Source organism: Protomyctophum parallelum (genome assembly GCF_964188405.1).
Source record: "Protomyctophum parallelum genome assembly, chromosome: 15".
Lineage (NCBI taxonomy): Eukaryota > Metazoa > Chordata > Actinopteri > Myctophiformes > Myctophidae > Protomyctophum > Protomyctophum parallelum.
In genome coordinates this window covers 48,786,603-48,858,400 of record NC_139710.1, presented here as the reverse complement: position 1 = coordinate 48,858,400, position 71,798 = coordinate 48,786,603, and the positions used below count along the sequence as shown (strand labels likewise).

At 43.8% G+C, this 71,798-nt stretch overlaps 2 protein-coding genes across 4 annotated transcripts; one reads left to right on the top strand and one right to left on the bottom strand.

Annotated features, from left to right (window-relative positions):
* Positions 1–12,991: 12,991 nt before the first annotated feature.
* Positions 12,992–40,446, bottom strand: LOC310872810 (folylpolyglutamate synthase, mitochondrial-like). 3 transcript variants are annotated; one of them, XM_083784961.1, is made up of 15 exons: positions 40,328–40,446; positions 33,073–33,195; positions 32,681–32,734; positions 31,872–31,936; positions 28,079–28,193; positions 26,459–26,536; positions 26,262–26,323; positions 25,152–25,254; positions 23,690–23,767; positions 23,211–23,364; positions 20,059–20,145; positions 17,634–17,766; positions 15,141–15,216; positions 14,706–14,769; positions 12,992–13,682 (listed from the first exon to the last, which is right to left on the bottom strand). In XM_083784961.1, exons 2-15 carry the CDS (start codon positions 33,103–33,105, stop codon positions 13,309–13,311), a joined length of 1,476 nt encoding a protein of 491 aa, XP_083641087.1. In that variant the 5' UTR covers positions 33,106–33,195; positions 40,328–40,446; the 3' UTR covers positions 12,992–13,308. The 3 variants fall into 3 exon arrangements, with proteins under 3 accessions (XP_083641087.1, XP_083641085.1, XP_083641086.1); XM_083784959.1 differs by lacking the exon at positions 40,328–40,446 and adding an exon at positions 37,256–37,427; XM_083784960.1 differs by lacking the exons at positions 33,073–33,195; positions 40,328–40,446 and adding an exon at positions 37,256–37,427.
* A 23,216-nt stretch (positions 40,447–63,662) lies between these two features.
* LOC310872320 (Golgi-associated plant pathogenesis-related protein 1-like) lies at positions 63,663–71,576 on the top strand. Its single transcript, XM_083784095.1, has 5 exons — positions 63,663–63,670; positions 66,269–66,481; positions 69,204–69,281; positions 70,283–70,432; positions 71,292–71,576. Exons 1-5 carry the CDS (start codon positions 63,664–63,666, stop codon positions 71,294–71,296), a joined length of 453 nt encoding a protein of 150 aa, XP_083640221.1. The 5' UTR covers position 63,663; the 3' UTR covers positions 71,297–71,576.
* The last annotated feature ends 222 nt before the right edge of the window (positions 71,577–71,798 follow it).

The window sequence follows — 71,798 nt, the reverse complement described above, 5'->3', positions numbered from 1 at the left end:
GCACGCTATGCCCCCCCCCTCCCCCCCCCTCGCCTCCTCCACATACCCCGCTCGCCATCCATCCATCCATCCATCCCCCTCCCCCAGCTATGCGAGCAGGGGGGCTTATCCTGCCTCGCTCCGACACCTTGTCGGGCGGCGCAGGGAGGGATAGCCCCCCGCGGCAGGCAGGCAGCTGGGCTGAGTCCTCCCTGACCCCCCCCCCCCCCTCCCAACCCTGTCCCAGACCTGAGCCCCCTCCCCTCCGCGTGCATCAAGGCTTAACTTCAACCTGCTGTGACTGGGAGAAACTAAGTTTTAATTAAACACTTGGCACGCAGTGGTGAGCAGAGAGAGAGAGAGAGAGAGAGAGAGAGAGAGAGAGAGAGAGAGAGAGGGAGAGAGAGAGAGAGAGAGAGAGACGGAGGCTCCTTCAGCTCTCCCCTCCTCACACACACAAAACATGCAAATGTGTGCATGCAGTCTGCTGGCAGAGACCGCGGGCCGGCGCAGCACCGAGCGCTCCACATTCCTCAGTGACTGGCGGCTGCTTTCATTAAACCATTCTGACCTGAGATCAGATTCATACGAGGTTTCCGCCGGACACACACTGGTCTGATGAACCCATTCTGACCTGAGATCAGATTCTAAAAAATGTCAGTCTTTCTTCGATTTTTCCAAAATAGCAGACCTACAAGCTCGTATCGCGCCACTCGGTGGCGCGATATGAGCTTGTAGATCTGCTATTTTTCAATAGCTAAAGCATAACATGATGCTAACACCAAAATGGGTGCCCATTCAGAATGCGTTAAAGCAATGGCACAATAGAAAAAATACACACGGAGCTACGAGGGCTTTCCTTAGCAAGGCCGGCCAGACAAAGAACAGGCTTGAAGATGTCAAGAAGAGTACTTCTTCATGCCCGTATAGTAGAGATCAAAACAATCGCCTTTCTTTCTGGGATTTGTGCCCGTATAGAATTATGTTCTCACAGCCCTCTCTCTCTCTCTCTCTGTACCTGACTCAGAATTGTGTCATGTTTTTTATCTCAAGGAGATACTATCTGTCTGTATTGTAAAGTAACACAGTATGTACAGTCTCTAAACATGCCAACCGTTGACTTTATAAACTGTGCATCAGTTTGAAAAGTGCAGACATGGTCAGTTTCAGAAAGAAAGAACAGAAAAGAAAAAGGAAAACCATTAAGTTCATATAATCAAGTGTCAGCTTATTATGGCCTACGTACTCCCTACAGCCTACACAGTCTATTGGACTGACGTCAGTGTGGGAAGAAAGAGATTTATGCTGGGAATTCACAAATAGCATTCCTTCATTTACCAGCATTCACCTCCAGTGTGAGTAAAACAAAAGGAATCTTTCCCAGCAGAAAACCCCTCCCTCTAAGTCTAGCCCATTCTGACCTGAGATCAGATTCATACAAGGTTTTCCACTGGACACACACTGGTCTGATGAACCCATTCTGACCCGAGATCAGATTCCAAAAATGTCAGTCGTTCTTCGATTTTTCAAAAATAGCAGACCTACAAGCTCGTATCGCGCCACTCGGTGGCGCGATATGAGCTTGTAGATCTGCTATTTTTCAATAGATAAAGCATAACATGATGCTGACACCAAAATGGGTGCCCGGTCGGAATGGGCTAGGAGTCATTCAGTGACACAAATTATGATACTTTCCCGATACAAGTGAAACACGTTTATATTGTATTTGTAGCAAAAATAAAAATCGACTTGTTTCCAAATGCAAATCCACTTTGCCCCCCCAAGAGTTTTCTGGAATCCCTTCTATCACAAGTGACACTTATCTTGATACTATTAGTGGACGTATCTGTCTTCTTTCAAGATAACGTCGCTTGTCTCAACAAAATTCTTGGGAGGAAATTTAACCTGCATTTCTGAAAGCAGTGAAATTAACTCATCCAATTTGCTGACTAGACCACTTTGAGGTTTCAGGAAGAGAAAAAGAAAATACAACTAGACACAGTTCTTCATTAAACATCCTGTTACAGAACGGCGGTATAAGGACAAGTTATCTGGTGTCTTGTGAGTCTTATCGGGCTTGTTTGGCCTTTTAACACATTCTGAACGGGGAACCCATTTTGGTGTCAGCACTCAGCATCATGTTATGCTTTAGCTATTGAAAAATAGCAGATCTACAAGCTCATATCGCGCCACCGAGTGGCGCGATACGAGCTTGTAGGTCTGCTATTTTTGAAAAAAATCGATGAACGACTGACATTTTTAGAATCTGATCTCAGATCAGAATGGGTTCGTCAGACCAGTGTGTGTCCGGCGGAAACCTCGTATGAATCTGATCTCAGGTCAGAATGGGTTAAAAGATAAAGCAACCCTTCCAGGAGCACATCTACTTAACAGCAGTGACACTTCCATCCAGTGCAAACCACACAAACCACAGTACAGGCTTGTCATCATACATACCATATGCATTAGGAACATAATATCTGCAAAGCCACCCGGTCTGCCACCCGGTCTGTCACCCGGTCTGTCACCCGGTCTGTCACCCGGTCTGCCACCCGGTCTGTCACCAGGTCTGTCACCCGGTCTGCCACCCGGTCTGTCACCCGGTCTGTCACCCGGTCTGTCACCAGGTCTGTCACCCGGTCTGCCACCCGGTCTGTCACCCGGTCTGCCACCCGGTCTGCCACCCGGTCTGCCACCCGGTCTGTCACCCGGTCTGTCACCCGGTCTGCCACCCGGTCTGTCACCCGGTCTGTCACCCGGTCTGCCACCCGGTCTGCCACCCGGTCTGTCACCCGGTCTGTCACCCGGTCTGCCACCCGGTCTGCCACCCGGTCTGTCACCCGGTCTGTCACCACGGTCTGTCACCCGGTCTGCCACCCGGTCTGTCACCCGGTCTGTCACCCGGTCTGTCACCCGGTCTGCCACCCGGTCTGTCACCCGGTCTGTCACCCGGTCTGCCACCCGGTCTGCCACCCGGTCTGCCACCCGGTCTGTCACCCGGTCTGCCACCCGGTCTGTCACCCGGTCTGCCACCCGGTCTGTCACCCGGTCTGTCACCACGGCTGGCTCGTCACTACATGGCAACCCTCAGAAAGGATGGAAGTGCCGGGTTTAGGCATGGGATGTTGGGGTGGGGGTCTGGAACCAAAAGGACCAAGATCCAACATTAAGGAACCGTACACGGACCACATTTGGAGCCGTTTCCTGAACCGGTTTTTAACAGTGGTTCTCACCTTTTTTGAGGGGCGCCTGTTCTGTAAACGCATTGACAATGAAGGGACAGTTTTTAGTGACCCAGAGGTTCCCTGTACCAGCGAGGTACAGGAATGTTAGTAACCCAGAGGTTCCCTGTCCCAGCGAGGTACAGGGATGTTTCAAGGGAACCCGGTAAGGAATCACACCGCTGAGATGGAATCGTTAAGTAACCAGAATTGTTCAAATCCTAAAGGGCTGATTCATACTCCTATTTTACCGCTGTTTCGGCGCTGTAGTGCCCAAATGATTTCGGCTCGTCAGAAATTTTCAGTAGCACCGAAGAGCCGACTTTAAAGGAGAATTCCATGCTAGAATGCTTTCTTATCTTTCTTACCTTTCTTTGTAGTTGTTACGTCCCCACCAAAGAGGTCCAGGTGTTTTTTTGTGCAAAAACTCCTTATTGGCTATTTCCCCTACCATGAGCATATCAATGAATTGCATTGCATTGAATGGGAATTGAATGGGGCTATGGGGTGTTGTGCTAATTCGCTTATTTCCATCGAAAGAAGTAGTAAAGTGTGCCGCTTGGGATATTATTTACATTATGAAGAGAGGATATATACAAAGAAATTATAATTTTGAGCGATGGAAATAAGCGAATTAGCACAACACCCCATAGCCACATTCAATTCCAATGCAATTCAATGCAATTCATGTAGGGCTCATGGTAGGGGAAATAGCCAATAAGGAGCTTTTGCACAAAATAACACCTGGACCTCTTTGGTGGGGACGTAACAACTACAAAGAAAGGTAAGAAAGCCTTTTAGTATGGAATTCTCCTTTAAGACGGTACCCGCCCCCCCGAACCTCAAATGACGTCACATTGTAGGCTCTACAGAGCCTGACCTGAGATCAGATTCAGTGTGTGTGATCATTCAGTGATCAGTGTGTGTCCGCCGGACACACACTGGTCTGATTAACCCATTCTGACCTGAGATCAGATTCTAAAACAATGTCAGTCGTTCTTCGATTTTTCAAAAATAGCAGACCTACAAGCTCATATATGAGCTTGTAGATCTGCTATTTTTCAATAGCTAAAGCATAACATGATGCTGACACCAAAATGGGTGCCCGTTCAGAATAGGTTAATGATCATGGGAGCGCATTCTGTCCTTTCTACGATGGCCATCTAGTGACAACAGCCCTTCTGCTTCAGAGCTGCTGCCTATCAGCTTATCATCACTACCACAATGCGCCAAAGACATGTGGACAAAGTACTCAAGCCCAGTACTTCAGTGAGTCAAATTCAGTGGTGAAAAGTAATTAAGTACTTTTACTTAAGTACTGTACTTAAGTACAACATTTGAGGTATTTGTACTTTACTTGAGTATTTCCAATTACCAGTACTTTTACTTCTACTCCACTAAATCTCTGAGCCAAAATTTGTACTTTTACTCCACTACAATTATTTGAAAACTTACTTTACTTTTGATTAGATAACATACATTAACCACTTCAACCCCATACATTTCGGCCATTTTGAAAAGAGCTGCTTTTACTTGTAACGAAGTAGTTCTAAATTGCAGTATTGGTACTTTTACTTAAGTAAAAACAATTGAGTACTTTTTCCACCACTGGGTCAATGTACAGGCTGAAGAGAGGCCGAATCTACTTTGCTGTTTGTGATCTGTGTGTGCAAACAAACACAAATGGACATTTGGGCATCAATCATTCTGACCGGGCACCCGTTTTGGTGTTAGCATCATGTTATGCTTTATCTATTGAAAAATAGCAGATCTACAAGCTCATATCGCGCCACCGAGTGGCGCGATACGAGCTTGTAGGTCTGCTATTTTTGAAAAAAATCGAAGAACGACTGACATTTTTAGAATCTGATCTCAGGTCAGAATGGGTTCATCAGACCAGCGTGTGTCCAGTGGAAACCTCGTATGAATCTGATCTCAGGTCAGAATGGGTTAAAGCAACATATGTGAAGCTACAGTAAAAATCTGCCCTCATTTCCTGGACCTAGATCACAGTCAGACACCAACAACTGATAGTAAGGAGTGGATGGGACAGGGGGGGGGGACAGTATTTTGACAATAGATACAAAACTCAGGGTCCCGCCAAGGGGTGTCGGCTCGGCAACAGGAAAGGCATTTCCATCTTTCTTAACCTAGTGTCCCCATTCCGGGCATGTCTTTATAGGAGAACATTATAAAAAAGGTTTTAAAAACATCTTCAAAAAAGCCAGTGGAGACAAAAATATGAACAAGATTAAAGATATTGAAGATATTTTAAAATACATTTTCATGAACCATGCACTGGTCACTGCAGGTCGAATACCCTTCCGGTCTGAAGAACAGATGACAGATTATTCCTGATCTGAACTGGCGGAATGACAGAATCTCCCTCTGTTGCATTAGTTGATTGTGGAAGAGATAGTCTGGCTTGAGTCAACTACTGTACCCACCCACCCGTGTAGAAATGACCACTTCTTCTTTTTACAGTAAAATACACCGGTCACACACAATGGTTACAGACCCATAACCTAGACTACAGCCAAAATGTCACACCCAAAGGTGAGCACACAAACATTCAATCAAAACCAAATAATATCACCCCCACAAAACATTTACAGAGGAAACAGTGTGGGTGGTATTTTACAGGGACAGAGGAGGAGGGGGGGGGGGGGGGGGGGATAATGAGCGGCTGATGCTAATGCATCCATTGAGTGGTAATTGAGCCTCATGACAATCAGTTACTGCCCACAGAGGCTGTAACTGATTGTCTATTAAACACTTTGACCACTACTGACTCAGAGAGACGGTGACAGCACAAGCAAACACCTGCCTCAGAGAGAGAGCAACAACAGCAAGTGTTTCTTTCATTTCAAAAAAGTACTAAAATGGCATTCTTATGCGGCGGGCGCCGTTCACACCAGAGAGACAGCTGTCTCCTCAGTGTCTTCTGTCTCTTCCTGTAGAGTCAGGAGTCACGTGGTGTGACGAGACTACCTTGTTCCATGGGGGGGGGGGGGCAGAAGACAGCCAGGGCTGTCTCGTCAAACCATGTGACTCCAATTAAAAATGCATTGCCAGCCGTGCAGTCATACCGAACTTTGATTCTGCCAATGCCTTTCAATACTAGGGAACGGAGCGGTTTTGTTATTTTTGTAAATGTATGATGAATATAGGGCTTATAAAATATTTAAATATTAAAAATTCCCAAGATCACGTTCAAATTACAGTATAGAAAACGTCCAATGACAACCTACTGTACAGGTACAATACAATCCTGAAGTGTTCATATAACTTTAGAGACCCTTATTCAGTTTACATTTGTACTCTCTTGACTACTTACTCTCTGTTAAATTTACACTGAGGATTTCACAATGGAATGTATACACAACCGATAACTGTGGTATAAAATGGACTTTAAAATGTAATTTAAAAGATGGTGTTGAATGGCGCGAGAGAGAGAGAGAGAGAGAGTGGGAGATGGCCTCATTGTCTGGGCTTTCTACGGGCCAAGTACCATTTGACACTTCCCACCTTTCTCTCAGAGAGAGGGGAGGGAACGGCCTACCTTGTAATTTATGAGGCCGCTTATAAAGACGCGGACGGGAGATTTGCAGTAGATACTCCATCTCATCTCTGGCCTGTCCTCCCCTAAAAAGACGTACCCCACAGTACTGGCGCGCGCGCGCGCGCGCGCGCGCGCGCACGCACGCACGCACGCACGCACGCACGCACGCACGCACGCACGCACGCACACACACACACACACACACACACACACACACACACACACACACACACACACACACACACACACACACACACACACACACACACACACACACACACACACACACACACACACACACACACACACACACACACACACACACACACACACACACACACACACACACACACACACACACACACACACACACACACACACACACACACACACACACACACAGCCTTTTCATGTGTGTCCAGATGCCCCCACACATTTCCTTGTGCACACATGCATGCGCGCGCACACACACAGGGGGGGCGCCTTCCCCTCCCACAACAACCTTACAGCAGCAGAGCGGAGTTGAATGTCCATTCATTTAACAACAGCAGCACCTCTTCTTGCAGAAGACCAATTGCTTGGCGACCCCTTTAACTTCACAGCACCGCTGCTATGCCCTTTTCTTTTGCCCTGTCAACAAAGAATGCTGCTAGAACTAAGAGTATTCTGTCTCGTGTCCCTCTGCACTCGCAACTGTTGAACTGTAGCATGAACACAAATTAACTCAACATGGGCTTTATTATCTGTGGATTGTCTTGTGTCGAAACTCAAAACCAAGATGGTCATTTTTAATCTCTCGTGGAAGGAATTAATTAATAACACTTTTCCCCCCACGCACTCCCTCTATGCCCTTCTTTTATGTTATGTACTTAGAGCCTAATAATTATAAATGTCCCCCATCCCCAGCCAAGTCTATAGACTTAGTTTGTTTAGGGCAGTTATAACTTATGATGAAATAGTTTGCCAGCCAAGTCCACAGACTTTAATGTTTTATGACAACATAAGACTTCATCTGGCTGATATATGAATACTGACCTCGCTGTGCCCCTTACTTCACACTAGTGTGATTTTTAAAATATATTGTATTTTTAACCTTTTAATATTGTGAACTGGATTTTCTTTCTTTTAAGGTAGAGGCCATGAGGACGTTCCAGGGTGTTCTTGCCTCTCTTTGTACTACAAAACATTCTGATTTCTTTTAAACTGAACAAAATACAAATAATAAAGTGTGTATTTTTGGTAAACAACACTCACCTCCCACGACGGCTAAAGGTGCCTCAGAGCAAGGCACTTAACCTCAAACCTCCACCAGTGGTGTTGTTCAGAGGCCAACTGTACAATGTTTTGTTTGCACCGAGCAGCTCCCGTGTGTGTGTGTGTGTGTGTGTGTGTGTGTATTGTACGTTTAATTATACGACTGCAAAGCAAGGTGTTGCAGAAAAGGAACACACCTGCTCACTCAGCAAACCCTTCCCGAGATGAATAAAGGTTTAAAGAAGAAACCACCGCAAATGTACACCGGAGATGAGATATGATACATTTCCTCTGTGATATCTGCAGCATTGCACTTCACTTCCTCACATAGGGGCATTAGTCAGGGTCCTATAAGAGGATTCTTAAGACACACAATCTTCTTAAGGAGCTTCGCACAAGATACAAGATGCCAAATCCCTGAAGTTTGTGCTTGAAAGAGTAATGTTGTTTGCCTGACAGCGGCTCACACTAGAACAAAAAGCACTGTTGTGACTTAGCTAATTACTCAGGCTGCTGTAATGTAATACCAGATTAGCACAATCAATTGTGATTCATCACGGACCAACATGTGGCCTTTTTCCTGTTTGCTTTATCACCGTGTGTTCTCTCTATAGGTGCCTTTGTGCTATGCTGTTCTTTCACTCGGGATTAGAAGTCGTTAAAAGTCATGACGGCCCTGGGAAACCGGCGAGATACTACTCACTACTGTACAGAACGTACCTTTTTGTACTCTACGAAAGAAAACGGATGCTAAAATGAGAATCTCAGCCGTTTAAATAAATAAAGTTGAGTTGAGTTGAGTTGAGTTTAGGGGGAAAAAAAGAACATATATGACCTCCAGCACAAATATTTGTTTTCCGTGTAGATTGTTCTGTTCCTTTACCGGCCGGCCTCCTGTCTCAAAATAATCTTGATGAGGCGACTAATAAGCCAGGGGGACCTTACAACCCCCAGCGGAGGCCCCCACTGCAAACCCTTCAAAACAGCCATGTAACCCTTTGGCTGCGCCATCCCATTTTGTTTATAAGGATGCCCAAATGCTCAAGTAATGAAAAGGGATTGACTGGAGCTATAAGGGGGGGTTGGAGGGAACTTCCTCCAGTAATATTTTGAAAGTGAATCTATAACGGCAAAAATATTGCATTCCATTTAAGCTTTCAAGATTGTGTGTCTGTCTGTAAGATTAGCTAAGACATTACGGGGAATGCATCGAGGGGGCATGTAGACAGACCAGACAGACCTGTTTTTTTTTCCTGTTTTGGGGCACCAGTGTCGGTGGACTTCAGGCCTGTGGCTCTACAGTGGGTGGCTTTCATTATACAACATGCCGCATAACCATTGAAGACTGCAGCCTGAAATTCCTCCGTCAAAGGCACAGATGATTGACTCCGTTCAAACAAACCATTTGGGAATATTTGGGATGACTCATGAATTCAATAGTCCAATAGCCGTCTGAACCTTCTCTAACCCAGTCAGGACAGGAAGGGGAAGCCCTTTTTTGGTGTTTTAACCAAGCATTATGTTATAGCTATTGATAAAATAGCAGATCTACAAGCTCGTAGCGTGGCACTTCTACGAGCTTGTAGATCTGCTATTCAGACACGGCACCCTATAGCCGCCCTCCACTCCCCCTTGTGCCCCACTTCCTGCCTCCATTGATGCCAGCGGTTGACCTAGAGGTTTCAGGTACGGTCGCCCCTAAACCATCTCGCCCCTCGGTTTTTCCGCCGACCTCACGCCGACCGCTCGTTCCGACGGTTCTTGTATTCTTTGTTTTGTTTTACTGAGAATAAGGTTAGAAATAAGTGTAGGGTTAGGCATAGTTTTACTGGGGTTAAGTTTAGGCATGGGGTTAGGTTCAGGAATAGATTTACTGAGGTTAAGGTTAAGAATAAGGTTAGGTTTAACCGTTAAAGCATAAATTACTTAGGCCTACTTTAGGAATACCAGGCTGCGCAGTTCCGCCAGCTGTACGCCCGGGCCGAGTTTGAAAAAGGGGCGAGTCGTTTGGTATTCGACCAAGATATACCAAGATATCTGACATGTCTTGACCACAACGTTAAGAATGTAATGTCGATAGCATGTTATTTAAAGTTAATTTTGTATCCCAACAGTTTCAATGTACAGATTGTTATTTCGATAGTATATTGTTGAGACTGATGATTGCTATATAGGTTCTTTGTTTACCTGGGATCCTATAGTTTCTTGATGCACTGACTACACTGTCTCTTTGCATGTGATTACCTTGCTTATTGTAAAGGCCTATTCATACTCCAGTTTTAGGCTACATCTATGCTTGCTAGTTGCTACTCACCTTTTGGGTGGTTTAGTAAAAACAGAGAGATGTGTTGGGGTGAGTGCTGAGTCTCTTATCACCGCGCCGTGGCCGTGACGTCATGTTGTAGTTTTCGGTGGTCACCTTATCATCTAAAAGTGGAATATGAATATGAATAGGCCTTTAGTCACTCTGGATAAGACAAAGTCTGACAAATGCCTAAATTGTAATGACTAATAATGTGGATTATTTTCATGACAGAAATTATATATATATATATATATATATATATATATATATATATAAAAAAGATCTACTTTGATTTCACAAACGGTTGGTTTCTCACCGGAGTTAAGATGGTGGAGTTGGTGGCAATATTTTATTTTGTATAAAATATAGTGTAAATTGAATCCTCTACATCAGTGGTTTTCAGCCCTTTTCATATCAAGGCCCTTTATTTATTTGGCATCCGATCATTTGATGAGATTTAGCCTCAGACGTCGCCCAATACAGTACGTAGAATATTTTGTTGTCGTTGGCTAAGATCTTGTCCACATTTCCATGCTGTATTGATGTTGGTACCATAGGAGAGACAACAGGCAAACGTTAACATTAAACATTAAAATAACATTCTCTAACTGTGCACTCTGACAATAATGTAACACTTGAGAGCGTAAATTAACCCATTCTGACCGGGCACCCATTTTGGTGTCAGCATCATGTTATGCTTTATCTATTTAAAAATAGCAGATCTACAAGCTCATATCGCGCCACCGAGTGGCGCGATACGAGCTTGTAGGTCTGCTATTTTTTAAAAATCGAAGAGCGACTGACATTTTTAGAATCTGATCTCAGGTCAGAATGGATTCATCAGACCAGTGTGTGTCTGGCGGAAGCCTCGTATGAATCTGATCTGAGGTCAGAATGGGTTAAAACCAAATGGACTATTTGGTTGCATTGAGCTGGGGACCAGCTGGTTGAAAACCAATGCTATAGTGTAAGAGGAAGGGACTCACGTTGGGGCACGGTGGCACAGTTGGTAGTGCCGTCGCCTCACAGCTAGAAGGTCCTGGGTTCGATTCCCGCTCGGGGCGCTGTGGGTGCTGGCGGCGTGCTTCCTCCTCCGCGTCATCAGTGCCCATACCCGAAGGCGGGGTTGGCGAAAGGGCCCTTCTGTGTGGAGTTTGCATGTTCTCCCCTTGTCCCCTAGGGTAGGTACCCTCACAAAAACATGCAGTAATCCTGGTCTCTAAACTGCCTCCCCCTGGCCAGCCGGGGCGCCTGATGGAGGGGAAAGGAACTGGTCTCTAAACTGCCTCCCCCTGGCCAGCCGGGACGCCTGATGGAGGGGAAAGGAACTGGTTGGAATAACGTGTTCCTTCCACGCGCTACGTCCAACCAGGGAAACTCCCCCCTGTCAGGTGTAAAGGAGCAACTTGGACACTCAAGCATGAAGGAAGCATGAGTTAAGTCCGTTGCTCTCCCTAGGTTGGTGGAGGGTGTGTAGAGCCCAGGATCACATCACAGGATGATTGACACAGGGGTGAAAAATGGGTTACAAAATCGTGGGACAAAAAATATAAATTAAAAAAGAAAAAGAGAAAGGGACTCACTTTTCAAGTGATGATGCCTGAAGAGGCTTTTATTAAGCTATTACATGATGTTACAGTGAGACTACACAATAATACTTCTCCTCTGTCAAGATGAGGTACAATACAAGCCCTGCAGCGCCCTCTCCTGGTCAACCACTGTGAAACACAGCGGCAGCCTACTGTCAAGAGTCCATGTACCGATTTTTGTAAACACATTAAAAAAGTCCTCATGAATCCACTTGGCACATTTACGCCAGCAACAGGCGGAACACAGCCTCAGCGGACCGCCTTTAACCCATTCTGACCTGAGATCAGATTCATACGAGGTTTCCACTGGACACACACTGGTCTGATTAACCCATTCTGACCTGAGATCAGATTAAAAAGAAAGTCAGTCGTTCTTCGATTGTTCAAAAATAGCAGACCTACAAGCTCGTATCGCGCCACTCGGTGGCGCGATATGAGCTTGTAGATCTGCTATTTTTAAATAGCTAAAGCATAACATGATGCTGACACCAAAATGGGTGCCCGGTCAGAATGGGTTAAACCATCTAGAACTCCCAGTGTACAAATGGAACCAAATCTAACTCAATAAGTAGCTATGCACCCATATCCAAATTAAATTCTTGGCCGATACCGACGTCTAAAATAATTTAGCCGATATACTGATATTTAGATTTCAAGTGTTATTATTTCCCCCTTTTGTGCCACAGGGAAACAAACACATCTTCATTATAAGAACCAACTGTTGAGAATCTACAGCTTGGTATAGGCTCCGACATGACTCAACGCAAAATGGATGCTTATATCAACAACAGATAAATATTGGCTACTGCCATACGGTTAATGTCATATTTGCCGATATTGATTTTCGACCGACAGCAGCAAATATTGGCAGATATGTCGGTGCATCTCTACGAATAAGCAGTGCAGATGTTACAGTGTAGATTGGTGTCCCAGTATAGTTTAATTCTAGTGATTCTCAACATGTTTTTAGAATTTCAATGACCCCCCCCCCACCCCCCACCCAGTTTCATAATATGCATTAGTACATTTGATATCATGTCTCAGCTCTGATGAGAGATGACGAGAGACTGCAATCTACACCACAACATCCTCAGTGATCATTAAACTCCCAGAGCGTAACCAATGGAACCAAATGGACCTGTGCTTCCATTTCTAAAACTGGGTCCATGTTGTGTGGGACGCCTGTGTGTGGTGGGACCACCACGCCACGCCTGCTATTTTCCAAAAACATGTGAAAATGTGGCGCAAATCATTGAATACATATTCTTTCACAGAGAACGTTTTTTTCCCCCCTTTCAGATGGGGGTCAATGGCGGCCAATTACATTCTGCTGGACATGAATCACTTACATTATAGAAACATAGATTTTGTTAGAATAAATTCACGGTTTCTTCCTCCTCACGAGGACTCCAGCGAGGGGACGAGGTGTTGGAGGACCCCTCCCACCAGATACAGGCTCCCCGTCACCAGGACGGAGATGTGCGGCGCGTCCCTCAGAGCCTGTACGGCCGCCGATGGGACCCCAGCGGGAGGAGCCAGGACCGGGTCTCTTCCCTGGCTGATCCACTGGAGGGCGCTGAGGATGCATGGAAAGACCACCGGATGGCGCGGATGAGGCCGATGATGGTGGTGGTGGTTGGGTTGTTGGTCTATTGGCAGCTCCTTGGGACTCCTCTGAGCTTCTTCTTCTGGCGCGCTCAGACTCAGCCAGCTGTTCTGGTTGTCCAGGCAACGTGCTAACGCTTGCTCCGCCTGAACTGTGGGAGAGCTCACTAATGAGGGAAGGAAGGCACGGTGGATGAACACGTGAGACATTGCTGCTCTCGCTGTTCAAACAAATGCTGATCAAACCTGATTTTAATTGGTATACGTAGTTGTAATTCTTTCAGTCTGCCACTTCCAAAGGACAGTGTTGGTGTGTATTTATTTCCTGGGGTCAAATTATCATTGCAATGTCTTTAACCGTTTGAACCCTAGCGGCCTCTATTCTGGGGGACGGACATTTGGCAGAAATAGCTGATCTACAAGCTCACAATGTTATTTTGCGGCTTTGGCCTTTATCTTATTTATTTGTTATAGAGGGACAGACAGTAGGCTGACAGGAAATGGGGGAGAGAGATGGGGGAGTGCCATGCAGTAAAGCCCGTCGGGATGGGGAGTCGAACCCGCGGCACACTGCCAGACTCGGGCTACCGGCCAAGGTGCCTGGACCGCTGAGCCACGGCCCAGGCCAAGGTGCCTGGACCGCTGAGCCACGGCCCAGGCCTTATGACGAGTCGTGAGCATGTAGTCTTGTAGATCAAGCCATTTCTGGTGCAGAGGTTTGTTGTAGAAGGAAACAAGAACAGTCCAAGTACAGAGCCAACTCAGTATATACTGTAGAGTTTAAGGTCTTAACCCATTCTGATCTGAGATCAGATTCATACGAGGTTTCCGCTGGACACACACTGGTCTGATTAACCCATTCTGACCTGAGATCAGATTCTAAAAATGTCAGTCGTTCTTCGATTTTTCAAAAATAGCAGACCTACAAGCTCATAGCGCGCCACTCGGTGGCGCGCTATGAGCTTGTAGATCTGCTATTTTTCAATAGCTAAAGCATGACATGATGCCAACACCAAAATGGGTTCCCGTTCAGAATGGGTTAAACAATGATTTAACATTGTAAAGAAAATTTAAAAAAGCTCATAAGGCATCGTAATGCAATGCATTGTGAGCTTGTAGAAGGATTATTTTCACTGTTCATCATATGACGATGGATATAATTTAGTGTTAACGTGTTAACATGACCGTACCTGTGGTGTTTGTATGTGTTTCCGTTACGTTGGGGCAGAAAACAGCATAGTCAAACTGGCAAGGCTGAAACATACAGAAAAACAGACAAGTTCTTTTTGCAATTATCCTTCGCTAGAAGTTATATAGAGAGAGATAGAGTGTGTGTGTGTGTGTGTGTGTGTGTGTGTGTGTGTGTGTGTGTGTGTGTGTGTGTGTGTGTGTGTGTGCATGCGTGATAATTTGATGTCTATGCACTGCAGTAAAGTGACAAAAGTAGTCTACTACTCTCTCCAAAGTTTTATTCACCTTTGTTTCTTCATTGATGTCTTTAGTTATATTAATTATTACATCAAGTTCTATGCCTTGAGGCAAAACACATGTTCTGTTGTGACTGAGCCATGTTGCTGTTAAATCAGAATTAATTGATTAATATAGTATGCTGAAGTTGAACTCACCACTAGAAGTTTGAGCAAGGCAGCGGAATCCCTGTCTCCTGTTGTGTTGAACAGCAGAACTCTCATTCCACCACTCCTGTTTGAGAGAGAGATCAGGTGAATGAGTGAGGGAGAGAGACAATGTGAATGAGTGAGGGAGAGAGAGACAATTAAGTTTTCTAAGATTCTAAACAGTATAATATAAACAAATGATATCATCTGTACATTGAAACTATACACACTATAGTATGCCAAGTCTACAAATGATCCTGGCTAGTCTACATAACATGCTAATTCTATCTAAATTACAATTTAGCATTGCGTAAGCCTAGACTGCTAGGCTAGGGCAAGTGCAATAATGGGTTAAGGTCGAGATGACTGTGGAAGAGTGGGGAGCGAGTCTGCAGTTCTGACTGCAGTATAATGCAATATACTGAGACGGTTGTATAATCGCAACAAGACAACTTGGGCTTGTGCTCAGCTATACCATGAGATATTGTTCAATAAACCACAGCAAGCCAGTGTCAAAACCTCAAGAAATGGTGCAACCTCTCTGTATATTATTGCTAAATTAAACTGACAATGCAAAATAGGACTAAAGAAGAGCGGGCACGGAGTAATTGTTACAGTTGAGTAAGCGAGAAAAATAAACTTTAACACAGATTTATCCTGAAAATGCCTGAATCTAAGAGAATTGGCTCAGACAGATAATGGTCAGCAGATGGCACTGTTCTGCACAACTGTGTTTGCATACTGTAAAGAATGTACTCTTCATGTTAACTTGGGGAGAACTACTATCAATATTACTGGCTCAAATTATGATCAATGTCTCTGTGAATACATGCATAATCAATCAATCAATCAATCAATCAGACTTTATTGTCACAACACATTACAAGTAACATGGGTGAAATTTGGTTGTGCAGGCACTCATTGCAATTATAACAATCAGAGTTACACAGCTGCAGCCATATTTCGGCGCTAAACGACAGTAAAGTAGTGTTGTTTTTTTTGTTTTAGTCAGTCTCTTGAATAGTTATCATTTAGTTTTAGTCACATGGAATGTCTTAATGTTAGTCTAGTTTTAGTTGACTAATTATCATATGATTTTAGTCTAGACTTTTAGACTAAATCTACAGTTGATTTAGTCGAACAAAATGTATTTTGGCGGGCCTTGATGCCGTCATAATTTTTTCACGGCGTCGCGGACTCTCGTCCACTAGTCCCTTCCTAACATTTTAGTCTAGTTTTTATTTGTTGAGGAAATTGTCAGTATATTTAGTCTTAGTTTTAGTCATCATAGCTTAGTTTCTTTCATTTCATTTCCATGTAGTTTTCGTCAGTGAAAAAAGGTAGTCGATGAAATCAACACGGCAGTATAGTAACACAGTACAGTAAAATCTATTACTGAGTAGCTTTAACTTTATGTTTTGAACTGCAATGAAAAACAATATACTAGAACCGTAGAGAATGTGGATTATGTTCCACAGTGGATATGCGCTCAGTTAAATGCCACTCGCTGTCAGGCTGCAATAGAGCCTATGTATGCAGTATGCACCTTAACCACTAGGCCATCGGTGCCCCACGCTTCCCTCCTCTTCAGTCTGAAACGGGGACAGGCAGTCTTCTCTAAAGCAATGGTTGGCAAACCTTTTCATGTCAAAGACCCATAAATGGACAGTTATTAGCCTGCAGACCCCCATTTGAAAAGATACGGCAGGGACCCCCCCCCCCCCCCCCCATAAGAGATTTGTACGGCTCTAGCAGTGATTCTCAGCCTGTTTAATTTAACCCACAGTTTGACATGCATTAGGCTACGACCCCCATTTAATGGCATTTCTATCACTGGGACCCCACTTTATATGGTAAAATCAATGTTAATTTTACTCAGAGTGTACAAATGGAACCAAACGGACCCTGATGGGTCCGTGTGGTTCCATTTGGACCACTCTCTGAGTTGCGATGCGATGCAACTTTATTGTCAGCTTGCACTGAAAGTTGTTTTGCGTCCACGACGTCAGTGTTCAAGATACAGACGAGGCATAGACACAATACATTACAGAATGATAGACATTACAGACACAATACATTACAGAATGATAGACATTACAGACACAATACATTACAGAATGATAGACATTACAGACACAATACATTACAGAATGATAGACATTTACAGGACACAAATCACAGAAACAGACCGGAAACAAGAACACATCCTCTGCTTTCATATTTTTGGTTTAAAAGCAGGACAGACTTATGTCAGTTTTTCTTATACTTAGGGACTCTAAAGCGCTTCATGGAGGGCAACAGTTGATATTCATCATTTAAAAGAGGAAAAGGACCAGAAGAGATACAGACCCATAAGGGCCCATTTAGCTGGGGACCCCCTGGGACACCCTCAAGGACCCTGGCCCTGGGCACTTTGAGAAGCAATGCTCTAAAGTGTGTGTGTGTGTGTGTGTGTGTGTGTGTGTGTGTGTGTGTGTGTGTGTGTGTGTGTGTGTGTCTTACCCCTGCGTCTCCTGTGTGAACCAGCGGGCACAGGCCTGGATGCTGTCTGTGGTGTGAGCCCCGTCGATGCAGTAGGACACCGGGCCGTGCCTCAGCGTCTGGCTCCGGCCCAGCCACTCCGTCTCCTGCAGGCCTGGACGGAAGGAGAGAGGTTAGAGATTTAGGATGAAATATCACCGACGTTCACCAGAACTCTATTATCTGATTCAATTTAACATTGTTCATAGGCTGCACTATTCCCCGACTAAATTAAACATTCTTCTCCCATGTGTGGAACGTGTCTAACCCATTCTGAACGGGGAACCCGTTTTGGTGTTGGCATCATGTCGTGCTTTAGCTATTGAAAAATAGCAGATCTACAAGCTCGTAGCGCGCCACCGAGTGGCGCGCTACGAGCTTGTAGGTCTGCTATTTTTGAAAAAAAATCGAATTACGACTGACATTTTTAGAATCTGATCTCAGGTCAGAATGGGTTCATCAGACCAGTGTGTGTCCAGTGGAAACCTCGTATGAATCTGATCTCAGGTCAGAATGGGTTCATCAGACCAGTGTGTGTCCAGTGGAAACCTCGTATGAATCTGATCTCAGGTCAGAATGGGTTCATCAGACCAGTGTGTGTCCAGTGGAAACCTCGTATGAATCTGATCTCAGGTCAGAATGGGTTCATCAGACCAGTGTATTGTCCAGTGGAAACCTCGTATGAATCTGATCTCAGGTCAGAATGGGTTCATCAGACCAGTGTGTTGTCCAGTGGAAACCTCGTATGAATCTGATCTCAGGTCAGAATGGGTTAAAGATTCTTCTCCCATGTGTGGAACGTGTTTAACAGAACAAGGGACTCTGTCTCATCCATTTCTTCAATGTCATAAAGCTGCAAAGTTCTTGGAGTCAAATGTTAGATTTCTTGGGTAAAGCATATAAAAGAGACTTCCCTCTCCGGCACGGCGGTGTGCTGGAACCGGGATGGAAATAAGGCCATTTCACTCACTACACTACTAGCTAGGAAGTTAACCCATTCTGACCTGAGATCAGATTCATACGAGGTTTCCGTCGGACACACACTGGTCTGATTAACCCATTCTGACCTGAGATCAGATTCTAGAAATGTCAGTCGCTCTTCGATTTTTCAAAAATAGCAGACCTACAAGCTCGTATCGCGCCACTCGGTGGCGCGATATGAGCTTGTAGATCTGCTATTTTTCAATAGCTAAAGCATAACATGATGCTGACACCAAAATGGGTGCCCGTTCAGAATGGATTAACCCTTCAGGCCTGGAAGTCGGACAAACCTCCCATAGTTGTGGCTAAAGAAGCTGCATTTGAAGAACATTTGATGTCAAAAAGGGAACCCTTATTTCAAAACATCTGCTCACCCATTATTGAGATGCTTGTTATGTTGGTCTGAAGTGATTGAATTGAACATTGTACTGCCCCGTAATGTCATCTAATTAATGTATAGAATCTTTGATATGTATGTGTATACTGTATGTATGTTCATATGTATGGGTGTCTATGTGGGTACACATACATATATGTTTTGTTCTCCATATCAGAAATTATTTTTTAGAATTGATTGTGATGTTGTTTGTGTCCTCGGAGTGCGGTATATTCATCAGCCATGTTAGTTATTATTCTATTGTTTTTGTCTTTTATCTGAAAACAGGAACAAAGATTTGAGTTTAAAACGTTCACTGTGAAATAATACATTCTCACACATTTTCTAAAATAGCAGATATACAAGCTCGTAGCGCGGCACTCGGTGCTGCACTACAAGCTTGCAGATCTGCTATTTTTCAATAGTAACTAGTATACCATAATGGTAAAAAGGCCAAAAGGGATAAGGTGGGCAGAGGGCAGACGGGGAGAAAGGATAAGGGATAAAGGATAAGGATAAGGGATAAGGTGGGCAGAGGGCAGACGGGGAGAAAGGATAAGGGATAAGGGATAAGGATAAGGGATAAGGGATAAGGGATAAGGATAAGGGATAAGGTGGGCAGAGGGCAGACGGGGAGAAAGGATGAAATGAGAAGAACGAAGGAAGAGTAAACAGAGGGTAAGAAAAAGGCCAGGAGGAGGGGGAGGGAGGGAGGGAGGAAAAAAGAGAAAGTGGAGAGAGAAGAGACTTTAATCAGGTACTTTTATCTACAGTACTTTTCCCCCGCCGTAGGACACAGTGATTTATGGCTGCTATTTTCCATGGCAAACAGTAAACTCTGAATGGAGACATATGCTAGGTTATAAAGCATTGGTTCCCAAAGTGGGGTCCGGGGACCCCCAGGGGTCCTTGAGGGACTTCCAGGGGGTCCCCAGCTAAATGATAGTTTGGAACCAAATGAGTGTGTACGAATGGTACACTCTCAGAGTTAATCCGCAGGCTGACGAGTGTTCATTTGACATGAACGACTATTCTAAAGCTCCTATTCACCTTTCAGCATGGTTCTGCTGGGTTGGAAGGCGGTTGCTTGGGAGCCCAGTCTGTGCTCCGCTGCTGTTGGAGTCCAGTGGAATCCGCCTGTGAAGGAACGTAGTTCTGTATTAACAACATCTACAATACCATTTTTGTAATAACGCTTAACACACAAACGTATAAAAGAATACATTGAGTATGAGGAGATGTGATCATTTCACACTAAAGGAGCGCACAGGGGGGGCGCCCGCTGGCCTAGTGGTCCAGGCCCATGCCACATAGAGGCTCTGGCCTAGTGGTCCAGACCCATGCCACATAGAGGCTCTGTGTGGCCTAGTGGTCCAGGCCCATGCCACATAGAGGCTCTGGTCTAGCGGTCCAGGCCCATGCCACATAGAGGCTCTGGCCTAGTGGTCCAGGCCCATGCCACATAGAGGCTCTGGGCCTAGTGGTCCAGGCCCATGCCACATAGAGGCTCTGGGCCTAGTGGTCCAGACCCATGCCACATAGAGGCTCTGGTCTAGTGGTCCAGGCCCATGCCACATAGAGGCTCTGGCCTAGTGGTCCAGGCCCATGCCACATAGAGGCTCTGGCCTAGTGGTCCAGACCCATGCCACATAGAGGCTCTGGTCTAGTGGTCCAGGCCCATGCCACACAGAGGCTCTGGCCTATAGTGGTCCAGGCCCATGCCACATAGAGGCTCTGGTCTAGTGGTCCAGGCCCATGCCACATAGAGGCTCTGGCCTATAGTGGTCCAGGCCCATGCCACACAGAGGCTCTGGCCTATAGTGGTCCAGGCCCATGCCACATAGAGGCTCTGGCCTAGTGGTCCAGACCCATGCCACATAGAGGCTCTGGCCTATAGTGGTCCAGGCCCATGCCACACAGAGGCTCTGGCCTATAGTGGTCCAGGCCCATGCCACATAGAGGCTCTGGCCTAGTGGTCCAGGCCCATGCCACATAGAGGCTCTGGCCTAGTGGTCCAGGCCCATGCCACATAGAGGCTCTGGCCTATAGTGGTCCAGGCCCATGCCACATAGAGGCTCTGGTCTAGTGGTCCAGGCCCATGCCACATAGAGGCTCTGTGTGGCCTAGTGGTCCAGGCCCATGCCACATAGAGGCTCTGGGCCTAGTGGTCCAGGCCCATGCCACATAGAGGCTCTGGTCTAGTGGTCCAGGCCCATGCCACATAGAGGCTCTGGGCCTAGTGGTCCAGGCCCATGCCACATAGAGGCTCTGGTCTAGTGGTCCAGGCCCATGCCACATAGAGGCTCTGTGTGGCCTAGTGGTCCAGGCCCATGCCACATAGAGGCTCTGGTCTAGTGGTCCAGGCCCATGCCACATAGAGGCTCTGGTCTAGTGGTCCAGGCCCATGCCACATAGAGGCTCTGGTCTAGTGGTCCAGGCCCATGCCACATAGAGGCTCTGGCCTAGTGGTCCAGACCCATGCCACATAGAGGCTCTGTGTGGCCTAGTGGTCCAGACCCATGCCACATAGAGGCTCTGGCCTAGCGGTCCAGGCCCATGCCACATAGAGGCTCTGGCCTATAGTGGTCCAGGCCCATGCCACATAGAGGCTCTGGTCTAGTGGTCCAGGCCCATGCCACATAGAGGCTCTGGTCTAGTGGTCCAGGCCCATGCCACATAGAGGCTCTGGTCTAGTGGTCCAGGCCCATGCCACATAGAGGCTCTGGTCTAGTGGTCCAGGCCCATGCCACATAGAGGCTCTGGCCTAGTGGTCCAGACCCATGCCACATAGAGGCTCTGTGTGGCCTAGTGGTCCAGACCCATGCCACATAGAGGCTCTGGCCTAGCGGTCCAGGCCCATGCCACATAGAGGCTCTGGCCTATAGTGGTCCAGGCCCATGCCACATAGAGGCTCTGTGTGGCCTAGTGGTCCAGGCCCATGCCACATAGAGGCTCTGGTCTAGTGGTCCAGGCCCATGCCACATAGAGGCTCTGGCCTAGTGGTCCAGACCCATGCCACATAGAGGCTCTGTGTGGCCTAGTGGTCCAGACCCATGCCACATAGAGGCTCTGGCCTAGCGGTCCAGGCCCATGCCACATAGAGGCTCTGGCCTCTAGTGGTCCAGGCCCATGCCACATAGAGGCTCTGGTCTAGTGGTCCAGGCCCATGCCACATAGAGGCTCTGGTCTAGTGGTCCAGGCCCATGCCACATAGAGGCTCTGGCCTAGTGGTCTAGGCCCATGCCACATAGAGGCTCTGGTCTAGTGGTCCAGGCCCACATAGAGGCTCTGGTCTAGCGGTCCAGGCCCATGCCACATAGAGGCTCTGGTCTAGTGGTCCAGGCCCATGCCACACAGAGGCCCTGGCCTAGTGGTCCAGACCCATGCCACATAGAGGCTCTGGCCTAGTGGTCCAGGCCCATGCCACATAGAGGCTCTGGTCTAGTGGTCCAGACCCATGCCACATAGAGGCTCTGGTCTAGTGGTCCAGACCCATGCCACATAGAGGCTCTGGCCTAGTGGTCCAGGCCCATGCCACATAGAGGCTCTGGCCGTACAGCGCATGTCCATCCCCTTCTTTCCCTCCCCCTTTCCTGTCTGTCTTCACTGATAACCATCAATGAAGTAAATCAAGTTACCATTTAAGATGTTTTCAGCAATACCCATTTAAACATAAATGCTTTAAACATGAAACTAAATTAAACGTGTCCCTGAAAGGCAGCGATAACACTTGAATTGTTTTAACGCATTCTGACCTGAGATCAGGTTCATACGAGGTTTCCACTGGACACAACACTGGTCTGATGAACCCATTCTGACCTGAGATCAGATTCTAAAAATGTCAGTCGTTCTTCGATTTTTCAAAAAATAGCAGACCTACAAGCTCATAGCGCGCCACCGAGTGGCGCGCTATGAGCTTGTAGATCTGCTATTTTTCAATAGCTAAAGCATAACGTGATGCTAACACCAAAATGGGTTCCCGTTCAGAATGGGTTAAGATGTTTTCAGCAATACCCATTTAAACATAAATGCTTTAAACATGAAACTAAATTAAACGTGTCCCTGAAAGGCAGCGATAACACTTGAATTGTTTTAAGACCTCTACTATGTAAGTTATAGCTATAATTATATCTTTGCTATTTGATATAGTCTCTGCACTGGCATTGTTCCAAGGGGGGTTGATCCAAGGCCACTCACTGCACCTGTTTGCTCCGCCTTCTGGTGCTGTAGCCAGCTGTGACTGAGCTGCAGGGCCAGGGAAGCGTTCCCACGTTGGTGCTGCCCAGCTAAGCCCAGGCAGAGAGGCGGGCCTTTGGAGTGGTATTCCTCCAGCTCCGGACACACCCTCAGAGGACACTGCAGAGACATTACAAAGTGAACAACAACACGTTTGTTGTTGTTGTTGTTACGAAATTAAGAGATTAGTTCTGCCAGCCCATAAACTGGAAGTGCAGGATCTTTGCATCTGCTGAAATTAGATGGGTGGATGATGTGTGTTGTCAAGCGTTTTTCTTGTTTTTAATGATGATCTTGCACATAATTGTCAGGTGCTTTTTGAGAAATCTTGTGCTTTGCCAAGAGTCATATACGTATTTATGATGCAAATGAGAACAGCCCAACAACATGCACTGTAATCATTTCACTTCACATACAGTGCAGAGCCTTGTGAAGGCAATCTCACCCCGATCTCCTCAGCCCTGTCCTTGAGTACACTCAGAGGGCCCGACAGCTGCCTGACCGTGAAGGCTGGGACGCCAGGCTAGAGAGACACACACCAACCCACACACCAACCCACACACACACACACACACACACACCCACACACACCCACACACACCCACACACACACACACACAGTGAAGGCTGGGACGCCAGGCTAGAGACACACACACACACACACACACATCAGATGGATGTGCTAGGTGTTAAGCTGCACTCAGACCTGGATAGTCTGAACGCAGCGGCGCGATTACATACGAAGACAAGAAGTTGCGCGAACGGGCTCGGTACAAACAGGGCGACGCGGACGAAGAGAACGGGCTCGGTACAAACAGGGCTACGCGGACGAAGAGAACGGGCTCGGTACAAACAGGGCTACGCGGACGAAGAGAACGGGCTCGGTACAAACAGGGCGACGCGGACGAAGAGAACGGGCTCGGTACAAACAGGGCTACGCGGACGAAGAGAACGGGCTCGGTACAAACAGGGCTACGCGGACGAAGAGAACGGGCTCGGTACAAACAGGGCTACGCGGACGAAGAGAACGGGCTCGGTACAAACAGGGCGACGCGGACGAAGAGAACGGGCTCGGTACAAACAGGGCGACGCGGACGAAGAGAACGGGCTCGGTACAAACAGGGCGACGCGGACAAAGAGAACGGGCTCCGGTACAAACAGGGCGACGCGGACGAAGAGAACGGGCTCGGTACAAACAGGGCTACGCGGACGAAGAGAACGGCTGCCTGTAGCCGGGGTGGCTCATGAAAAGCCCCTAGTTTGACATGTCACAGAAAATATTGCCTTTCTAAGGTTGCCTATGGCGTCTTATACAAAAATGACCATAACTATTTTTATCGCAATGTTTCCGGCAGAGCAGGCCTCTTATTCTGTGGACCCTAATGACCAAATTAATAGAAAAAACACAAATAAAAAGGTACGGCATGACATCACAGGTCCTCTCAAATGTTGGGCCTGTGGCTCCCTGGTTACTGGTATCTCCCCCCCCCCCCCCAGAACAGAACCCCGGAAATGTTTTGGCTGTTTGGTTTTATTCATCCAGTTCCAATTAACTGAACTGACCGCCGGGACTCAGCAACGGTGGGAATAACTATATACAAACCCTTTGCAAAGACATACTGTAGGAACTCATTTTGCTGCTCATACATGATATAGTAGCAGGAATGATGGAATGATGTTAAATATATTGAACCGAGCCATCTGGGTGAACGAGCGGGTCCATTTAAATGACTGTGTCTACAGCCAACGTGTCTACAGCTAATTGGAAGGGGTTTCTTTTTCTTTCTTTTTTTACCAACACTGACCAAAGTGACCAAAGTGAAGTGATTGAAGTTACTGGAAAAACAATTCTATATTTTTTAACATATACTTTAGAAAAGTGTGTGTGTATATTTTTAACGATGTACTTTGAATATGCCAGCCTTCTGCCAAGCGATCTTCTCCACGGTTTGTCCGAGCAAGCTGGCGTGGTCGATGCCCAGAGACGAGATGCCACACACCCAGGGCTTCCTGTGAACCAAAGAGAGTGTTGAGCAGCCTTCAGAAGCAGGGAGTCATCAACATGTTGAGCAGCCTTCAGAAGCAGGGAGTCATCAACATGTTGACCAGCCTTCAGAAGCAGGGAGTCATCAACATGTTGAGCAGCCTTCAGAAGCAGGGAGTCATCAACATGTTGACCAGCCTTCAGAAGCAGGGAGTCATCAACATGTTGAGCAGCCTTCAGAAGCAGGGAGTCATCAACATGTTGAGCAGCCTTCAGAAGCAGGGAGTCATCAACATGTTGACCAGCCTTCAGAAGCAGGGAGTCATCAACATGTTGACCAGCCTTCAGAAGCAGGGAGTCATCAACATGTTGACCAGCCTTCAGAAGCAGGGAGTCATCAACATGTTGACCAGCCTTCAGAAGCAGGGAGTCATCAACATGTTGACCAGCCTTCAGAAGCAGGGAGTCATCAACATGTTGACCAGCCTTCAGAAGCAGGGAGTCATCAACATGCCCATGGCAAAGACTAGGCCTTCAGAAGCAGGGAGTCATCAACATGCCCATGGCAAAGAGTCGACTAGGCCTTGTCTTTCTGTTTTACACACCATTACAATGTTGTCAAGTCTCCGGGTTTTCCTCGTGCCACTGATCAGATGAATTGAATATGAAGGACCCCAATGGAAACAAGCCAATAGCGCTTTCTTGGGTTCTAAATCCTCTTTGAAGACCTTGTATTGAACTGTACTTTCCTGTGCTTTTTACTACAAACTGTTAATAAAGTATTCAGTAAATCAAAACTATGACACTATGGCACATTATGAGTCCCCTAGTACTAGTGGTTCTCAAACATTAAACTCTGAGTTTCAGACCTTATGGTCATTCACGGCTAGCTGGTGTTTCTGCTAATATTATTGTCCGCTCATTTTTGACAAAGATATCCACCACAAGCCAACATGACGATGACCCCCCTGTTCAGAAGCAAGGCCACCCGTCCCAGTCCCCCAAATGCATTTCAACGCCTGCCAAGTCCTACCTGACAATGTTTGTGCAGTCGTACTGCCCTCCAATCCCCACTTCAATGACCGCTAAATCCACCTGTCACACAGAGACATGTCAGTGAGGGAGGTTTGGCCCCCTGGAGCCCCCCTGAAGGACCCCTAGTTGTCCAATGTGAGAACCTGTGGGGGGGAGGGGGTGCGTGCGTGCACGTGTGCGTGCCTGAAACCTCACCCTTTCCAGGAGAAAAACATGGAAGGCCATCAATGTGAGGAACTGGAAATAGAAGGGCATACTTCCTCCATGGTCATCCTGTTGAATGATAGCAACATTGGTTAAGCACCTTCAGACAGCAGTCCTTTCTTGGGCCCGTTGGGGGCGTTATAGGCAGAACGTTTTCAAACATTTTGTCATTATTCTTCCAGGGAACATAGACGAGCTACAGGCTCACAGTCACAGTGCAGCATCATGACCCAGTATGACCCCAGAAAGGGTAACAAGAAGACTCGCCCCGTTTCTGTTTTCCTCCCAGAATCTTCCCCAGTGAGGGGTGGGAGAGGCTGGACAGCAGACGGCTGGACTTTGAATTTCTCTAACTATAAACTTTCATGACAGCAGAACAAATAAGTACAAATATAATTTATGAAAAGCTACTACAGTGAAGTCTATTCACAGAAGTTGTTGTAGGATATGTGGGGATTATCTGACGAGGTACCATTTGAGGGGGCAAAACCTTACATAATACTAAATAATACTAAATTGTTTATAGGTTCAATATAAGTCAAATAATATAGCCTTTCCACAGGAGTATCTTTTTATATTTTTCCAAAAAGAATACAAACAGCCAATAGCATATACAAAGTTATCCCCCTCACTGGGGAAAGTTCCGGGAGAAAAAACGGGCAAGCACCGGGGCGAGTAGTCCAGTATTCCCCAGAAAGACCCCATAGCCGACCTACAGGCTCACAGTCACAGTGCAGCATCATGATAGCTTGATTAATAAACCAGACTAATATCGCACGGATCCGCGGGATATTAGTCTGGGGAGGCTCTGCTTGGATTTCATTTCCAGGGAAACATTTTCTCTTTGACGCAATTGGTCAGAGCTACTGTCAGTCAAAGGTCTCAAGCATTGAAAGTCACTGTACCAAAGCCCGCCCATATTGCATACCGTGTCCCGATTGGCCGCCCACATTTCTCTGGTGTAGGAAATGGGTGTACAATTGAGCCTCTCCAGACCGAAATCCGCCGGCAGGCAATTTATTTTTGCCAACGGCTGATTCGGTCTGGTTTATTAACCAGGCTAGCATCATGACCCAGTATGACCCATAATGACCCCATTCTACCCACGCTACATCAGTAGTAGTCAAAAATATCTGACAAATGACAATTTTCTGGAAAACCTCATGTTTCTATATCAGTGGTTCTCAATATTTCATGACAAGAACCCAAAAGATTATTTGTAATTGGCCGCCGACACCCATCTGAAAATATGTTCAGAAGCAATTAACTAGGGCAAAGAATAAAATATATTCAAAGATTTGACGCACATTTTCACATTTTTTCAAAAATAGCAGACCTACACGGTGCCGCGCTATGAGCTTGTAGATCTTCTATTTTTCAATAGCTAAAGTATAACATAATGCTTAGAATGGATGAATGAGATTTCCTTGCTCGTGTCGCTGGCAGTGCGGATGGGGTGTAATGTGAACCATGGCTATGACACTGTTCACCATATTGTATGACTTGCACCGACTCATACAGTACATTATGTGATGTCTTGCATCCTGTCTGCCTGTATACATTCTTGTGTGCAATGGTTGTGTGTGGGTCAATAATGTCTATAAAACCTACCTTAGTCACAGCTAACTGCTCATAGACCTCCCAGAAGTATTTGGTGAAAAGGTCTTTGCTGATCGGCTGCCCGTTAATGCGTATTCTCTCTCTGACATGAACCAGGTGTGGAGAGCTGTGGGGGGTAACCAGATCTGGGTTAAACATTTTGTTTACATTAATGTAAGTGTTAATACACTTGAGCTTCCAGATGGGTGCCAATGCCATATACTGTAGTCACTACAATGTAGTCAGTGCAATCCAATCCATATCAGCAAGTCTAACTGGTGACAGCAATATCATTTATTGGTTCATTTAGCACAATTTCCAGAATTGCCTGTATGCTGGAAACTCAAGAAGATACAAATACAAAGTATTACAGTAAATACAGTGTCAGCACATACTCTCTGTCTACTCAAGACTCAAGAGTAGACTCAATGAATAGACCAGTGGGCCTGCCCTTCTACACCACTTAAAGGTTTTATGACATTCATTTTCATTTATTTTTATTTTTTATTTTAGGTTTTATGACCTCAATTACACCCAAAAAACCTGAACTTTGAACATTCAGTGGATTTTCTGTGGTCTGAAGTTTTTTTGGTTTTTTTTTGGGCCTTTTGAGCTACAATGAAAACAGGCAACACAGTGAAACAGTGACATCTGCTGGCAAATCCCATTGACATATATGGGATTTGCAGTAAGTGATGTCACTTACTGCCGGCAAATCAGAGCACCTGTTTGAGCCAGAAAACCCCAGATCACAGAAAATCTACTGAATGTTAAAAGTTCATGTTTTTTGGGTGCAATTGAGATTAGAAAACCTAAAAAAAACAAGAACAATTCCAAAACCTTTTTTTTATTGTCACAATCCTTTTAATTTCAAGCACCCAACCTAACAAAAACCTGTGTGTGTGTGTGTGTGTGTGTGTGTGTGTGTGTCTATCTATTCTGGGGTGAACATTCTGCGAAAATATCCAATCTGCTAGTTGACAACGTGTTGCAATGTGTTTGTGTGTGTGTGTGTAGATCGGGTATTTTTTGTAAACTTTTTAAAGACAATATGTATTAATAAAAAATATTCCAGGGTTGATTGAGCAAACCTATGACTGGTTCTTTACTTCAAAGAATGTTCTACATACAACAGATATCCTCTGACGCTTTTCTGTTACATCATATGGACGGTCACGGATGGCCCTTGACCCTTCTTATCGGCTTAATTTAGATTTTTGGGAAAAGAAAAAATTGCAAAGGTCAAAGGTGATGCGAATATAGAATTACAGGAATGTGTTCCTCAGCCAAGAATTCTTGAACGGAGAAAGCATTGTGTGAATTTGCATTGCGATGGTGGTGCACAATCCACCATTTCCACAGATTTCTATTAACCTTATCCCTCAGTGAAACAAAAGCGCTTTTATTTTGTCCTTTTCTCTACAGACCGTTGCAGTGTAAACGTTGCTCAATATTACTAGTGTCTCAGAGCAACACATACAGATAAACTCTTGCCATGGAATTATCTTTAGAAGTTTATCTTTAGTCCATGTGGCTCCACAAACAACAACACAGGTTAACAATTTACATAGTTGACAGCCAAGTGAGGCAAAGTTCAAAATCAGGTTACAGGTTGGAGGCTTTTCACAACATGAACCCCATGTTTATGAATCTGGCATTAATCTGCATTATGATATGATATTTTATAGATGTATAATTAGTAATAAGAAACACACACACATCCGATACCAAACCTTAACAGAAAACTGCTTTCCCATCAGGCTCCAGTTTAAAAATACACATGATGTATTCAGTGGTAATTATGTAATGGTGATAATTTTTTCGGTACCACAGCATTTTAATGATGTCACATGCACGCACGTATACGCACGTCCGTACCTACATGAGCGCACAGAACATCGATAGCCTAGAATGAGTTTTACACATTAATGAGAACAAGAAAAATGCCAGAGTCTTATTCTCTACCATTGAACGACTTTTAAACCCCCCTCAGTCCTACAAGCAGTCGTTCCCAGCTTCTAAAGCTATGTGTAATGAGTTTGCATGCTTTTTTGATAACATTTGTAACATTAGAGCTGATATTATGAATGGTGCTGCTACTGTAGCACAAACCCTCAAACAGTAGCCAATAGAGCACCGAAGTCTGACGTCACTTTCAGTAGAGGGCGTCTGTCCCCAGGTTCATGTATTTGTTTAGTTGCATTGAAATCCCCATTGAGGCGATTTGAGATCGCCTCATATAACAACTGTGTTTGAAAAATGAACATGTCACCCCGGCCGCTTCACTCATATGGATATGAAGAATCAACTGACTGAGAGAAAACGCTAATGTTACTGCTACTGAATTAGTTAGATTTTCGCTAGAAGCAGACTGTATCATATATGAGTGACTGACTGTTGCAAACGATACAGAGACACCTCCCTGACAATAACGCCGATACAGCTTGTTTATTTTTGGACCACAACGCTTATAGTAGACGATATTAAGATCACCCCATGTTATTCTCCATAGAGAAATCACTTCCGCGAACCAGGGGAATCGTCGGGATGAGCGAGTTACGTCAGGACTTCGGTGCTCTATGGTGCTGCTGCTAGCACAAACCCTCAAACAGTAGCCAATGGTGCCAGGGTAGATCTCTCCAGGGGGAGCCTATAGAGCGTCGCAGTCCCTCCCCCTTTCAGAACGACGAGTGGCCCAGGAAATGAAATGCAATGCATTTCTCCCATAGGATTTTCTTTAAGTATTTATTTAAAGACGGTTACGCCGCGGACAAAGCCAACTCGGATCGTGACAAATCATGACAATGAACACAATGTTTTGGGGCCGATCAAATAATTTATAAGAAGAAAAACAAAACAAATAGTGTTGTCTCCTGCCTTTATTTTCTTCTTTCTAATGATTTGATCGGCCCAAAATATTGTGTTCATTGTCATGATTTGTCACGATCCGAGTTGGCTTTGTCCGCGGCGTAACCGTCTTTAAATAAATACTTTAAGAAAATCCTATGGGAGAAATGCATTGCATTTCATTTCCTGGGCCACTTCTGAAAGGGGGAGGGACTGCGACGCTCTATTGTCATTCTGCGCAATTGATGAAGACGAACTCCGCAAAACCATATCGCAGATGAATTCCCACGACCTTTCTCAAAGAGGTTTTAGACAGTGTGATTGGAGATATTGGTACCACGCTGTGGTACTGCATTCCACAAGCAAGACACCAATGCATGTATTACAACCAAGTGAGTGGCCCGCCCCCCCGGTGATGTTTCAAGCTACAGTATCTGCCCTTTAGAAACATTGTACACGTGTAAAGCCCGGGAATCGAACCCAGGTCTCCCGCGTGGAAAGCCAAAGGCAATTGCCTATGGCTCAGTGGCCTTGTGGTTAGAGTGTCCGCCCTGAGACTGGGAGGTCGGGGTTCGATCCCCGGCAGGGTCATACCAAAGACTCTAAAAATAGGACCCAGTGCCTCCCTGCTTGACACTCAGCATCAAGGGTTGGATTGGGGGTAAGTCCCTGCGACATACTAGCGTCATGTCCAGGGGGTGTACTTGTACATCAAGCTGCCTCACGCTACAGAAACAGGAGATAGGCTCCTGCCCAATGGGCCTCATGGCTACAGAAACAGGAGATAGGCTCCTGCCCTATGGGCCTCATGGCTCGGCAAGGCTACTTCAGGGCCCGGGGAGATATTAGACTTTATAATGAGTCTTGGAAATACTACCATTACCGAAACAGTGAATGAACACATTTCCATTGTTAATGCACCGTTACTGTATACTATATACAGTATATAATGTAATACCTGTAAAATCCAGTTCGAAGCCCATGATTCCTGAGGATTCTCTCTGTGAATGCACAGGTTGATCCCTGGAAGATAAATAAAAAATGCTTTATATTGGTATCAAGTATATATATTTAAAACCTTTGGCCATTCCAAAATGGCAAAATGAACCAATTTATATGCAATTTTACCAGTAATCTAGAACAGAATCTTTCAACAATGCTGGGTTAATGCGAAAGACATTTCTTCTTCTATTAGGCCTGATGCAGTGTTGTTTTTGACAGCAAGTTTTGATTTTAGTTTTAGTCAGTCTCTTGAATAGATTTCATTTAGCTTTAGTCCCATTTTAGTCACCTGGAATGTTTTAGTCATATGATTTTAGTCTACTTAAAGCACAACCAGTTGATTTAGTCGACCAAACCTTTGGCGGGCCTTGATGCCGTCGTAATGACAGATTTTACACTTGCTGAACATAGCAGATCTACAAGCTAAGCAATGCAAAGTGTTAAATGACTTATACTGGATCTCTTGTCCACTAGTCGCTTCTAGCTTTGTTGACGAAATTGTCAATATATTTAGTTTTAGTCATCATTGCTCAGTTTTAATTTAGTTTCCATTTAGTTTTCGTCAGTGGAAAAAGGTAGTTGATGAACATTTTTCGTCTTCGTTTTAGTCGACGAAAACAACACTGGCCTGATGTGACAGTCAGTAGGAGACTGTTGGAGTCATGGATCATACCTTTCCTTTGGTTCCTGTCACATGGATTATGTTATTATGGATTATGTTATTATTGATTATGTTATTATGGATTATGTTATTATGGATCATACCTTTCCTTTGGTTCCCGTCACATGGATTATGTTCAGCTTGTCCAGCTCATGCACCTAAAATGATGAAGAAAAAAGACAGAACCACTTGTTAAAAATAACAATAATCACATATTTATTGATTGATTAAACACATTATGAAGCGTTTGCAAATAGTACAGTTCTACGATTATACAATGGTGCTAAAAAGGGGTAAAAAAAAAGGATGACCCAGAAAGACCTGAGGGTTTATTTCTATCTCTATTATTTATTTATTTATAGGAATTGGAGACAGTGAAAGTTAAGTTCAGGTCAAGCTAGCTAGCTTAGTGGGCGGGGAAACAGAAAGAGATGGCTATAAGTATAATAACCAACTCCACGTGCTGTCATTTTGTGAACAGCTCACACACACATACTTGTAGTCCGGTTCGAGAGAGAAATGTGTACATATCCAGGAGCTGGCATTCTGGATTGTCTTGTTTTTTACGCAAGCGATCCAGAACATTACTCTGCAAGGAGTTAAGGACACGAACCGCTCCCTGTAGAGTGACAGAGACAGAAATACAACACATGGACACACACACACACACACACACACACACACACACACACACACACACACACACATTTGATTGATTGATTGAAATATTTATTAACAGTTTGTAGAATTTACAGTACATTTTAAGCACAAACTCAATACAAAGACTGTCAACTGTGAGTGGACGACCCAATTAAGCATTACACTTGTTTACAACAGGGTCCACATTGTTCAATTCATCAAAACATTTAAAGACATACAACCATTTAGAGACATACAAATAGACATTTCTATGTAGCTAAAGAACAGAACAGGAATTCATCATATGGGAAGCAAAAAAGGGAAAATATACAAGCACTGGGAAAATATACAATATACAATATACAGTGAGGGAAATGGGGTGGGGGGGTGGGGGGGATTCAGATTTTACAGAGGCCAGTTTCGAATTGCAGCCATCCGTAGGTGCCCTTTGAGAGCGGTTTTGAAGGAGTCAAGGGATTCACATGTCTTAATGACTGTTGGTAGGGCGTTCCACATTTTGGTGGCATAGGAGCGAAAAGAATTTAGTCCCTTGTTTGTGCCGAATCTGGGTTGTACATGGTTTGTTGCACTCCCTCTGGTGTTGTGGGTGTGGACTTCGTTTACATTAAGGAAGTATTTAGACAGGTACATGGGTATCTTGGTGGTGTATCGAATCTTGTGGACCAGACCCATTGCAAGATGCTGTACTCTGTCGACGACCCTAAGCCATCCCAGCCTGTCAAAGTGGGCAGGGGTGAGGTGGGTTCGGGGGGTGAGGCCAAGTAGGAGCCTGACCAGTTTGTTTTGGGAGGTCTGGAGCCTTGTTTTAAGGGCCTTTGAGGTGCTGTGGTACCAAGAGGTGGATGCATAGTCAAAGAAACCTTGTACGAGGGCTCCTGTTAAGGTCTTCAAGGTGTTTTTGCTGACCAGTGAGGAGATCCTGTAAAGGAATCTTGTTCTTTGATTGACTTTTTTGATTACGTTGGTGGCCATTTTATCACCGGAAAGATTAGCCTCCAGGATGGAACCTAGGTAGGTAATTTGATCTTTTCGTGTGATAATATTGTCACCCACTCTAACCAAGAAGCCATCTGCCTTGCTGAGTTTACTATTTGATCCGAAGAGGATGGATTCAGTTTTTCCCAGGTGTAAGGATAGTTTGTTATCAGCGAGCCAGGTGCAGATTCTACCGAGTTCAGAGCTGAGGGTCTTTTCAACCTGCAGTTTGTTCCTGTCCGAGACCAGCAGTGCTGAGTCATCTGCGAACAGGAACAAGTTGCAGTCACAAGCTGAAGTCATGTCGTTAACATAAATTAGGAACAGTAAAGGCCCTAGTATGCTTCCTTGTGGGACACCACAGCTCACTGGGAGGGGAGGGGACAGTGTTCCGTTCACCTCCACCATCTGTTCTCTCCCCTCCAGGTAGGATTGCATCCAGCTCACTGATGTGCTATCAAAACCAATAGCTTTAAGCTTGTTAACCAGTATGGAGTGGTTCACGGTGTCAAAAGCCTTTTGGAGGTCCAGCATGACCATGCCGCAGTATTTTCCAGCATCCACCTCGTGTTTGATGTGATCGCTCAAATAGAGGAGGCATGTGTCAGTGGAGTGGGATGTTCTGAAGCCAGATTGGAACTCGTACAGCAATTTATTAGAGGCAAGATACTTTTCAACCTGTTCATGGACTATTTTGTCCATCACTTTCGAGATGGAGCTTAGAATAGAAATAGGGCGGTAGTTGCCGGGTTCTAATTTACTCCCTTTTTTGTACAAGGGGGTTACTTTGGCCAGTTTAAAATCTTGGGGGACCTGTCCCTGTTTGATGGAGAGGTTAACTATGTGGGTGATGACTGGAGCTATGGAAAAGGCTGAGTCTCTGAGAAATTTGGAGGGAATATTGTCATGGCCAGTGGCCTTGTGGGGTTGGAGGGCACTCAGTTTTTTAAGTACCTCCTCGGTTGTTACCATTGCCATTTTAAAATCATCTTTACAAACACCAAGGTTTTTGTAGAAGGCTTTGATGTGCTCTACACCAAAACGCCCAGAGTGGGAGGGCAGTTTGCTAACCAGCTTTGTTGCAATGTTTGTAAAGAAGATGTTCAAGTGGTTGGCTACATCGAGTTTGTCAGTGATGAGGGTGTTATTCGATTTGATGTTTATGTTAGTAAACCTGGTTTTTAGTTTCCGACCACAGCCTAGTTGGTTGTTTAGTAACTTCCATAGTTCCCGAGGATTGTTTTTGATTTCCTCGGCTTTATCATTGATAAAGTTACATTTGGCTGATTTGGTCATGGCAATTACACCGTTTCTTAGTTTGTTACACTGGGCTTTTAGGTTGTGCAGTTTGGTTTGGAGATCACTGTCGAAGCGCTTGCACTTGGCTAGTTTGGACTTGCATTTAAGAAGTTCAGAGCATTTGTTGTCTCTGGCTTTCATTGCAGTCAGTATGTCCGAATTCATCCATGGCTCCGAGCGGGTTTTGACCCTGACGGTTCTCAAAGGAGCCATGATGTTTAGTACTGATGTAAATTTGGTTTTAAAGCCAAGCCATGCTTCTTCGACTAGTGAGCTCCTGAGCACATCGGACCAATCCAGATTCTCCAGTTCCAGGTTAAAGGCCTCACTAGAGTAGGTTTTGAGGTCCCTAGATATGACTGTTTTGTGACAGTCAAACTTTAGTTTTTGTATTTTGCGGGTACAGAAAATCATAAAATGATCACTGAGCCCACATACAATAACCCCTTTCTTTGAGATTCTGGATTTGTCCGAGGTCAGAATGAGATCAATGACAGTTTGAGTAGAATCACACACTCTTGTGGGTTGGGTAATTAGCTGACTGACACCATGCAGATCACAAAACCGACTAAATGACTTGAACACAGGAGCTTCCTTACGACGCATATCCGTATTGTAGTCGCCAATCAGGATCTTCTCTACACATTCCTCCCCAGCTAAGCACCCCTCAAGTATATCATAGAACTCATTCTGATCAGGGGGTCTATAGACGGTGCCCACTAATACTGATTTAGCATTTTTGAAAATTAATTCAACCCACACAGTTTCAATTTCATCATGCTGCAAGTCAGTACGAGTAATGTATTCAGTATCTTGGTGAATATACATGCACACGCCACCACCATGTCTGTTTCTGTCATTTCTAATGACTGAGTAATTTTCTATTTCAATCTCTGGGTCTTTAGTAGACTCATCAAGTTTAGTTTCAGAGAAACACACACACACACACACACACACACACACACACACACACACACACACACACACACACACACACACACACACACGAAAACGTTTCCCTCACATCTTGACCACAAATGTAACACTGTAAGATATCCTAAGTTCTTGGATCAAGAGTATCATAGTATGTATTTTATCGATTTTTTTAGTTTACAGTTGCATACCGGTCCCGGACCGGTATCTATAATAGTCTTGATCTGTACCCCTCTATTGTCACTGGACGACCGCTAGTAAAGTCGGTATGTCTGCGAGCATGTGTGAATAACAAAATATAAGGCGCTCACCCGGTAGCCCCGGATGTTTACTCGGCCTTCGGAATGTTTGTGCAGGGTATTAGTCCGTATTTATCAATAGATATTTGTTTTCCAATCAGATCTGTGCCTGGACGCCATTTTACACCCTCGTTTACATGGAGTGTAATACTGGCTTTCATCTGATGCGCCCCGCCACTACAGCCTATTGAGGAATACGGGAAACTTCCGACAGACGGGATTAAAACACACATCTATTGTAAAGTACGGACTAATTCAGTGCACATTGTTCCGAATGTCGAGTTAACATCCGTGGGTACAGGCTCAGCACTTTATGTGTTTGTTTTGTACATGTACAGACTTTCCGCGTGGATGTCCAACGAATTACAGGGGTACTAAGAGACCCGTCACCCAGACTACCACAGACACGAAAGTAACACTCAAGACTCACTCGAAACAATCTATGATAGTCCTGATCCGAGGCTAAACCTTGGACGTGTCATAGCCGGGTGAGAAGAAAATAGAAATACGCACGTGTAAACCTTTGATCTTCGAGATGACAGGTAAACAACCAGCTAGTGCGGAGGGAGGCATGTTTGATCACAGCCGCGTGTGTCTCTCCGTTACATGGCAGCATGCAGCGCACGATACATTAGAATTTCATGCACGGGCGGGCGGGCTACTGCTGACCACAGTGAGAAGAAAATAATGGACTGGTTGTTGTAGAACCGTTACTATGATGAGCAGCACGAGAGATCGATTAACAACAAGTCGTGAGACGATATCACGGTCGGTCGGACGGTTGGTTTCCGTCTGCTCACTACACTACATCCGCACAGCGTCTGACGTAACGTGGCTGCGAGATTTCATGTGCCGAATGAATGAAGTGCACTGTGTGTGCAGACAGAGCACTGCAGACCGTGCTCTGATCTGATCTGGTGTCAGACCGTGTCAGCCTGAGGCAATATCAGTCAAAGGAGTCAATAACGTTTACTTACAATTTGCATAATTTACATTTTAATGCCAACATTTAATTGGGCGGTTAAAACATTTATAATGGCCTTTTAACGTGTCCCTTGCTAAAAAAAAAGGAAAAAGCAAAGCTGTTCTTTTTGGCAAGTGATGACGACACTGTCGACTCGCTCCTACTCATACTGTAAGCTCATAGGCTACTAGCCTACTAGAGTCTAGTAGGCTAGTCTACAAATAGGCTACAAATAAAATAACGGTTTGTTTGGTCTAGTAACTAGACCAAACAAACCGTTATTTTATTTGTTTGTTTGTTTGTTTGTTTTTCTCCTTTTTTTACAAAATATAAACACAGAAAATGTACATAATATCAGTACAAAATGTAGAACTAGAAAAAAATATATATAGAAAAAAATTGAATTAATATAAATAAAATAAGCTAGAGAGTGGTATATATTCTACAGAGTTTATGCAACATCAATAACATACAGTATCTTCTAGATAGCTTTGGGTTTTACCCTCCGTAAACAAATGATGTAGCGCAATAGTCAGACGGAGCATGACAGCTCAAAATAAAGCTACAGTAGGCTGAGCAGCTGAAATACTTGCCTCATAATCCATGTGTGTGCTGTAATGTAAATTATGTTCAAGGTAGGCTGGCTGGCTGACAAAAAGTTTGGACTTTATTCTTAGCTCTCAGAGAATGGCCCCACTCTGTGTAATGATTGGTTTAGCTTTGTTTATTCAAGATAACAACGCATGCACACATTTCTATAAGGTTAGGCCGTAGTATAGGGTAGGCCTCTTGGTACCACAGCACCTCAAAGGCCCTTAAAACAAGGCTCCAGACCTCCCAAAACAAACTGGTCAGGCTCCTACTTGGCCTCACCCCCCGAACCCACCTCACCCCTGCCCACTTTGACAGGCTGGGATGGCTTAGGGTCGACGACAGAGTACAGCATCTTGCAATGGGTCTGGTCCACAAGATTCGTTACACCACCAAGATACCCATGTACCTGTCTAAATACTTCACTAAGATACCCATGTACCCGTCTAAATACTTCCTTAATGTTAACGAAGTCCACACCCACAACACCAGAGGGAGTGCAACAAACCATGTACAACCCAGATTCGGCACAAACAAGGGACTAAATTATTTTCGCTCCTATGCCACCAAAATGTGGAACGCCCTACCAACAGTCATTAAGACATGTGAATCCCTTGACTCCTTCAAAACCGCTCTCAAAGGGCACCTACGGACGGCTGCAATTCGAAACTGGCCTCTGTAAAATCTGAATCCCCCCACCCCACCCCCCCCCCCCCCATTTCCCCTCACTGTATATGTATCTTTTCCCTTTTTTGCTTCCTATATGATGAATTCCTGTTCTGTTCTTTAGCTACATAGAAATGTCTATTTGTATGTCTCTAAATGTTTGTATGTCTCTAAATGTTTTGATGAATTGAACAATGTGGACCCTGTTGTAAACAAGTGTAATGCTTAATCGGGTCGTCCACTCACAGTTAACAGTCTTTGTATTGAGTTTGTGCTTAAAATGTACTGTAAATTCTACAAACTGTTAATAAATATTTCAATCAATCAATCAATAGGCCTACTGAGTGCATCACATTTCTGACTGTTTGTTGGGGATGATCTATCCAGGCACTCATATTCCTACAGCTGTCATGTCATGACAGGCAACCCCTTTGCGTTGGGACAGTGCCTCATTTTTTGCGCGGGACAGTCCCTTCAGTTCCAATTCCAAGACTTTTCAGGCGTCCCACAAATTGAGACCCTGTCCCACATTATGACTGGCAGGCATCAGTGTTCAAAAGCCCTAATAGTTATTCCTCTATAATAGTTGGATTTCTGTCGTAAAGGTCTCATTGTCTCTTTTCTTGCAAGATCATGCATTTCTAAGCCTGTTAAAATAACATGAGAAATATAACATATAGACCGATTCACAGAGGGGTGCCCTGGGCGCGGCCATTACTGAGGGGTAATCCATGGAGCAGGTGCTCCGTAGGCCAGGTGTAGCTAATCAGTGCTGCTGCACTCAATGGTACACCTCAGTAATGGCCGCACCCTGCAGGAAACCCTCTGTGAATCGGTCTATAGGCTACAGTAAAAAGTCAGCCATACCACCCATAACTAAAATAGTAATAGGCAATATTAGGCCGACGGTCGAATATGACATCATTCAAGGCATTTAAATAGTAACTAGGGTTGTCCCGATCAGATCGGGTGATCGGAAATCGGGGCCGATCACGTCATTTTCAAATGATCGGAATCGGATCGGGACATCCCTATAGTATCAATATTATATCCATATCATGATATTAGACTGGGATATTGTACTATTGTGATATGGCATAAACGGGTTCTATAAAATATAAATATCGGATCGGGAAAAATCGGTGTCGACAGATGCTCAAAATCTAATCTAATGATCGGAATTGGAAAAAACGTGAAAAAGTTGTAACTTAATCCATTCTGAACGGGCACCCATTTTGGTGTTGGCATCATGTTATGCTTTAGCTATTTAAAAATAGCAGATCTACAAGCTCATATCGCGCCACCGAGTGGCGCGATACGAGCTTGTAGGTCTGCTATTTTTGAAAAATCGAAGAGCGACTGACCTTTTTAGAATCTGATCTCAGGTCAGAATGGGTTCATCAGACCAGTGTGTGTCCGGCGGAAACCTCGTATGAATCTGATCTCAGGTCAGAATGGGTTAAGTAATCATTTGCTAGCGCCGTCCCGTCCCACTTGTCCCATTGGGTCTGGATCTGGTCCCCCTACGGGGCGCAGATTTTGAAAGCTTCTCTTCTTTCCTGGAAAGTTCTGCCCCTGCAGGCCTGCGGGATGTTTCTATTTCCATCGACAACACGTTGATGGCTCCTGTTTCAAGTTTCAACTGCCAAGAAGAACCTGCCGTATTCCTGGGAAGAATCAGCTGTCCTTCAAGGCAGGGTTTATACTGTATAAACATCTGGAGGATCAGGAGTGAGAAATACTGCTTAATATGGACTATAACCAATGACCAAGCCATTATGGTATAAAATACCTTCCATTCACCAGGTAGCTTCTGGCAGTAAAAAAGAGCTTTTTAAGGCACATATGGCCGTTTACCGGTATTATATACAATTTGTATATCGGGCTATAACATTTAAAATATAACCCCCAAGAATTAAACCAAGCCATTCTGATTAAGGAAATACCTTCCAGAGACCAGGTAGCAGCTGAAACCACTTTCTAGCAGGAGGGAAAACTGCTTTTTTTTTTTAAAACTGCTTTTATAGCATGAACTGGCCTTTATAGAGATATGTCCCCTCACTGGTGTGTTGGTCTAATTGGGATATAATATTATATAAAAAATATAATTACTAGGATAGTGTGCTCCTCGTAGCAAAGGTCTCCGCCAGACCAGGTTAATGTAATGTGTACCAGTGGTATACGGAATGCTCGCCTTAAAACACGCTCGCCAACCACACAGTGGGGCGGTTCTTGTATTCTTGTATTTGTTTTACTGAGGATAATGTTAAAAATAAAGTTTAGGTTTAGGCATAGTTTTACTGGGGTTAAGTTTAGGAATAAGGTTAGGTTTTGTCATAGTTTTACTGAGGTTAAGGTTAGTTTTTAACCTTTTACAGAGGTTACGTTTAGGAATACCAGGCAGAGACCGTTCTACCGCCTGGACCACTGAGCCATGGCATAGCATGGCAATCCTGGTCTACTATTATCCAACAGTAGGCCTATATGGGTAAGAAACCCACGTGAGGCCTTTAGGAGGGCCCTTCAAGCCGCAAGTGGAGCCTGCGGCACCACTGCCGCCCTGCCGGTGCAGCCTGCAGAATCCACCACTCCCGAATGGATTGTCTGGTGCTGGGAAGCTGGTGCAACGCGCAGGTCCTGGTCGTACTCCTGGTGAGAGCAGGAGAGGACCTGGTGAGACCAGGAGTCAACCCACAGTGCCTAGTACCTCCAGATGGCCCGCCCAGTACGGGCAGAGTAGTTCTGGAGCAGCGGATTGTGTGTCCCTGGTTTTCCCCTAAGGGACTAATCGAGGGTAGCTACTGGGACGTAAGTCTGGACTTGATCACCCTGGCTGGGTCACCCGAGTGAGGGGTATGATGTTGGAAGACCCCAAACCCCGATGACCTTTGACCTTGGGAGTTGCTTTTTAGTTCCTAGTTCCTAGTTCTAAGACTTTTACACTGACACTGATTGATTGATTGAAATATTTATTAACAGTTTGCAGAAATACAGTACATTTCACAGCACAACATCTGTGATGCAATTGAAACATCTTGAATTCATTCAATAATATTATGAATGGCTTAAAATTAAACTTTGCTCTTTCCTCTTACCTACTGCTACATAGAAGTGTTGAATGTTTAGCTAGAGCAGGGGTTTTCAACTGAGTATGAACCAGGGACCACCACCCTGACTGAGAATCAACCTGGGAACCACCACCCTGACTGAGAATCAACCTGGGGACCACCACCCTGACTGAGAATCAACCTGGGGACCACCACCCTGACTATAGAATCAACCTGGGGACCACCACCCTGACTGAGAATCAACCTGGGAACCACCACCCTGACTGAGAATCAACCTGGGGACCACCACCCTGACTGAGAATAAACCTGGGGACCACCACCCTGACTGAGAATCAACCTGGGGACCACCACCCTGACTGAGAATCAACCTGGGGACCACCACCCTGACTGAGAATCAACCTGGGGACCACCACCCTGACTATAGAATCAACCTGGGGACCACCACCCTGACTGAGAATCAACCTGGGGACCACCACCCTGACTGAGAATCAACCTGGGGACCACCACCCTGACTGAGAATCAACCTGGGGACCACCACCCTGACTATAGAATCAACCTGGGGACCACCACCCTGACTGATAATTAACATGGTCATTAATATGGTCATGGTGTGGGGAAAATAAATTAACCTTCCATATTAAACTCATGTTGCTGTTCATTGTAACTTATTCTATGAGTAAGCAGACACTTGCGATTAGATTATGGTATGGTATGGTTTCCCTTGAGATTCTAACTCACTTTTCTGTGGAAGTTCTTGACATCCGACTTCCCAGTAACTGACAACATCGATGCTCATAATTTGTCACCAGATAATTTACTGCATTGTTTCTCAACTTTCTCTAACCCTAACCCAATACAATAAATTCAAATACGAATCTTCACTTTCCTACATTACTAAATGCATGGTCAGGGACCACATGCAACACCTTCACGGACCACCAGTGGTCCACGGACCACCTGTTGAAAATCCACGAGCTAGACTAGTATGTGATTCAGACAAACATTGTTGCCCTCTGGAGGCTGAACTAAGTACTCCCAGAAACATGTAGCAAGCTTGCAGCTTATAGGAATTTCACAAAATGGCATACCCTCGGGCCTATGTCTTTATTGTTGGAAAGATATATATGGACATTAATAAATTATGTCAGTGGGAGTTACGGTGCAACGTGTAAAAACACAATGAATATATTCTCAAAGGCAGCAAGGTGTCCAAAATATGAAACAATAACCAGATGAGATCATGTTGGCATGTAAGTGCTTTTGGTACCTCCATGACATTTGCAATGATTGACAGCTTGGTCAACACACCCTGTAATCCATCAAATCACAATAATTGTCAACAGCTAAATTATATGTAATACAAACACCATGTACTGTAGGTAGTTTTTCTTTTATGACGCGGTAAGAATGCTTTTGATAGACTGAGAATAGAGGAGCAGTTTACAGTGAAACATTGCACACATGCCCACAGGCATTTTCCTCATGTAAAACGCAGGTGACAATTAAGTTAAGCCAATCTCCTTATGACTTAAATATCGCAAAAATATACAAACTGCACATGCTTAAATATGTCAAATCTTCTTACACAATGTATAGAATATGAAACATTGTTAAAGGTATATTCAGTGATTTCACTTAATTCAAATATCACTTATTTTTTTGTTTTGTTGTGATAATCCTCTCTACTATAGAGTGTGCTGACCATATAAGGAGTTCCTCCCTGTCCCCAGTTAACCCCTGGGGGTCAAAAAACCTTAGGTTTCGTTTTTGGCTCTCTATCCTGATTGGATGAAAGGCTTAGGTCCCAGCCAAAAACGAAACCTAAGGTTTTTTGAGTGAAATCACTGAATATACCTTTAAGTATTATGCCTATACTGTTTGATTAATACTAGTTAGGTCAACAAGTGGCACAGTGGTACAGATTTACACTAAAGGATGCTAAAAGGATAACCCCAAAAAGCCCATGGCTTATTTCCATCGAGGTCCTGTGTATTCAATTCATCGAGAAATTTAAAGACAAGCAATAATATACATATAATAATATGCAAGACATTAATCTCATAGTTGTGAAAGCACAAACTACTAAGTTGAACTGCCCCTTATTGACTCCCTTCATTATGATATACGATACATTATTATACAATATTATACAGTATGTAAAGTCCCCACGGAGGAGCTCAAAGTTTGCACACATATATAACTACCTCCATATAATGTAATAGTAGTATATGATAGGGGTCATATGATTAGGGGTCATATAGTAGTAATGAAACATATAAACTAGCGATGCACGATTCATCGGTAGCATCATCGGAATTGGCCATAAAAATGCCATTATCGGAATGGTCTCAAAATAATGCAGATTATTTAATCGGTTTTCACCAGCAAAACTACATTTAATTTGTAGTCATTCAGTTGTGAAAACAGACACTTGGAAAAGTATTATGCTATTTATCATTGAATACTTTATTAAACCATTCTGAATGGGAACCCATTTTGGTGTTAGCATCATGTTATGCTTTTAGCTATTGAAAAATAGCAGATCTACAAGCTCATAGCGCGCCACCGAGTGGCGCGCTATGAGCTTGTAGGTCTGCTATTTTTTGAAAAAAAGAACGACTGACATTTTTTTAGAATCTGATCTCAGGTCAGAATGGGTTCATCAGACCAGCGTGTGTCCAGTGGAAACCTCGTATGAATCTGATCTCAGGTCAGAATGGGATAATATCGGAATCGGTCAGAATCAGTATCGGCAGATATGACCCTGCGAATAATCGGAGATTGGATATCGGTCATAATTTCATAATCGTGCACCCCTAATATAAACCAGTGGTTCTCAACCAGTGGTCCTTGATATGAGGGGGTTCCAGGTGGTCTCCAGCTAGTGTAAAATTAACCCATTCTGACCTGAGATCAGATCCATACGAGGTTTCCACTGGACACACACTGGTCTGATTATAACCCATTCTGACCTGAGATCAGATTTTAAAAATGTCAGTCGTTCTTCGATTTTTCAAAAAATAGCAGACCTACAAGCTCATAGCGCGCCACTCGGTGGCGTGCTATGAGCTTGTAGATCTGCTATTTTTCAATAGCTAAAGCATAACATGATGCTAACACCAAAATGGGTTCCCGCCCCAGAATGGGTTAAATATGGTCAATTTGGTCTATGCAATTAGAGAATGTAGAATAATTGTTATTTTGATCAACATTTGCCTGTCATCTCTCCTAATGGCACCACATCAATATACAGAATGGAATTGTGGCCACAAATATTCTTTAGTTTTGGGTCTGAGAGGCTACATGTCATCAAATGGTGGTAGTTGGCTCAAATGCTGAATAAATAATGGACCTTGATATGAAAAGGGTTGAAAACCCACTGATATAAACAAAGCAACACCTGCTGTATCAAATCACAGCCCCATATATTTAATTACCCAACCAGTGATGACAAAAACACCATGGAAGCTATTGCACAACCCCTGCAGCCTCAAGCAACGTTATTTTTATCTGTTTGCGTTTATATATATCGTCCGTTGACAGAATTGATACTGTGGATTCTTTATGAGGGTTTTCCTCTACCTTTGAGAAGTTATGCACGACTCGGTCGGGACAATAAATGTGTTGCACGTAAGCAAACGGTGTCTTATTAACTTTCAAATAGTGCAATCTCTGTAACTACTTAGACCAAATATGCAGTAATTGCATATCAAAAAATGCCACATCAACGGATGCTAGTGGTTTGCCTAAAGTTTTATAGGACCTAATTTTCACCAGAAAAGAGGCTTTCTCTCGTAGTTTGTATTTATTTATTGGGACCCCTGAATGGTAAACAGGAATCACATTGAGGGCTCTGCTATTGCTATTTAGAGGGCTTCTAGAAATGCTTAGAGGCCTTAGAGACCCGGGAAGCCAAATGCATACCATCTGCTGCCATGCATGCACGTTGATTACTGGGTTTGCCTTAACGAATTAAGACCTGAGGTCGATTCTACAAAATGTCTTCTTAAATCGGTTTTCGGAAAACTTAATGTTTCTATGTATTTGGCCGCCGATCCCCATCCCATTGTGAAAGAAGATATAGTCAAAGATTTGCACACGTCTAAAAAAAAGAGCAGATCTACAAGCTCCTAGCGTGGCACTCGGTGGTAAGTGACATGAAATCTATTGTCCGGGTTGGGGCAGCGGTAAATTGCCTGCCCACCACCATAGAGACTTGTGGGTTTGATTCCTCCATGGCTTACCAACAGTATGGGCTGGCAGTTAAAATGACTATACAACATGAGGGGTCAATAACAAAATCACTCAATGCAACAAAGGAATTGCTGCATATTTATCGCCCACTTGATTGAAGTTGCATAAAAAAAAATCATATCCCAAGTTGCAAGTTGTTCAGGTTAACCCATTTAGGCCTGAAAAAAATGTCTTCTAAATCCAGTTTTCTGAAATACCTCATGTTTCTAGGCCTATATCACTCAATATTTCATGTCAAGGACCCCAAAAATGATCTGTAATTGGCCTCCAAGACCCCCCCCCCCATCTGAAAATATGTCGTTCCAGGGACCCTCCGGAAGCAAAGATTTGAGTTAAAAACATTCATTCTGAAAAAATATTCCAAATTTGAGGCACATTTTCACGATTTTTCAAAAAATAGCAGACCTACAAGCTCGTAGCGCGCCACTCGGTGGCGCGCTATGAGCTTGTAGATCTGCTATTTTTCAATAGCTAAAGCAGAACATAATGCTAACACCAAAAGGGGTTGATCCCGCCCAGAATGGGTTAAAGATGGAGTGCCGTGATTTTCCATGTGTTTATGAGATACTTCATTAGACCCCTTGGTGTGGTTGTTATGTAGGGAATGTCTTCCCTTTGTGTTTAGGGTTCCTTCCTGGAGGCTGAAACCTTGACAGTCAAACGTGCCAATGAAAAAAACAGTGATATAGTGACATCACACTACCATCCCCTCCCCTGACTACTCCCCCTTTATCATACAACAGCTGTGGGTGTGGCTTCAGTTCAGGTGGATCACCACCCACCACCACCACCTGCCAGACAAACCAGGCATACTTAAAGGGACACTTCACCCTTTTTGCAAAAAAATATATGTTAATGACGTTTAGAAGCTTTAGAACACTTTCCTGGGGGTATTTATGTGTGTAATATGTGGTTTTAGATATTTTAGATTGTAGCAGGGAGCACAGTGTCTCTGATGTCATGGACACTGTGCTCACTTCCTTCCTGGACTACATGTTGTCTCAGTAAGACAGCTCTCCCCCTATCCACAAGGAGGAGCAGTGCACCAAAGAATTATGGGAATTGTAGTCCAGGAAGGTAGTGAGACCAGTGTCCATGACATCAGAGACAACAGGCTCACTGCTACAATCTAAAATATCTAAAACCACATATTACACACATAAATACCCCCAGGAAAGTGATCTAAAGCTTCTAAACGTCATTAACATATATGTTTTTGCAAAAAGGGTGAAGTGTCCCTTTAATGAACTGGTGGGTGTGTACATACAAAAACAACATTTTAACAAATACTGTAGACTTTTTTTGAAACAATTCTTCCTCCTTATATAATAATAATACCTGATGATCATGTTTTATAGGGTGGAAAAAAATCACGTCACTCCATCTTTAAGGGTTTTCTACGGTGCTTTACAATTTTTGAGTGATGCTCCAGCAATGTGTGTCCCTGGCTGGGTCTGTCCGTCCGTCCGTCCGTCCGAGCACGTTTGTTGACCACCAAGTGTCACTGTTGCGCAGCCTAACACACGACATGCGCACAGAGGCCAGGGAGGAGGGCTGGCACAGTACAGTACAGTACTACAGCACGAGTACAGTACAGCACCACTCTGTTCAGATGGGTCTGATTTATATGATGATACCGTAGGCGTATAGCTAATGTGTAACGAGCATGTTGTAGTTGTGTTTTATAATTATCCCATTCTGAACGGGAACCCATTTTGGTGTTAGCATCATGTTATGCTTTAGCTATTTAAAAATAGCAGATCTACAAGCTCATATCGCGCCACCGAGTGGCCCGATACGAGCTTGTAGGTCTGCTATTTTTTTGAAAAATCGAAGAACGACTGACATTTTTAGAATCTGATCTCAGGTCAGAATGGGTTATATACATCTTACTCATACAGAAACAGGAGGAAGCAGTGGCTCCGCCCCCGGGCCGGGCCCCGGGCCCCGGGGCCCGGGGTCGAAGAACCTGCCTATTGTGTTCCCTCACATAGGGGTCAGAGCGGCTGACCTTGAGACGCGTAAATCCCTTTGAGCGGTGTTTATTTGGAGCTTTTAAAGATCTCCTGCATGTACTTTAAAGGTGGAAACGCAAGTCTTTCACAACACGGTATTGGCCAGGCCTACAAACACGCACGCACACACACACGCTGCACGCGCACACGGGCGGGCGGGCGTGCACACACACACACACACACGCGCGCGCGCGCGCAGGTGTGCACACGCGCGCGCAGCGGTGGAATGTAACTAATTACATTCACTCAAGTACTGTACTTGAGTACAATTTAGAGGAATTTGTACTTTACTTGAGTATTTCCAATAGCCTACTTTTACTAAGTTCTACTCCACTACATCTCAGAGACACAGAGAGTACTTTTACTCCTGATATTTTCTAAAGATTTATACATTTGAAAACTTGAAATGGCACATTCTGCATAATGAGTACATTTACTTTTGGTACTTTAAGTAAATGTTGATGCCAATATGTTTGTACTATTAGAATAAAAAATATACAGTATATCCAGGACTTTTACTTGTATTTATATAAGTAAGTAAAACCAGCAAGTACTTTTTCCAGCACTACGCGCACACACACGCACACACACACACACACACACGCACACGCGCGCGCGCACACACACACACACACACACACACACACGCACACACGCACACACACACACACACACACACACACACACACACACTGCACCCACCCACACACACACTCCACACACCCACCCCTAAGCTAAGCGCTGCATGCCAGCATTTTAATGACCATACTGTAGCCCAGCCTAGGAGCCCCAAACGGCCTTATTACAGGGTGTTCTTCAGCTCAGAGGTGAGGAAGCCTGTGGCTGTTAAAATGCACTGTTGTTTTAGTCACAGTCTTCTGAAAAGTTTTCATTTAGTTTTAGTCACATTTTTAGTCACCTGGACTGTGTTAGTGTTACTCTAGTTTTAGTCGACTAGATGACATGAGATTTTAGTCGACTAAAACTACAGTTGATTTAGTCAAACAAAATGTGTTTAGGCGGGCCTTGATGCCGTCATAACGACGTACTGTAATGACTGTAATTTTTTCACTTGCTGAAAATAGCCGATCTATAAGCCCACAGCTTGTAGATCTGCTATTTTCAGCACGCAACCAAGTGTAAAATGACTTATACTGGATCTCTTGTCCACTAGTCCCTTCCTAACATTTTAGTCTAGTTTTTATTTGTTGATGAAATCGTCATTTAGTCTTAGTTTTAGTCATAATTGTTTTTCTTTAAAACCTTGAAAAATGTGTTTTCATGGTAATGCCGCAAATGGCAACTTCAATTATTCTTGTTGGTTCCATCCATCTATAAGCCGGAAGTTGGCGCTATAACAGGTCAATGTGAAAAGGATATATTCCTCAGTCTAGTAGGAATGTCAGTGAAAGATTTCACGTAAATTGCACGCTGTGTTCATGATTTGAGGCTTTTGTTCAAAACGGGCCAATCCTGCAAACTTTGAAAACCAATGTTAGCCAATTAGGATGGAATATGAAATATCGGACAGATCCGGCATGATCACATGACTATAGAGATAGTGTTTAACGATTCGCGGGATTTTTGGACACAATCTGGAGAAGTACTATCAACTTGTGTTTTTCAAAAGCCGGCGTCCTGGTGGTGGCGCTATAACAGGCCGTTCTGGAAAATGTGGGGCAGAGGTTCATCGTTGGCATCCAGGGAGTGTGTGTGCAAAATTTGACATCGACCGGGTTAATGGTGACGGAGATTAGCTGTACACAGACAGATGACGGACGGACACACACACGGACGGACACACACACACACACACACACACACACACACACACACACACGCACACACACACGGACGAACACACACACACACACACACACACACACACACACACACACACACACACACACACACACACACACACACACACACACACACACACACGGAGTGCAAAACATACTCTCTCTGAACGTAGGTTTTGGCCCCCACCCCCTCTGACCACTTGATAGCTAAGGGCAGGGTTGACAACTTGACATGTCGACATGTCTTACTCACAGTCTCTCTCACATATAAACTTTAAACAACACACCTGGCTGTTTTATGGGACATTCTATACTCTGTAGGATAAAGTCCAAGGCATGCATTTCCACAGGGCCTGTACGTGGATGGAACTTTACAGAGGGATCACAGCTCCAATTCAATACTACCGTAATTATTTGATCGGCCCAAAACGTTGCGTTTATTTATTGTCATAAGAAGAGTTGGCTTTGTCCGAGGCTTAAAAGGTCTTTAAATAAATACTTTGTGAAACGACTATGAGAAAAATGAATGGGGAATTCTCTACCGGGCATATCGTCGGGGGGGGGGGGGGGGGGGGGGGTTAATATTTAATATTAATATGAGTTTATAGATCTGTTCAAGCTGTTACTTGTTGCTGTTTATCTGTAAAGACAATCGGACTGCTTAATCGGACCAATGCCGATTATTAATCAAAAAACAACTGGAATCGGGCCGATGTGTTTGCTGATTAATCTCCCATCACTAATGGTGACCACTGACCAGCTCAGTGACCTTGTGGTTAGAGTGTCCGCCCGGAGATTGGGTGGTCGGTTTAACCCATTCTGACCTGAGATCAGATTCGTACGAGGTTTCCGCTGGACACACACTGGTCTGATCAACCCATTCTGACCTGAGATCAGATTCTAAAAATGTCAGTCGCTCTTCGATTTTTCAAAAATAGCAGACCTACAAGCTCGTATCGCGCCACTCGGTGGCGCGATATGAGCTTGTAGATCTGCTATTTTTAAATAGCTAAAGCATAACATGATGCTAACACCAAAATCGGTGCTCGTTCAGAATGGGTTAATAATGAACAAGCAATGATCTGCAACTTTAAAGTAAAATAGTTGAATCTTTTGCCGAGCCTCATTGTAACAGACCGCCCAGTTTGCCTCACAAACAGAGATCCTGCTTTGTTTTTAGGAACTGTGGTCAGACGAAAACAGGTTATGATTGTACAGTTTCTTTCTTTAGAAATGCAATACAGATGGCGAAACAAACAGACCATAGACGGTCTGTTTAGAGTTGGAGAAACGTTGAACAAAGGCAGATAGAAACATCAGCGGGATGGGGGATTTTTCTTAAGAATGAGCCGACAATAATATAATAAAGAATGTTTTTTCATTGTGTCCGCCAGGGCGAAGGCGCGGCAGCACTATGTTTTGGTGAAATTAAAAAAAAGAAACCGCTTATGTGGAAGCAAATAGACATCCATGAATGAACAATACAGTTATACACTTATACCTGTTTTATTCGCTTCAGCATGATAAATGCAAAGAAAGGTTAGCTTGTATTCAAATATCAGTGGAAAAAAAGGTCAGTCTATACTTAATATAATACTGCACACAAATACAGAAACTCAGACACAAATACATAGTTGTGTGTGTGTGTGTGTGTGTGTGTGTGTGTGTGTGTGTGTGTGTGTGTGTGTGTGTGTGTGTGTGTGTGTGTGTGTGTGTGTGTGTCACACCCATGTGTTTGTGTGTACAGCATAATATGGGTGACTGTCATGATTGAGAAAGGCACAGTGCAGCTTAACCCATTCTGACCTGAGATCAGATTCATACGGAGGTTTCCGCCGGACACACACTGGTCTGATTAATCCATTCTGACCTGAGATCAGATTCATACGAGGTTTCCGCCGGACACACACTGGTCTGATGAACCCATTCTGACCTGAGATCGGATTCTAGAAATGTCAGTCGCTCTTCGATTTTTCAAAAAATAGCAGACCTACAAGCTCGTATCGCGCCACTCGGTGGCGCGATATGAGCTTGTAGATCTGCTATTTTTAAATAGCTAAAGCATAACATGATGCTGACACCAAAATGGGTGCCCGGTCAGAATGGGATAAAAAGTGCAGTTCGTGGGGGGGTGGTCGCCCGGGCAGGGGTCTCGATGCGTTGCGTCGGGGCCGCTTCTTGGGGCGGTGGCCCTCCCTGCCGCCTGGAGGGGTGGCGGTTGCCGCCTTTGAGTGGAGCATGCATGGGTCTGCTCTTGTTGTAATGATTTGGTGCCTATGATAACTGTTGTCTGCCTTTTTAATATATGTATTAATGTACTGTATGGATGTATTTCCTGATTGGGAGTCTATGAAAATTCGAAAGCCACTTGTCATTATGGTTCATTGTCCTTGTCATATCTGTGTATATTCAATCTTTTTATTTATAATAGTGTTGTGCCTGAGCTGTTTTTCTTTTCTGTTCTTTTGTTTGTTATTATGTTCTTGTTGTGTAATGTCTTTAAAAACCAATAAATATACTTTATAAAAAAAAGAAAAGTGCAGTTCATCCAAAATACCCTCCTCCAGATTATTGAAGTAAGATTTGTTCAGTTTTGTAGGTGTATACAAATATGCGATGTTTTAGCGGATGCTCTTTTCCAGAGTGACACAGTGTGCTCAGCACCATGAACCAATAACAGGGTTATGTGACACAGTGTGCTCAGCACCATGAACCAATAACAGGGTGACACAGTGTGCTCGGCACCATGAACCAATAACAGGGTGACACAGTGTGCTCAGCACCATGAACCAATAACAGGGTGACACAGTGTGCTCAGCACCATGAACCAATAACAGGGTGACACAGTGTGCTCAGCACCATGAACCAATAACAGGGTGACACAGTGTGCTCAGCACCATGAACCAATAACAGGGTGACACAGTGTGCTCAGCACCATGAACCAATAACAGGGTGACACAGTGTGCTCGGCACCATGAACCAATAACAGGGTGACACAGTGTGCTCAGCACCATGAACCAATAACAGGGTGACACAGTGTGCTCAGCACCATGAACCAATAACAGGGTGACACAGTGTGCTCAGCACCATGAACCAATAACAGGGTTATGTGACACAGTGTGCTCAGCACCATGAACCAATAACAGGGTGACACAGTGTGCTCAGCACCATGAACCAATAACAGGGTGACACAGTGTGCTCAGCACCATGAACCAATAACAGGGTGACACAGTGTGCTCAGCACCATGAACCAATAACAGGGTGACACAGTGTGCTCAGCACCATGAACCAATAACAGGGTTATGTGACACAGTGTGCTCAGCACCATGAACCAATAACAGGGTGACACAGTGTGCTCAGCACCATGAACCAATAACAGGGTCACAGTGTGCTCAGCACCATGAACCAATAACAGGGTCACAGTGTGCTCAGCACCATGAACCAATAACAGGGTCACAGTGTGCTCAGCACCATGAACCAATAACAGGGTTATGTGACACAGTGTGCTCAGCACCATGAACCAATAACAGGGTTATGTGACACAGTGTGCTCAGCACCATGAACCAATAACAGGGTGACACAGTGTGCTCAGCACCATGAACCAATAACAGGGTGACACAGTGTGCTCAGCACCATGAACCAATAACAGGGTGACACAGTGTGCTCAGCACCATGAACCAATCACAGGGTCACAGTGTGCTCAGCACCATGAACCAATAACAGGGTCACAGTGTGCTCAGCACCATGAACCAATAACAGGGTCACAGTGTGCTCAGCACCATGAACCAATAACAGGGTTATGTGACACAGTGTGCTCAGCACCATGAACCAATAACAGGGTTATGTGACACAGTGTGCTCAGCACCATGAACCAATAACAGGGTTATGTGACACAGTGTGCTCAGCACCATGAACCAATAACAGGGTTATGTGACACAGGGTCACAGTGTGCTCAGCACCATGAACCAATGACAGGGTCACAGTGTGCTCAGCACCATGAACCAATAACAGGGTCACAGTGTCACAGGGTCACAGTGTGCTCAGCACCATGAACCAATAACAGGGTTATGTGACACAGTGTGCTCAGCACCATGAACCAATAACAGGGTTGTAGTGTAAAACAAGTATGTGCTATAACTGTGCTATAACTCATGGTTAACTGTGAGTGGACGACCCAATTAAGCATTACACTTGTTTACAACAGGGTCCACATTGTTCAATTCATCAAAACATTTAGAGACGTACAAATAGACACTTCTATGTAGCTAAAGAACAGAACAGGAATTCATCATATACGAAGCAAAAAGGGAAAAGATACATATACAGTGAGGGGAAATGGGGTGGGTGGGGGGGGGGAGAACCTGACAGAACTACGTATCGTGTTAGTGATGACATTAATGATGTCATTTACTGACTCAGATACCCCTACACATGAATTTATACATAAGATTGCGTAGCACAGTCAGACAATCCACCAGTCTTGTCGTGGACACAATCTGTTCATCTGTATTTTATTTGTTTTTAAATGCAATTGCATTATCAGTCCAAAATATTCTATTTGTAACAGTTCTATTTGCTTGTAAATGTCTGTTGGTCAGATATGTCTGTTTCCGGTTTGTTTATAGCCAAAAATCGAATTGCCTTCATGGATTAATAAAATGGAATCTAATTCAATCGAAGTGAGTTGAGTTGAAAACGGCAGCCAGTGGTCTAGAATACAAGGTAAAGTTAACGTACACAGATTCTGTGTTCCTGCACTTTTCATCAAAGCCTTGCATTCCTCAAACACTTCCTTAACAACTTCAGTCACAACCTGACATTTACCTCCATTTACCAAGACGTGCCAAAACAGGCTATGGCTGGCTTTATGCAAATCTGTTAGCCCCCCAACCACAAATATGAGACTGTTGATGTCATGGATTGCACAGTCAGTGGTATGTCTCTCATTTTGTGCTACTGTTAATTAGTGTTATATTTTGATATAATTCTGATAAATTGATAAATCTTTTGAAATATTGTGCCTATAATGACATGCTCGACATAAGGACGGCCGGTTTGTTTGTTTGTTTGTTTGTAGGGTTTATACAAAAATATTTAACCAAAGAAAAGTATTAACAAGAGCTAGATCGGCAATTTTCACTACATTTGTTGTCTATTTTTGGAATGTCTTAGATTTTCTTTTCATTTATTCATGAAATTACAAGTACCGGTAATTGAATTCGTTTTTCATTCTTTTTTGGAATTTTTGTTTTTTAATAAAATAAAATAAATTAAAAACTAAATGTAGGAAACCAAAAATAAAGGGACTCACAAATGGGTCCCGAGCCAGTGGCATGATTGGATGCCATATGAGTGCTAGATTAAACTATGATAAAAGCCTATATGAATGGGTTGGGGGGGACATCTTAAAGGTTTTATGACATTAATTTTCATTTCTTTTTCTTTTTCTTTTTTCTTTTAGGTTTTATGACCTCAATTACACCCAAAAAACCTGAACTTTGAACATTCAGTGGATTTTCTGTGGTCTGAAGTTTTCTTTGGGGTTTTTTGGGCCTTTTGAGCTACAATGAAAACAGGCAACACAGTGAAAACAGTGACATCTGCTGGCAAATCCCATTGACATAAATGGGATTTGCAGTAAGTGATGTCACTTACTGCCGGCAAATCAGAGCACCTGTTTGAGCCAGAAAACCCCAGATCACAGAAAATCTACTGAATGTTAAAAGTTCATGTTTTTTGGGTGCAATTGAGATTAGAAAACCTAAAAAAAACAAGAACAATTCCAAAACCTTTTTTTTTAATGTCACAATCCCTTTAACTCTGCCTCAGCTGGGAAAGGTTATCCTGAAGAGGTGGGTTTTGAAGGAAGAGAGGGAAGGAGGGTGCATCCAATGGCATCCAATCATAGTGCTGCACTGTGTAGTACATTATGACGCAACACAGTTTTATGCCTCACGGAGGGAGGGAGGGACTTTCACCCTGTACTTTGAGACCATCTCAAGCACGCTGGGCAAGACCTACTACGCTGTAGAGACCTACTGTACTACGCTGTAGAGACCTACTGTACTCATAGAGTTATATATCTATAGAGAAGACACCCGAGTTCTCCTCCCATCCACTTGCATTGAGTTGCTCAAAAGCGCATGAGGCGGATTCACTCCTCCTTCCGGGTAGGAACAGAGTGCATTCTGGGGTGGATTGGCCCCAAACACATGAACGCGCTGCCGTTGACTATCATTGTGCCGTTTGTGCGCGTTCACATATGAAACATTCGTTCACGTGTCATGGCCCCAATCACATGAACGTGCGCAATGATAGTCAACGGAGCAGCGCTGGCTCGAGCTGCAATACCAAATCCGGCCACTATGTCCATTTCGCCTCAGGGTTTCCTCTGGGTGCCTTCTCTAGAAATATATACTCTAAGACTGTACTACGCTGTAGAGTGCATTGCTGGAATGTGGCGGAAGTACAGCTCAAGGAAATGAAGTTGATGCTTTACAAATCTGTTTACATATTCTCCGTGTATGAAACAAGTGTTGTGAACTTGTGATTCATTGGTCGGAAAATATCATATCATATCATATCCGGGGGAAATACATCTGACGGATGTTCCCCGGCCCCCGACACTTCCGGCTATTCATACGAGGTTTCCACCGGACACACACTGGTCTGATCAACCCATTCTGACCTGAGACCAGATTCTAGAAATGTCAGTCGATCTTCGATTTAAAAAAAATAGCAGAGTCCTACAAGCTCGTATCGCGCCACTCGGTGGCGCGATATGAGCTTGTAGATCTGCTATTTTTCAATAGCTAAAGCATAACATGATGCCGACACCAAAATGGGTGCCCGGTCAGAATGGGTTAGGTTGTGACCAGGCTGTTCTCTTCGCAGATGAGTGGGACCGAGGCCACCTGACGTCTCAAGCCAACTCGAGCCACGAGAGACACCACCGAACGTGTTGAAGTGAGCGAGTTGCCGAGTCGAATGTTGCAAAGTTCTCTTGAGTCGACTCAGCTCTGTTCGAGTCACATAATAGTAAATCGTCGCCCCCTACAATGAACACAGCAGAGCGCTCCCTACCCCACTCACTGAATCACAAGCCGCGGTGCTCCTTCCAGAATACAGGGTCACGTACTCAGGGGTTTCCAACCCGTATACCCCCTCGTCGTCGCAACACCGATAAGCATATTTACAAGTTGCAACCTTTACATTTAGATGCCATTGGAAATATTTGTATTACAACTTTTCAATCAAAGTCACAACATATTTTCACGACGTGAATTTAAGATGCTATATCTTAGAATAGACGTAGATCCTATTTGACAGTGCAGAAACATAATTGCCCTCCTTGATGCGTCAATTAAGCGTCAAGACCATCAACTGGTCACAGTCACAGACACTCAGCCTCTGCATGGTACTCTGAAAGTGACTGCATGCCTTCATTTCTATCCAAAAGGATTACTGTGATTATGGTAAGCTCACATGTCACACGTACCATAATTCACTTGCAAAAGTGACATGACATCCATATGCTCTACACTGCAGAGGTTCACAAACCTTTTCATGCCATGATTGATGACACAGCTGTGGAGCTAGGTTTAGCTCAGGAGGACCCACCAAGTACTTTGTAATATGAGTGAAATAAATAAAATAAAAAGTATTCTTGTTATATAAAAGGGAGATAATTAACATTTATCTGTGTACGTACGGTATATTGTTTATCAACACATTATTCCCTCTCTGTGTAAGTCCCTTCCAACCCACTTCAAAGCTCTTTTAAAACCGCCCTCAAAAAACCACCTCTTCAGACTTACTTTCCTACTAACTATTCTTGCCCAACCGTTGGTTGTTTTTCCATTCTATTTTTAATTTGTCTTTAGAGTTATTTTATTTCTTTGCTTTTGTTGTTTTCTATTTTTAATTTGCCGTTCTATTTTTAATTTGTTTTTTATAGTTAATTAAGTTTTAATTCTTAGGCCTAATAAAGTTTTTTATTGGGTGTGTTTGTGTCAAGCATCTTTGAATGTTCAGAAAATCACTATGCAATCAGATGTATTAGTTATATTATATAAATGTACTTAATTACTTTCCACCATTGCACACGGATACAGATGCTCACGCACGTACGCACGCACGCACGCACGCACGCACGCACACACGCATGCACGCACGCACGCACGCACGCACATAGTTGTGTCACACCTGGCCTATACTATGTATCTGTGCGGTCAGAAAATATGGCTGCATGTTTGAGACAGGCTTAATAGTGCAGCTTAAAAGCATCCTGAGGCGTCCTTCAGACATTACAGTCAGTTCAAATCTACCTTTTGACTTTGTGAGTTGTAACCATCCCATGCAGTAGAAACACCTGAGGCGTTTAACAAAGCCTTGCATACCTTCAGTCTGATCTTTTAAGACCTTTGACTCCTAAAATGTGCACAACAATGTGTCTGGCGCCTCAGCCATTGTGCTCCTTGTGAGCGAGACGACGTCCGTCTTTCTGGTATTGCATGTCTCTTGTATCTCTGTCGATTGTGTCCTGTCTCTGAACTGAAACAAAGCATAAAATGCCCCCAAAAATAATAACAACACGAGGCTCCCAAACCAATAACACTCAATTTCGGGAGTTTGAGGTCATGATTAAATCCCATTGGCTTAACTGCCCTCCCATATCTGACATTGACCACACCAAGTCTATGAGTCCACATCTAAACTTGACCACATGACCACGTCTCTAGACGGGTGCTACACCAGAATGCTGCGTGCAGTACTTATAACATCAGCAAGAGAACACATGTTACCAACAAGAATCTGTATGATGGAATGCCAAGGGTGAGCCAGAAAATAGCAGCCAGGAGAATGAGACTAGCAGGACACTGCCAAAGACACCAGGAGAATGAGACTAGCAGGACACTGCCAAAGACACCAGGAGAATGAGACTATAGCAGGACACTGCCAAAGACACCAGGAGAATGAGACTAGCAGGACACTGCCAAAGACACCAGGAGAATGAGACTAGCAGGACACTGCCAAAGACACCAGGAGAATGAGACTATAGCAGGACACTGCCAAAGACACCAGGAGAATGAGACTAGCAGGACACTGCCAAAGACACCAGGAGAATGAGACTAGCAGGACACTGCCAAAGACACCAGGAGAATGAGACTAGCAGGACACTGCCAAAGACACCAGGAGAATGAGACTAGCAGGACACTGCCAAAGACACCAGGAGAATGAGACTATAGCAGGACACTGCCAAAGACACCAGGAGAATGAGACTAGCAGGACACTGCCAAAGACACCAGGAGAATGAGACTATAGCAGGACACTGCCAAAGACACCAAGAGAATGAGACTATAGCAGGACACTGCCAAAGACACCAGGAGAATGAGACTATAGCAGGACACTGCCAAAGACACCAGGAGAATGAGACTATAGCAGGACACTGCCAAAGACACCAAGAGCTGCCAGCCAGCAAACTACTACGGGAACCAACACACAGGCACCGGTCACGAGGACGTCCCACATTAACTGTGGATGTACTCCACAGAAAGACGTGTGCAAAGCACCAACGAGCTGGCCAGATGTCATTGAGAACCGGGATGACTGGAGGCGACGACGGAGGGCTCGTCTGAGCTCTGAGGACGACCTTAGAGAGATGAACCCCAGCACCTCAATTAAGTACCTAAGTACCTCAAATTTGTACTTAAGTAAATGCACGCAGTTACTTTCCACCACTGGTCAGAACTACCATGAAGCCCCTCTCTGAGGTGTCTATAGGTATAGGTACCACTGGTCAGAACTATACCATGAATCGCCTCACAGCTAGAAGGTCCTGGGTTCGATTCCCACTGGGGACGCTGTGGGCACTGGCGGCGTGTTCCCTCCTCCGCATCATCAGTGCCCATACCCGAGGCTGGGGTTGGCGAAAGGGCCTTTCTGTGTGGAGTTTGCATGTTCTCCCCGTGTCCCCTAGGGTAGGTACCCTCACAAAAACATGCCGTAATCCTGGTCTCTAAACTGCCTCCCCCTGGCCAGCCGGGGCGCCTGATGGAGGGGAAAGGAACTGGTCGGAATAACATGTCCATTCCACGCGCTACGTCCGGCCAGGGAAATTCCCCTCTGTCAGGTGAAAAGAAGCAGCTTGGACTCCTCTTGCATAGAAGGAGGCATGAGGTCAGTCCGCTGCCCCCCCCAGGTTGGCAGAGGAAGTGTAGTGCCCAGGATTACATTAGATAATTGGCACTGGGTGAAAAGAAAACTGGGTTTACAAAATCGTGGGATAAAACTTTTTGAAAAAAAAAAAGAACTACCATGAGCCCCTCTCTATCTACAGGTATAGGTCAAATCTAATCTACTCACATAGCATTTCTTTGTGAACACTTTCAGTAAGCACTTAACAGCAGTCTTAAACACTAACTACAATACACTAAAGAGATGTTAATGAGTGATTGATAATTAACGTCTCCTTAAGTTTACTCAAAATACCAGTCTTTAAGACCACTGGTCTTAAAGACGCCCCCTCCTTCCCTCTCTTCCTTCAAAACCCACCTCTTCAGGATAACCTTTCCCAGCTGAGGCAGAGTTAAGATGTCCCCCCCCCCACCCCCCCAACCCATTCATAGGCTTTTATCATAGTTTAATCTAGCACTTATTCTTAGATTAGGATGTTTTAGCGTGGGTGTGTAGAGTGACATGCCATGATAGGGCTGTTTTTGCGTGGGCATAACATGGCGTATTAGGGGGTGGAGCCTGGGTTTTGGCGTGGGCTTGGCATGCTATTTTATGGCGAGTTAGGGGGGCATGCGTCGTCATTTTGTAACCCAACATTATGAAACTTCTAAGCTGGTTTGTGAGTGGGCATAAAGGATGGATAGACAGACAGACAGAGACAGACAGAGAGAGAGAGAGAGAGAGAGAGAGAGACAGACAGACAGACAGACAGACAGACAGACAGACAGACAGACAGACAGACAGACAGACAGACAGACAGACAGACAGACAGACAGACAGACAGACAGACAGACAGACAGACAGACACTTTGAGGCAACCCTAGCTGAAGACGTCGTGCCATTGCACTATAACATATTCAGCACGACATAGTACTGGTGCCTTTTAAAATGGTAAAGTAAGCATAACCATCATCGCATACAGATTATACAAGCCTTTCGCTGGATTTTACAGTAAACATAGCCATGCATTAAGGCCCTGGAGATACAGCCTTTTAACAGTTTTGGCTAATGAGTACCATGTGCTTTTGAAGTCTTCTGCCTGTCTGGGTTTCATTCAGGCCCCCAACGTGTTAAAAGCGGTGGTAACTGCATCTAAACACTGTTGGACAGCAGGAAGGAATGAACATTGGCGCTTTATGGACAAGTGTTCGCCAGAGCCCGTTTCGTTTGGTGCGCCCCGCGACATGCTCTCAGCGACACACACACTCTGTTTAGTGTTTTCTTTTTTCGTCTGGCAAAACGGCATTGGTTTCTCTGTGCCTGAATTGCTCTAATTAATCCCTGGTACTTGACATTGTCAAAGGTGTTATTGTTTAATCTTTTAGGTAATCCGGGGAGGGAGGTAACTCGACTGGGCAGGAGTCTTGCCTATTATCAGAAAGGATTTACAGTTAACTTTACAGTAAGCTTCAGGGCAAACTAGTAACACGTACAGTAGACACTGTTCTGTGTCACAGCAAGTTGAATAACAACAGAGAGATTCCGTGACATACTAAGCCGCAGTCTTCAACCCTCCTCCCCACACGCCAATTTACTCCAAACAAAAATGATGCCACAATTGCTTTGTTTTGCTGTAATTGGATCAGAAGTCTGAATGCCAAAGGTGAATCTGTTGTGATTTGTATACAGGAATGAAAACGAATATCGTTGAACTATTATGCACCAGCTACAACAACCGAACAGGATGAAAAAGAACAGCATCACATTAATTAAGCCCTGTATGGACAAATGTATAAAGGTGAAGCTTAACCCATTCTGAACGGGCATTTTGGTGTCAGCATCATGTTATGCTTTAGCTATTGAAAAATAGCAGATCTACAAGCTCATATCGCGCCACCGAGTGGCGCGATACGAGCTTGTAGGTCTGCTATTTTTGAAAAATCGAAGAACGACTGACATTTCTAGAATCTGATCTCAGGTCAGAATGGGTTGATCAGACCAGTGTGTGTCCAGTGGAAACCTCGTATGAATCTGATCTCAGGTCAGAATGGGTTAAAGGGAATTAACATGTAGATAGATGTGCACTTCCCAGTGAACTAAACTTACTGTAATACTGTTGCACTGTAAGCTCTTCTAAATGAGGAAATGATACATGCACCATAGTTGCATTAACACCGAAACCACTTAAGCCCTCTTTCAAAATAGCGAAAATAGCCAATCTACGAGCTCACAATGTTGTGAGCTTGTAGATCGTCTATTTTCGACAATTGTTCTGAACATTCTGTTTCCTTTTTTTTTTTATTTGCCTGGCATTTGTCATCACCATGGAGGACAATTATTTTATGATTTAGCGGGCACACCTAGTCAGTGACTGCACCTTTGAACAGAACAAAACATGATAAACATCTAAAGTGCTAACCAAGTGTTATCTTAATCCATTTTGGCCGGAACCCCTTTTGATGTTAGCATTATGTTATGCTTTTGCTATTGAAAAATAGCAGATCTACAAGCTCATAGCGCGCCACCGAGTGGCGCGCTACGAGCTTGTAGGTCTGCTATTTTTGAAAAATCGAAGAACGACTGACATAGAAACATAGCTTTTTCAGAAAACTGTCATTTTCAAACAGACATTTTTAGAATCTGATCTCAGGTCAGAATGGGTTAATTGCATTTGAAAAAAGGACAATTTGGTTGTGAATTTTGAAAACCCGGTTTTGTGTGTGTTTTTTATTTTTACAAATATTTGTCAAGGAAGGCCATGGGACAGTTTGGGACACCCACCCAGCTTGAAACAGGATGTCTGGTGACCGTATTCCAAATGTCCTCCTTTGGTATGCAAAGCAACAAAAGATGTAGCGGCACGGTGTAATAATTACAAGCTGGGGGTGTGTGTGTATGTATGTGCGTGTGTGTGTGTGTGTGTGTGTGTGTGTGTCTCCTCCTCCATGTAACGTCGAGGAGGAAACAGAGGTGCAGCTTACGTATATATAAAGTGCTGACTTGGAAACAGCAGAGCAACTTATACTTCATCTTCACAAGGACCTATCCTATACCTTCAGACATTTTGGTTCACTTCCCACCAGGTGAGTGCAGTATTGTGCCGAGCAGACAGGAGGGAGTTTGCATGCCATGTGAAGATAAATATTTGAATATAGAGCTTTGTTAACTTTTGTATCACTTCCTTAGTTTAGTTCTCCATTTTTCGTTTTATCATCGCAAAATGTTCTACTGTTGCGCAAAATGTCAAAGTTATTATATTAAATATTACAGATATATATATTATACATAAAAAGATATGCTTTAATCTGATAGATATGCTTTAATCTGTTCGTTTTTATTTATTTATCTTTATGTTTTCATTTTCAGGAAAGAATAAATACACACAATGGCAGGTTAGTGCACAGTTACATTTACAGTAAAACTGTAAAAAATTGCACATCATTATTTCTCATACTCTAAATCCTTATGTATCTATGTGCAACTCTGAGAGTGTACAAATGTAACCAAATGCACCCTATTTGGGTCCACTACATCTGTATACTCTCAGAGCTAAAGGGACACGCAGGATTTTTACAAGGTAAGTAACCTGAACTCAGGTTACTTACAAGGTAAAGTAACCTGAAACTGTTATTTGTGTTTCTCAACTTTCTCTATTCGTATTTCCAAGAAACATTCATCTCATTTGTTCTGGTTCGCCTATACAGGTATCTGAACCATAAACCTGTCCATGTGTAGCCCATTAACCCAGTCAGCATTATGTTATGCTTTAGCTATTGAAAAATAGCAGATCTACAAGCTCATATCGCGCCACCGAGTGGCGCGATACGAGCTTGTAGGTCTGCTATTTTTGAAAAATCGAAGAGCGACTGACATTTCTAGAATCTGATCTCAGGTCAGAATGGGTTCATCAGACCCAGTGTGTGTCCAGTGGAAACCTCGTATGAATCTGATCTCAGGTCAGAATGGGTTAAGACCCGAGACCAGATTCTTCTAAATCCTAACAGTTTTCTGTCAGTGGTGCTCAAACGTTTCATGTCAAGACAAGACCCCCAAAATGATATGTATTTGGCCGCCGACCTCCATCTGAAAGTGTTTTGTAGCAGCCAGGGACCGCACAGAAGCAAAGATATGAGTCAACCCATTCTGACCTGAGATCAGATTAAAAAAATGTCTATTACATCCTGACAGTTTCATTATTAACCCATTTTGACCTGAGATCAGATAAAAAAAATTCAGTGGTTCTTCGATTTTTCAAAAATAGCAGACCTACAAGCCACCGAGTGGCGCGCTATGAGCTTGTAGATCTGCTATTTTTCAATAGCTAAAGCATAATATGATGCCGACACCAAAATGGGTGCCCGTTCAGAATGAGTTAAAAAATGTTTGCTGGGAAAGAAATATAATTATATTCAAAGATTTGCGCCGCATTTTTAAGATTTATTTTCTTCTCAAAATAGCAGATCTACAAGTGTGTAGTAGCACAGCACTCTATTTCTCAACAGCTAAAGTTTAACATAATGGTTAAAAGCTACGGTGACACAGATGCGTTCCAGGTCTTATTAATGGACTTCCAGATACTTCCGATCAGCCTCAGACCAGTGGTTTTCAAATGTCTTGTCCCCCTAAAAGGCTTAACCCATTTTGACCTGAGATCAGATTTAAAAAATGTCTTCTAATCTTCATCCTGACAGTTTTCTGAAAAAGCTATGTTTCTATGTCAGTCGTTCTAAGTAAAAAAATAGCAGACCTTCAAGCTCGTAGCACGGAAAGATGCCTCGGAGGGGGAATTAAAAAACTTCAGTGCACTGTGTCTAAATATGTTGCGACCGCAGGTCGCAACATGTTTCAGGCACAATGCAAGGAATAAATGCATTCGCCATGTATCGGAAGGAAGTCTGATCCAATCATTTTTAGATTTCTCCAGTTTAATCCTGCGTTTAGGTTTTGTTGTTTTCAAGATCTGATTTTAGGCATGTTTAAACCTCCCGGAAAATCCGTGTTGAGGTTCTTAATCCACTGTTTTTCATTAAAACGTCTTTGTCCTACTGTCCAGTTGGGATTATGTTGAAGTCCAGTGCATTTTAGAGCTTCAATGCCATGAGCCATGAAATGTTGCACAAACCTTGTGGTTGTCTTTTTTCCATTGTTAATATTGTACCTGTGTTGTCCCAGCCTTGTACCTATTGTTTTACCCGTTTCTCCGACATATTGTAAACCACATTTGTCACATGTGATTAATCTGATACGGAATCTACGGAATCTACGGAGTCTGATCTCAGGTCAGAATGGAAAACTGTCAGGATGTAGAAGACATTTTTAGAATCTGATCTCAGGTCAGAATGCGTTAAAATGTGGCATTGATTTAGTTGCTTGTAGCAGAGGAACATCACAATCAGTACTAATTGTACTAAAGGCACCACAGTTTGGCCCAAACGTCCTCCCCAACAACCTCAAGGAGGTTATTGGGTTGGCTCAGGAAGTAACACCTGCCCCACAGATGGAATTACAAGGAACGACACTTTTAAATAGTTTAAATAGTTTGTCACACGCGAAAAGAATAATGAGCGAGCTATTGGCTGAGGCTTAGACACCTCCCAGAAGAAGGGCTTTCTTTCTCTCGTGCGGCGCATTGATACAGTATAATACCACTAATTAACTTCAAAAGAAGGCTACACTTATCATAAAACCAGTTCTGGTGTTCTTTGTCTATACAGATCGGGCGGCGGTGGCTCAGGGGTAGAGTGCCTGGATGGAAACCGTAAGGTTGCCAGTTCGAACCCGGGCTCCCCCAGAGTTACTGTCGAAGTGTCCTTGAGCAAGACACTGAACCCCTAATTGATCCCGATGTGCTAGTTGGTGCCTTGCATGGTTTCCGCTGCCATCGGTGTATGAATGTGTGTGTGAATGGGTGAATGTAATGCACAATCTCTGTAAAGCGCCTTGGATAAAGGCGCTATATAAATGCACCATTTACCATTTACCATTTACAGATCTTGCTAGCTTTAGGAATGAGTTCCTTGACACCCACAATGGCTTCAGGAAGAACCATTCCACTCCTGCGCTGACCATGAGCACGGAGCTGAACAACTCTGCACAGGAATGGGCCGACCACCTGCTCTCCATCGGCACGCTGGAGCATAGCAGCACCGACGACGGAGAGAATGTCTACTTTGCATCCAGCAGCGACCAGATCAAACTGACTGGTAAGATAAAGACAGTCATATGTATAAGTGCCAGATAGTCATCATGCCATGCATGGCATCCTTCCTAATGTGTCCCTGTAGATCTGTGGTTGGTTAGACCAACTGATTGTGAACCAGGGACGGCCACCACCTTGACTAAGAATCAACCTGGGGACCACTTTTGTGTTGCAATGGGATATGCAGTGGCGTGCACAGACATTTAGAGGGGCAGGTGCTCAAGTGAAAAAAAGGGCACCTTGTGCAGCGCATTTTGGGGCGGGAACCCATTTTGGTGCTTTAGCTATTGAAAAATAGCAGATCTACAAGCTCATAGCGCGCCACCGAGTGGCGCGCTAAGGGCAGGAGGTGCAGGGCAGGAGGTGCTCTAGCACCCCCTAGTGTCTATCTGTGCACGCCACTGGGGATATGGACTACGATTAGTGCTTTTGTAACTGGAAGGCATCCCATGTGTGTTTCTCAAACGATGGTCCACGGACTTAACTGGTATTCACTACTGACACAGGTGGTCCTATCTTGGACTTAACTGGTATTCACTACTGACACAGGTGGTCCTATCTTGGACTTAACTGGTATTCACTACTGACACAGGTGGTCCTATCTTGGACTTAACTGGTATACACTACTGACACAGGTGGTCCTATCTTGGACTTAACTGGTATACACTACTGACACAGGTGGTCCTATCTTGGACTTAACTGGTATACACTATACTGACACAGGTGGTCCTATCTTGGACTTAACTGGTATACACTACTGACACAGGTGGTCCTATCTTGGACTTAACTCGTATACACTACTGACACAGGTGGTCCTATCTTGGACTTAACTGGTATACACTACTGACACAGGTGGTCCTATCTTGGACTTAACTGGTATACACTATACTGACACAGGTGGTCCTATCTTGGCCTTAACCTTTTATCCCTAAACTTTTTTTTGCCATATTTAACTATCTTGAAAGATATTTTAAAATAGCCGATCTACATCCACACATTATGATCTTGTAGATTGTCTAGTTGAACAATTTTACTATTAATTATATATATATATATATATATATATATATATATATATATATATACATAGTAAAAATGGCAAATACGACTTAACCTTCTTGAGATTCTAACTGCCTTTTCTGTGGAATTTCTTAACCTCAGACTTAAAGGTATATTCAGTGATTTCACTCAAAAAACCTTAGGTTTCGTTTTTGGCTGGGACCTAAGCCTTTCATCCAATCAGGATAGAGAGCCAAAAACGAAACCTAAGGTTTTTTGACCCCCAGGGGTTAACTGGGGACAGGGAGGAACTCCTTATATGGTCAGCACACTCTATAGTAGGGAGGATTATCACAACAAAACAAAAGAATAAGTGATATTTGAATTGAGTGAAATCACTGAATATACCTTTAACCTCAGACCAGTAATTCTGATAAACATTGACGCACTTCCAAGGAACAGTGCACAAAGGTTTAGTGCACTGTTCCATGGAAGAAAATACAACATCTTCACTTTGCTACATTACTAAATGCATGGTCAGGGACCACATGCAACACCTTCACGGACCACCTGTTGAAAATCCCTGGGTTAGACTGACATTAAAGGTATATTCAGTGATTTCACTTAATTCAAATATCACTTATTTTTTTGTTTTGTTGTGATAATCCTCTCTACTATAGAGTGTGCTGACCATAAGGAGTTCCTCCCTGTCCCCAGTTAACCCCTGGGGGTCAAAAAACCTTAGGTTTCGTTTTTGGCTCTGTATCCTGATTGGATATTGGCTTAGGTCCCAGCCAAAAATGAAACCTAAGGTTTTTTGAGTGAAATCACTGAATATACCTTTAAAGGTTTTATGACATTAATTTTCATTTATTTTTATTTTTTATTTTAGGTTTTATGACCTCAATTACACCCAAAAAACCTGAACTTTGAACATTCAGGGGATTTTCTGTGGTCTGAAGTTTTCTTTGGGGTTTTTTGGGCCTTTTGAGCTACAATGAAAACAGGCAACACAGTGAAAACAGTGACATCTGCTGGCAAATCCCATTGACATATATGGGATTTGCAGTAAGTGATGTCACTTACTGCCTGCAAATCAGAGCACCTGTTTGGGCCAGAAAACCCCAGATCACAGAAAATCTACTGAATGTTAAAAGTTCAGGTTTTTTGGGTGCAATTGAGATTAGAAAACCTAAAAAAACCAAGAACAATTCCAAAACCTTTTTTTTAATGTCACAATCCCTTTAACACATCGTGTGTGTGTGCCCAAATACCTCATTTGCCTCAATGGTTATGATACATGAACTTAAGTACAATAAACATATAAAACCTTTGTCTTGTGCTGCGTTCAAACGGGCAGATGCAAAGATGCAGTCTACCATTCATTCTCAATGGAAGCCAGCGACGTGAAGATACAAAGATGCATCCAACCTTTGTAGCTGCTGCAAAAGCTACAACAGCTACAAAGCCACAAAAGATTGTTGAGCTGGTTTCAACTTCAGCTACAAAGATACAAAGCTACAAATACGCTGTGTGCAGCTTTGCATCTGCCAGTTTGAACGCAGCACTAAAGGAGGGATATACACAAACTATATACCAATAATAAATTAATACCTAAATGAATGCATTTTTTTTTCAACACATCACATACACAGTCTGCCTCTTTGTTGTATATTGTGTTGTTGTAAGAAGTAACATAACTTTATCACTTGCTGTGTGATGTATAGGGAAGGAGGCTGTTGATAGCTGGTATGGTGAGATCAAGGACTACAGCTGGTCCAAGCCTGGCTTTGGCTCCAACACTGGTAAACAAACAACTAAACTCACCCACGCTGAACCAACTAAATGCCTGTAGAAAGCAGTCCACCAGGTCTTTGTGGTGTGGTGGTGCAATGTGCTAAGAAACTATACACTATAGAGTGCTATGTCTACATGAAATGTAAAAACTACGGGCTGTCGTACATGTGTATGTACGTACGTATGTGTTTGTATACCTTTGTGTATTCAAGTGTGTCTGTCTCTGTGTCGTGCACGGCTCTGTGTGTTTATTTGCGTGTGTGTGCGTGCAATACCCATATAAACGGCTTGACCACAAAGACAATAGAGCGTCGCAGTCCCGCCCCCCTTTCACAACGACGTGCAGAAGAGAATTTCCCATGCATTTTTCCCATAGACGTTTCAAAAAGTATTTATTTAAAGACCTGTAAGCCTCGGACAAAGCCAACTCAATCATGATGACAATGAACACAATATTTTGGGCAGAACAAATAATTAGAAAGAAGAAAATCAACAAAAACCCTGCCCTTTTTTTCCTTCTTTCTAATCATTTGTTCGACCCAAAACAATAGTGTTTATTGTCATGATAATTGTCACAAATAATTAAAAACTAGACTAAAATGTTAGGAAGGGAATAGTGGACAAAATATCCAGTATAAGTACAAGACAAGTCATTTTACACTTGGTTGCATGCTGAAAATAGCAGCTCTACAAGCTCACAACGCGTCGCAGCACGACGCGTTGTGAGCTTGTAGATCGGCTATTTTCAGCAAGTGTAATCAAGGCCCGGCAAAATACATTTTAGTAGACTAAATCAACTGTAGATCTAGTCGACGAAAACACTAAAACATTCCAGGTGACTAAAATGTGACTAAAACTAAATGAAAACAATTCAAGAGACTATTTACCGGTATGTCATAAATAGTCTCTTGAATTGTTTTCATTTATTTTTTTGTTGTTGTCATACATTTTATGACAACAAAAAACTAAAATAAGAAATGTCGCTGTCAAAAACAACACCGTTTTGCAGGTCACTTCACCCAGGTGGTGTGGAAGGACTCCACGGAGGTGGGAGTGGGCATGGCCACCAACGGCAAGACCGCCTTCGTGGTGGGCCAGTACCGACCCGCGGGAAACATGATCATGGAGGGGAACTTTGAGAAGAACGTCCTCCCCAAAGGTAACGCGTGCAGCACTACATAGTTACACTACATACTTTATTGACACAAATGTATAAAACACTGGGTCCAAACAATAATTAAAATCCCATGGATCAAAAACTTAAAAAAGGTACAATACATTAAAATATACAATACACAACACACAATCCCTTTACAACAGGAGCGTTCTATTGCTCCACAAGTGGTGAACAAAAGGTACTCAAATGTTTTACTTTTCAAATCAAAATTTACAAAGAGTAAAAGTGCAATATTTGGATCCGAAGTGTAGTGGAGTAGAAGTAAACGTATTGGAAATTGTAAAAGCTCAAGTAAAGTACAAATACCTCAACATTTTAATGAAGTACAATACTTTCCACTACTGTTTATATAAGGTTCTGCATTTAAACAGGGTGTAAGTAAGTGTTTTTGTTAAAAAGTTAAGTTGGTCAGTAACAGACTTCGTCTTATTTTTTATTTGCAGAAGAGACTGTTGTGCTCTGTCTATGTTGATCACTCATGTAAATTTGATATTTTGATTTCCTATCATCATTTAAAAACATAACTGCACTTTGTCAGTAGCTTGTATAGAGAAAACCTAACTGGTGACAATGATTGAAGTCGATTTGTGCCCGCGGTGCCACATGCAGAAGCCTGATCCGTTTCTCTCAAAAATGAATGCACCACCTCTACTACTATTAGCAATGATTGCTATCGGAATATAGAGCTATTTATTAGTTATTTTTAACACAGTATTAACACTTACTTACACCCATCCACCTTTAATGTCGTTAACATTAAGGCGGGCTTTTAATAGCCTATAGCATTTCCTAGCAGACAGGCCAGATGTATACCTCATGTGGTTTTGTTGTTACATTCCAGTGTAAAGGCTGTGCATTTTACAGCTGACGGCAACAACAGCGGCACTTCCAGTGATGGGAATGAGAAAAGAAGGCAGTCTGGCAGTGAGAGAAAGGAACGCTGCACGTTACTTTAAACAGCCCGGAGAAGCCGGAGGGTCTCATCGCATGCCGTCGCTCTGTTTCACTTTGTTCTTTCTTCTTGTCCTGTTTTGTTTAGTGTGTTTTTGTAAATCTGATGTTGTGTCTAAATGCATTTTCTTTTTTCTTGAAAGCTGGGCACAATAAAATTCATGCAGCAAATGTATTCAGAGTCGAGTTCTTTATAACCTTTGTGAAAATGCTTCATCTTGAAATGGTGAAAAAGTAACAATGATTTAATTATTTTTTTTATGGAAAATGAAATTAAACATACCGGTAGCATGTACATCCTACCTTAGGCTTGTTGTGATTTGTACCATTATCATTATCCATGTCTTTTCTCTTTTTTGTCTCTTTCTTTTGTTCTTTTCATCTGCATCAGTGTTTA

Coding starts and splice junctions, on each gene's coding strand:
- LOC310872810 (XM_083784959.1), bottom strand. CDS start 37,315: ATGCCTCCCTCCGCACTAGCTGGTTGTTTACCTGTCATCTCGAAGATC. Junction 25,255..26,261: donor GACTGCACAAACATTGTCAG/GTAGGACTTGGC, acceptor TTTGGTTCACAG/GAAGCCCTGGGTGTGTGGCA. Junction 13,683..14,705: donor AACACATACAAACACCACAG/GTACGGTCATGT, acceptor TTCCCTCATTAG/TGAGCTCTCCCACAGTTCAG.
- LOC310872320 (XM_083784095.1), top strand. Junction 66,482..69,203: donor CGACCAGATCAAACTGACTG/GTAAGATAAAGA, acceptor TGTGATGTATAG/GGAAGGAGGCTGTTGATAGC. Junction 69,282..70,282: donor TGGCTTTGGCTCCAACACTG/GTAAACAAACAA, acceptor ACCGTTTTGCAG/GTCACTTCACCCAGGTGGTG.